The following is a 63,265-nucleotide window of genomic DNA, read 5'->3' as shown; positions in this document are numbered from 1 at the left end:
CCCAGGCGCAGCAGCCTCCTGGGGCTTCCCTCTGTTGCTTCAGCAGCGGCAGGAGGCCCGGAGGCAGAGCCAGCACGTGCCACACCCAGACCAGACACCTCCACACTGACTGGTCAGCGCCTGAGCCGTGCTGCTCAGTCTGGGGGAACCATTGGACCCATTTTTCAAAACTGTCCCTGGAACTCCTTTCTGTCATTGTAGCTGTACCTTTCTCTCCTGGGTTTGCAAAGGACATTCATTCCCAGCAATGCAGAAGACAACCTCCAGCTTGCCCCTCTTGAAGTCGTGGTCCAATCCTTAGTGGCTGGGGGCAGCAGGCACCCCTGTTCCCAAGTGACCCCAGGAGGGCAGGCTGATGTCAGAATTGAACAAAAATGTAAGGTTTGTTCTTGATAAGGCCCAGAGATCCCATTTCTCATGGGAATTGTGGAGTCCCTACAGGCCCCGGCTCACCCAGGCCTGCTTGGCTCCTCCCACTGCGCCTGCTGGGACCACCTGACACCCTCCTGACTGCAGGGGAGCTTGAGCCCTGCTCACCCACCCCCACTCCCACCAATGGTGGGTCCTACCAATCACCAGTTTGCTCGTCTGTCTTCGAACCCTCCTCATCTTAAGGGAAGATTGGCTTCCTGTAGACCCCACAATGCTCCCATAGCTTTATCCAGTGGAGCCTCTGGAAGGCACGGGACCCCTCTGACGGGCCAGGCCGGCAGCCACCTCCTGCCATCCCTCGCAGCACCCTGCTCTGAGGCCCACCTCGGTTCTGCTGCCCTCACTTCCCCTCCCCTGCTGCCGGGACATGAGCACCTGATGCTGCCCTTTCTCTCCTGCCCCGACCGCTGAACTCCTGACTTACTGCACCACCTTCGCAGCTCCCACTCCCTCTGCAAAGTTCCCAAGGACGCCGGCAGCCAGTGCAGACCAAGCCCTTCGTGGTCTACATCAGGGTCTCGGTTAATCCACACAATAACCCCCCGAGGCAGGATGCGTTACCCCCTTTGATGGATGAGGAAACTGATCTTGCAAAGGCTCAGACTGTTTTGCAGGGCTGGATGGCGCCCTACTCTCATACACCCAACTGGTGGGGGGTTTGCCCCCCACCAGTGCAGACCGCATTGTCAAAGTTCTCGAAGGGGCGCTTGGCTGGGGCGGCTGCAAGCCCAAGGGAGGGCATCTCTTGTTGGAGTTCCGCCCACTGCAAGTCCTTCCTTGGCCTGGAGTCACTCCACCATCTCGATCCCCTCCCTTCCCCGGCCCACAGGCTCAGCCTCAGCCCTCTCGTCCTGTGGCCGGCTGTGCTCGCCCCCACAGCTCCAACTGTCACCTCTCTACAGACGCTCATCTCCTCTCCTGCCCACTCGGTTTCCCAGCTGGCCGGTGCACTTCTGCCCCAAGACAGTCTCGAACCTCACATGTCCACGTCCAAACTCTTGACCACTGTCCCCCCCCAATCCACCTCCTTCTCTCTCCAGAGCCCCGTCCCCATGGCTGCTGCAGCCACACGGGGGCCACCTGCCACCATCCGCTTTGCCTTTCTCCTCTCCTTCATCCTGCATAGGCTAAACCTCCCCATGGCCTGCTCCCAGTGCCACCACCCAGGTTCTCCTTCCCAAAGTGGTAACACAGGAGCCCGGAGAGCACATGCCGTAAGAGGCTGTGAGAAGGAATTAGCATTTGCCTCCACCCTTTACTCATTCAACAGTTATCTGCTGAGCATGATGGACCGGGCACTGTCCATAGCAGCTGGGATGCAGCACTAAACAAGAGCAAACCCCATCCTAGCAGGGGAAACAGAAAATAACTCAAGAAACCAAACGTACAGCATGTCAGAGTGCCATGGGAAAAGGTGTGGCTGAGCAAGGACAGGTGGTGCTGAGGTGGGGGTGCTGCTCTATCTGGGGTGACCTGGGTGGGAGTGCCTTCTCCCTTAAGAGGGTGGCATGATTGTGGCAGGCTGGGGTCAACCCCCAAAGTCAAATGGAACATAACTTAGACTTTCAGGAAAACATACCCTCAGTTTTGGTAATAAAAGTGCAGGGACTTTTGTTTCTTAATCCTTTAAATTGGAAACACTCGCTGCTCCCCAGGATGGGGGCTCAGTGTTTGGGGAAACAGGGTGGGAGTTGTTTCCTGAACAGCCTTTTGTTTTCTTAAATTTTGAACTATTTGCATGTATTTCCTTTGTTGAAAGGAAAAATTGAAAGAGGAAAGAATTTTAACACTCTCTTGGAAAGGATTATTCATTTTCATGGAACTAGTTCCCTACTGGGAGCCTGTTTTCGTATCTGCCAACTTCTGCCAGAACGTCACAGATATGGGTTCCTCCAGTGCTCCCAAGAGGGCAAATAGTCTTAGCCTTAAGAACAGCCACTCACCAACCTGCGAGCTCCAACACGTGCTGGCGTGTGAGTGCAGGTGGACACTAGGCTAACCATTAATACAGAGGGAGGTGGGCACACTCTCACGGTAGGGTAGACTTCGGAGATTGAAAATCAGGACGTTTGCCAGGAGTCAACAAACTCCCCTCTGTCTCTCATTCTTCAGTGGCTTTCCATTTTGGCCACTGCTAAACTTGGACTAGACCACATTCCTGATCTTCATTTTCACGTAACAATCACCACTGCATCCTATTTGGAAAGCTGTGGACGAACGGTCACACTGAAACTACCTACTAAAGACTGGTCCAGGTTGGGCACGGTGGCTCACACCTGTAATCCGAGCACTCTGGGAGGCCCAGGCGGGCGGATTGCTCCAGGTCAGGAGTTAGAAACCAGCCTGAGCAAAGCGAGACCTCGTCTCTACTATAAATAGAAAGAAACTGATTGGCCAACTTATATAGAAACAATTAGCCGGGCATGGTGGCACATGCCTGTAGTCCCAGCTACTTGGGAGGCTGAGGCAGTAGGATCACTTGAGCCCAGGAGTTTGAGGTTGCTGTGCGCTAGGCTGACGCCACGGCACTCACTCTAGCCTGGACAACAAAGTGAAACTTGTCTCAAAAAAACAAACAAACAAAAAAACATGACTGGTCCAGGCTGGGTGCGGTGGCTCACGCCTGTAATCCTAACACTCTGGGAGGCCTAGGCGGGTGGATTGCTTGAGGTCAGAAGTTCAAAACCAGCCTGAGCAAGAGTGAGACCCCGTCTCTACCAAAAATAGAAAAGAAATTAATTGGAAAACTAAAAATATATAGAAAAAATTAGCTGGGCATGGTGGCGCATGCCTGTAGTCCCAGCTACTTGCGAGGCTGAGGCAGAAGGATTGCTTGGGCCCAGGAGTGTGAGGTTGCTGTGAGCTAGGCTGATGCCACGGCACTCTAGCCAGGGTAACAGAGTGAGACTCTGTCTAAAAAACAAACAAAAACTGGTCTACAAGATAAGATTTAACCAACAACCTGGTTTTGGCCATGTCCCCTGGTTTCTTTTCTGGTGAAGCTGGGGTCAGAAAGGGATTCACTAAGTTGGCTCCATGGTGGTGGAGGTGGGGGGAGGGCTGGCTGGCTCTATATGTGGCAGAGGCCTGAATAAGCAGGAATGTGAGAGGACTCAAGACATCCTGACTCAACCCTCAACGTGGGAACGATATTCCTCAGGTCCATGACCAGGCCTAGAAGACAGGCTGCTTGGAGCATGGCCCAGCAGGGCATGATTGTGGTCAGCTAAGGGGTAGGAAATCAGTTATTGTCCTTTAAATATTCCATGTATTTTCACAAAGCCACTACTCCAGTCTCCACAACTTCAGGCCACCAGTCAGACTCCCCACATCTCAATAATGTGAGTGCCCTATCAAAGATTCTCGCAGAGGCAACAGTAGGAAGCAGAGCCTCATCTCTCAATCTTCAGAGCCCAACCGAGCTTGGCTCTCACCAGGCACTTAAATGTTGTATAATGGAAGAATTTTAGATTTTAATTAGTGGCAGTGAGCACTGAAGACCCAGTATTCTCTACAACCTCAGCAAATCCTCAGTGGAAACCATTCAGGACCAAGGACTCCCAAAGTAAATTCAAACCCAGCGGATATCATAACTGATATATCACATCATAACTGGTATCTCTCAGCAGCAAAATCTCTCCCCTTCTCTAAAACAAGGCTAATAAGCATTTCCTCTTAACCTATTTTTTTTTTTTTTTTTAAGATACTTATGGCTTTGCTGATAGCAGGCTGGAAAGCTGGCTGAATTTGCAAGCAACCTCAAGTAGTCAATGAACAATTATTGTGGCTTGAGTTTTCCGAATAAAAAACCAGGCTGAAGTTTATGCTACTTTAAGCAGGGTGAGGCATGTTTTTGGAGGCTCACTTTTGAATCTATAGGACCGCTAAGTGATTTGGGGAACTGTTGGCTTCTGGTAGGCAAAACATTTGAAATCAAGACTGTGCCAGGGAAATCTAGCACATGTGGCTGTCCTGCAGCATAAACCACATAACAAATGAAGTAGAGAAAAATGATGTGGCTCTAGCTTTGTGACTCTCAACACAACACTCAAAAGTCTGGGCTTTGGCTTCCTTGTCAGTTAAAATGGAGGGACACAGAGGACCCCTTCGACTCTTATACTCTACAATGTGGTCACTGCTGGATGCCTTAGAAAACCAAGCCTGTTTTTTTTCTTTTTTTTTGAGACAGAGTCTAGCTTAGTTCCTGGGCTAGAGTACAGTGGTGTCATGATACCTTAGTGCAGCCTCAATCTCCTGGGCTCAAGTGATCCTCCTACCTCATCCTCCTGCCTCAGCCTCATGAAGAGCTGTGTACACTACCAAACCCGACTAATTTTGTTGTAGAGACAGGAATCTCACTCTTGCTCAGGCTGAGCATTCCTCCTGCCTCGGCCTCTCAGAATGCTAGGATTACAGGTGTGAGCCACTATGCCTGGCCTCCAAGCCTAATTTTATCGCAGTTTGTGACGTTACTTAATCTCTGAGTTTTCTTTTCTTTTTTTAAAGAGAGACACAGTCTCATTGTGACCCAGGCTGGAATGCAGTAGTGCTATCTTAGCTTAATGCAGCCTCAACTTCCTGGGCCTCAAGCCATCCTCCCACTTTAGCCTCCTGAGTAGCTAGGACTATAGGTGTGTACCACCACACTTGGCTAATTTTTAATTTTTTTGTAGAGATAGGGTATCTATGTTGCCTAGGCTGGTCTCAAACTCCTGTCCTCAAGCGATTCTCCCACCTCGGCCTTCCAAAGCACTGATATTCTAAGTGTGAGTCACGTTTCTTTATCTATGGAAAAGAAGATAATAAAATTAGGAGAAGCCATCTTAAGCAGTGAGGAAAAAAATAAAAGGACTTTGGAGTCAAGTAGGCAGACGGTCTCAAATCTCAGTCCTATGTGACCTGGGAGGTTACTTGACGTGTCTCACTCTTCTCTCTTCATCTACAAAATGGGGATAAGAATGTCTGCTATAAGGACTGTCGAAGGATCTTGCTCATGCCAATTTATGGATGCAAAATAAACAATGGTTTCCTTCCTTTTTTTCTGATTTCACAAAAATGTCAATGTGCTAAATATGTCTGCCAAAAAGATCAAGAAACCTTTAAAAGAATGTTATTAGGGGTTTTGACAGCAGATCTATTCACCTACATTTCCCTCTTCCAACATAAAAGGCTGACCTTCTGGTCACCATCACCCATCTCTGAGGTTATCACAGAGGGACTGAAAGAGCGAGGACAAGAGGCAGCAGGGAGCAATGGGCACACACACAGGAAGCACTGTTCAAAAACAGAAAACGACACGGCCCTGACACACGGCCCTGCTCGGCGCCCTCTCCAGCTTGCTCTGCAACAGCAGCAGGAGGCCTGAGCAAACAGTCTGCGTCCCCAGCCAGCAGGCCTGACAAAGACCCAGGCTGGGACATTTGACGTGACAGTAGAGTCAGCTCCGTAATCTCAAGGCTCCACACCATACCTGAGACCCAGCCTATGAGACAGTGTAGGAGAAGTTTTAGCTCTAAAGTAACCACAGAAGAAAGACTTATCACATGTAAACATTTATGGGTCTCCAAAGCTCCGGGAGAACGTCACCTGAGGGAACACGAGCAGAGTCCAGGGAGGGGAGAAGATGCAGCACTGCTACTAGTCTCGGCGAGCACACTTCCTGTATCTGGGCCCCAGATGGGTGGCCCCGGCTCAGGCTCTCATGCTCCAGAAGCTGGTACAGGTGGCAGTGGGTTTCCTACGGAGACGACTCATCATTCTTAACACAGCAACTGGACCTTCTGCTCCCGTGAGGAGAATGTATTTTAAATGTGGGAAGAGTCATAATTCTGGGATATTCCACGTGTTGTTGGCTTAACCTTCTACAGACACAGGGCTTCTCCTCCGTGAGGAGGGGCCTCTCCGGCGAGTGTGTGTGAGGGGTGCTCCCGAGCAGCTGCAATGTGGTGGGCATGCACCAGGGGTGTGACTGGGACTGTGTCCTGCACACAAATGCCTGTGAGAACAGAACTGAGACTAAGACAGCAAGGGAACGTATTCTGCAGGAGGTGGTAACCAAAAGGCCTGGCTATACAAGAATTCTGGGCATTAACGATCTTTGTAGAGCCAGCAGGTGACTCTGGTTCTCATAAAACCTGCCCTTACTTGCTCACCACATCCCCAAATCTGAAGGGCCAGCCCTTTTCTACCTAGGGTACCTCACCAGCAAGTAAATGCTACAGGACCTCAGAAGCCCGCCGTGCTAAGGATGAAGATGCTAGTCAGAGAATGTGCTCAGTCCTCGTGCTGGGGTTATGGGAAGCAAGTGGGCCTGCTCAGTACAGTCCCCGATCCCTGGGAGCGGCTGTGTGTGAGAGGCAAAGGTACGGGTGGCTTGGGCTCGCCGACTCCCTCTGAGGACGGCAGGCCCCTCACCCCTGCAGCGGCCGTGTGCGTGGAGGGCAGCACGGCTACACGTGGGAGAACTGAGCACACCCAGGCAGTGTGCACATGAACCCCTTCCCCTCCCATGCCAAACAGTCTTCCCCAGACAGAAAGGTTCAGAGTCCTGAGGCTTGACTCTTCTAAGGCTCAAAATGGGTTCTGTTTCCAGACTTGCTTGGCTTTGCTTGTTTTAAGGACTCCAGTTCAGCCCAATCCTCCGCCCTCAGACAAACTGGGACAGGTTGGGGACTTTGATGTTGAGATCACCAATGTTGATGTTCCGAGGAATCTCAGGCAGGTTGATGTTTTTCACCGCAGAAACCGCCCGTGCAGGGGCTGCTGAAAGGCCACCCTGAGGAGAAATGGGAGGTGGGGATGAGACAAATTCTCAGCGACATTTGCTTAATGCTAAAAAACCAAAACCAAACAAACAAAATAACAGGTGAGGGAGGCCTAGAAAAATTGGAAACTGAACACACACAACAGAAGTTTTCATTTTTCCTCCTTATTCCTCAAGGGTAGCCAACAAAGCAATCTTTAGGTTAGATGGGGTCTGGTCCAGGGCTGTGAAGTCCGCAGGCATACCAGATCACACAGCTTCACAGGCGGAGTGCGCCTCACATAGTCTCACAGCCGCAGCATCTAGCAGAGCCTGCCCCATGGTGGGTGCTCAATAAATGCTTGCTGAAATAACAGAAAATGGTTTATCCAAGTGATATTAAGTATCAGGGGCACTTTTCTGGTTACAAAATTTAAAAAACACCCTTTCCTTAGGAGCAGACATCCTCAAACTATAGCCCACGGGCCACATGCCGCCCACCTAAGACATTTATTGGGCCCACTGGGCTGCTGCTGCCTATTCTGCTTAGCAGCTGACTCATCCCAGGCCCACAGTGCGCACTCTCCAACGGTCTGAGGGACAGTGAACTGGCGCCAGTTTAAAAAGTTTGAGGACCCCTGCTTAAGAGACTGAAGACTCTTATTGATGACTGCAAAGTCACAGGAAAATTCTTAAAAGGAAAAGGAATGTCACAGCTCTACGGCAACTGCTTGCCAACTAATGATGTGAGACGGAAAAGAGCTGGCTTTGGAAATGTCATGTGGCAACAAGCTGGGAGGCACGGACATGTGGGAGGTGGGGTGTACCACGACTCAGAAGGTAACGAAACACAAAGAGTAAAGATGCCTACAGCCAACACCCGCCCTCCAGGCTCACTCCAGTGTGGACAGACAGGGAGAAGTTGACAAAGACTCTTTCAAAATCATTTTTGCCTTATTACCACTTTCAGGACGCCTACTCCACTTCCACCCTTACCCAGCAAGTCTCCATTGCTTCTCGTTTCCATACCCCTTGCCTCTGACTCACTTACTATTCCTGGACGCTTCCCAGCCGCAGTTCTAAAAGAACTATAGCCGCCACAATAGCTGTGGTCTGGAAAAGCTTCTTCAGCAGGACTGCCAGTCCTCCCAGAGAGAAGAATTCCTGGTTTCGCAAGATCAAGTTCCGTTACACAAAGCAAAAAAGCTCTTTAAGACACTTAGATAATTAAAGAGCTAATTTGTTCTGCTATTTCTGCATGTAAAAGCAAATGTCTGTAACCTCTGCTCCCTGGTAAAGCTGAGGAAGGGGATGGAAAGACCTCAGGAGATAGGACAGAATTTACTGTGAACATCTGTATCAATGTGGGGGTGGAGTGGGGTGTGTTATTTTCAAACCCAGCCCAAACTCTACTGTAGCTTTTTATAAGCCTAACTGGAAATAAGGAAACTGGCAACTCTGAGGTCTGAAAGACACCAAGAGAAATGGCTGCTGGGAGACCAGACTCGTATAGCACAGAAACTAGGAAACCACGGGAATTGGAGAAGGGGATTCTGGGTCCCTCCAGGGAATGTGTGGCTTTGAAAAGAGAAATTACAAACCACAAACACGGGCCATATCCCCTAAGCCAGAGCTGTTTGCCTTCCTCTACCATCTGGCTTTAACATTCACACTTCTAGGCTAATAGTCTGAGATTTCAAACCTCATTATATGTCTAATTTTAAGAGTGGACCTTCAAATCTATCAGTTTTGATGGGCTCAAGGAAGAAAGAAGATGAGTATAAAACATTTCCTGAGGTTCTCCAACAACACAAACCAATACACGTACGCATTCCTCCCTCTGCCCAGGACTTCTCTACCCAGCCAGGGTGGAGCACAGCTGCTTACTCACCTCGGATTTCTCCAGCCTATTTTGAGCTTCAATCTGAGCCACAATTTCATTCATGTTTGTTTCCAACACCATCCCACCCATCACCACCTCCTGGAGGATGTAGTGCACCTAAAGTGGAAGCAAAAATAAGAAGGGTCAGAACACTGCACAAAGGTAGGTACCGGCTATACCCAAGACAGTGAGGTGGCAGTGGACAGCACAGGCTTTGAAGTCAGACAGATTTTGTTTACATTCTAGCTCTGCTTGCTGGGTGACCTTGGGCAAATTATCCTTTCAGTGCTTCAGCTTCCTTCCAGGACTGCGGCGAAGGTTGGATGAGATAATGTGTGTAAAGCATCTAGCCTGGTCCCGGGACACACTGGGCTCTAAGTAGTGATGGTTGTCATTACTAACATTATCATCATCAACACTGACTGACTGACATTAAGTAGGTGCAACTTTGATGGAATAATCCCTGTCCAAGCAGCTGCAATGCAATGTCTCCCAGGTTCCATAGGCAGATCCTCCAGCCTGCCTCCTTAGGAGGAAGTGACTAGAGCAAGACAGAGCCCATTCCTTTACACCTATCCTCACCCTATTGCTTACAGCTTAGATAAGAAAGTAGGTTCAGCATAAATGCTTGTCTAAGCACGAGGCTTACATTTGGGCTCAGATTCCATCTAGCTAGTAGCACTCTAAACACAGCTGAATCTCAGTGTCCTCAACTGCTGTGATGGAACAAAAGTGACTCAACCACTGTACTCTATGGTGGCAGGAAAGCTGTCACAGAAAGCCCTGGGTAGGTCAAGTCAGAGCTGCCCACTGGAATTTATAAGGGGTGGCACTTCATATTTCAAACCAAATCATAACAACATGACCTTCAAGATGCATTCAGTCAAGTTGGGAAGATAGAAAGTACCACCTTCTATTGATAACTAAGTACCAAGTTAGTGGCACTTAGTCCTAAAGGAGGTCAGAGAAGAAAGAGAACAGTGGCTGGAGAAATCAGAGAGCTACAAAGAGATAGTGGGAAGACGGAAGCAGGGTTCTGACATCGGAGAAGCAGGGACAGATGGAAGGCATCAGAAGAAGCAATTCAGCTGGTGTATGGACAGGTGTGGAGAGCCCCTGGGCCTGCCTGGGATGGCAGCTTTATTATACAAGAGACAGGCTAAAGACAAGGCTGAGAAGGTAACTTGGGTCTGGCACAGGGCTTCTCAGCCTGGGCACTAGTGACATTTTGGGTTGAATAATTTTCTGTTGTGGAGCTGTCCTGTGCATTGTAGCATGTTCAGCAGCATTCCTGGTCTCTACCCACTAGACGCCAGTAGCACCACCCCTCCATCAGTGACAACCAAAAATGTCTCCAGACATTGTCAAATATCTACTGGGGGCAAACTCACCCCAGTTGAGAACCACTGGTCTACAGTCTAAAGTCAAGCACCAATTTACTCTATAGGGCAATGAACAATTGAAAAAAAGTTGTGTTTGCATGTCTGTGCACTTGTGCAATTTTGACATCTGAAGTTCTCTGGCACATCAGTTCTTTATATTTTTCCCTCAGTAAGCAGAGGGAATATATTAACAGATACAACTAGAAATATTTCTTCTAATCTTGGGAAGCGAGTACAATAAATCAGGTATACTCTCTTATATATGCCCACATTGAGCCTTATTAACCACTTTTCTGTCTACACACACATTCTCTCATGAGGTATTCTTAAATTTTATACAATATGAAATATTCATGATCTATATATGCAAATAAGATCTAATGCTAAAAGTTTCATATTTAGATATTTATAAAATGTTAAACAAGACTAGTTTTATTTTTTATTTATTTATTTTTTTGAGACAGAGTCTCACTTAGTTGCCCAGGCTAGAGTGAGTGCTGTGGTGTCAGCCTAGCTCACAGCAACCTCAAACTCCTAGCCTCAAGCGATCCTGCTGCCTCAGCCTCCCGAGCAGCTGGGACTACAGGCATGCACCACCATGCCCAGCTAATTTTTTCTATATATATTAGTTGGCCAATTAATTTCTTTCTATTTATAGTAGAGAGGGGTCTCACTCTTGCTCAGGCTGGTTTTGAACTCCTGACCTCGAGCAATCCACCCGCCTCAGCCTCCCAGAGTGCTAGGATGACAGGCGTGAGCCACCGCGCCTGGCCAACAAGGCTAGTTTTAAAATTATTCCTTGGAGAATACTACTGTTTATACTTCGCTAACAAGAAATTGGCATCTGGGCTGGGCATGGTGGCTCACACCTTTAATCTCAGCATTTCGGGAGGTCTAGGTGGGAGGAGTGCTGGAGGCCCCAGGAGTTTGAGACAGTTGTCTCTTTTTTAAAAAAAGAAAGAAAACAGAAAGAAAAGAAATAGGCCTCAGAAAATAATATGACAGTTCCTCAAAAAATTAAAAACAAAATTACCATATGACCCAGCAATTCCACTTCTGGCTTCTGGGTATATGCTCAAGAGAACTGAAAGCAGGGGTTCGAAGAGATATTTGTACACCCAAGTTCGTTCACAGCAGTATCATTCACAATAGCCAAAGACAGAAGCTACCCAAGTGTACAACAGATGAATGAATAAATAAAATGTCTTATATAAATACAATGGCATACTATCCAACCTTAAAAAGGAAGGGTAAAAAAGGATGAATTAATATGCCTTTTGCAACAATTTGGATGGAACTGGAGACCATTGTCCTAAGTGAAGTATCTCAAGAATGGAAAAACAAATACCACATGCACTCACTATTAAATTGGAACTAACCGATGAGCACACATGTGCACAGAAGGAAGTACAACTCAGTGGAAATCAAGTGGGGGAGGGGGAGAGGGAGGATGGGAGGGGCAAAAACCTACCTAATAGGTACAATGAACACCATTTGGATGATGGGCACACCTGTAGCCATACTCAAGCATTACAAATGTGATCCATGTAACCTAAAACATTTGTACCCCCTTAATATTTTGAAATTTTAAAAAAAGGGATTTTTTTTTGGTCTGAAATGAGATGTACTGTAAAAAGGAAGGGAACTCTGACACATGCTACAATGTAGATGAACCTTAAAAATACTAAGATACATGAAATAAGCCAGTCACAAAAGAATGAGTACTATTATACGATTCCACTTACATGAGGTACGGGGACTAGTCAAATTCATAGAGACAGAAAGTAGAATGGTGGCTGCTGCGGCTGGGGGAGAGGGGACGGTGACTGGTGCTTCATGTGTACAGAGTTTCCACTCTGCAAGGTGACGAGCTCTGGAGATGGATGGTGGTGACGGCTGCACAACAGTGTGAATGTGCTTAACCCCACAGCACCGTAAGCTTAGAAATGGTGAAGATGGTAAACTTTGTTATGTATGTTTTACTACAATTTTTTTTAAAAAGGAAAGACATAGGCCTCTATACTCATACTTTTAGTATTTACACCTTTTGTTTAATCAATCCTTTCCTCATGGGTGGAAAATATACTTGTTGAATATCTACAAGTTGAATCTATATCTTGTTAAATATATGTGCCAAGTACTTTATGTAACTTATTTTAATTTTACAACATCCATCTGAGGTAGGTAATGTAATCATCCTCTTACATATGAAGAAATGGATCAATTTTATATATGAAGAGCTCAATAAAATTACCCCAATGTCATGTATATCAGTAGCACAAATGAGTACCAAATCTAGGTCTGTCTGACTCCAGAGCTCCCATTCTATCCTTTAGACCAGCAGTCCCCAACCTTTTTGGTACCAGGGGCCAGTTTCACAGAAGACAATTTTTCCATCTGGGGTGGGGGTGGGATGGGAGTAGGAGATGGGAGGGGTGGGGCAGAGCTCAGGTGGCGATGCCAGGCCCACGGCCAGTTCCTAATAGGCCATGGACTGTTACTGGGCTGTGGCCCAGGGGCTGGGGACCACAGCTTCTGCAGCTTTGCACCATGCTTCCTCAAAATCCCAAACTGAGTCTTCCACTTTATGTATCCTTTATCCCTAGTCCATATGGGATCGTTTTAAGACTTGCCTTTAATGTGTCAAGATATTGTATGAATTCTTCCATGCTTTATATCCAAGGCCTAGAACAATGCCCAGTGCAAAGCAGGCATGTTGAATGAATGAAAGGCTTTTTGTACATCTGAGTAGCATATTCCTTGGACTTCAGGGACTTAGAAGATGGACAACAGTGTGGTGGTGGAAGCTTTATGGGGAAGGTATAGTAAAAGGGGTAATATATGATGTCATGGAGACTAGTAGTTGGTTAGTAGAAAAAATTCAGTTAAAACTTCTGATTTGAACATTGCATAATGAAGTCAGCATTTTGAAATGCTATTCAAAATGTACCAAATGTGGGGAAAAAAACAGAAACTCCATTTTCAACAAAACTAGAAGATATCTAAAATTCCAACCTCTGGGAGGCTGAGGTGGGAAGATCTCTTGAGCCCAGAAGTTCAAGTCCAGCCTGGACAACATGGCAAAACCCTGTCTCAAAAAACAAAAACAAAAACCCAAACCCCCAAACAGGTGGAAAAGCTGTCAAAAGAAAAGAGCTCAGGCAAGGACTCTTCTACTTCACAGAAGGCAAAGAAGAAAGGACGCTACAGAGAGGGAACAACGTAGGAGCTGGAGACCTCAGAAAAGACCTGCAAAAATACACTTCCTGTAGGTAAAGGATACAGCCTCTGGTACCAAACCAATTCCTTGTTTTTAGAAGGCAGGAACCTCCTTGGACCTGGAGTTGGGGCTAAGTGAGAAACCACACAGAATAAGCTATATTTCCCTCACAGAGTCTGTCTCTGTGGCAGTGGAGATGACAGTCTTTGCACTGTGGAAACGCTCACAGATGCCTGTCTCTATAGGCTGGATAGAGACAAAGGGTACATGAACTCACCCAGAACCCCAAATCAAGGGAACAACTGCAGCCAGCCAAGAGTATGGCCCCAAACAAGACCCTGCAAATAACTGCTTCCTGAAAAACCCACCTATTTTAAGATGAGTATAAAAAAGAAATCTGCACAAGATCTATATAAAGATACAACAAGAAAAAATTAGGAAAGAAAAACACAATAAGGAACAAAAGGAAATGGAAAAAAGTAAAGTAAATGAAAAGAGTTAAAAAGAATAGAGAAGAAAGAGTTACAGAACACAGCAAAGGAGATATAACATATGCATAAAATAAAACTATAACATGAACAGGAAGAATATGTAAATATGTATTCATAAAGATTGCATAAAGATAGAATTCAAGATATTTCTGAACTATAAGAAGATTGGGATCTATATACTGAAAGGGCACACTGAATCCCAGGAAAAATGGACCCAGAACAGTCAGTGCCAAGATACACCTTTTAGGTAAGGTTTCTGGGTTTCTGCAATAACGTAGAAAGATCAAATCATTTAAAACAGAGAGGTCCTTGCCTGCGAGAGTGGCCACTGCGTTGGTGCTCTGGGGCTTGGACCCTGGCTAGCCAGAAAAAAAAAAAAAAAAAAAAAAAAAATAAAACAGAGAAAAAAATCTCAAAATTTTCCACATTAATATTTAATGCTAGCAGAAAAAGAAGCAATACCTACACAATTCTCAGGGAGAGAAAGCATGACTCAATGATTTTTATACCCAATTGATGGTTAAACAAGAGTAACAGGGTGTTCTCCTAAGTCTTCTTTTTTTTTTTGAGAGAAGGTCTCACTCTGCCAGACTAGAATGCAGTGGTGTCATCATAGCTCGCTGTAACCTCAGACTCCTCCTGGGCTCAAGTGATCCTCCTGCCTCAGCTTCCCAAGCAGGGGGGACTACAGGTGCACATCACCACATCTGGCTAATTCTTCTATTTTTTTGTAGAGACAGGGTCGCGCTCTTGCTCAAGCTGGTCTCAAATTCCTGGCCTCAAGTAATCCTCCCACCTCTGCCTCCTAAAGTGCTAGGATTACAGGAGTGAGCTACCATACCTGGCCCCCCTGCGTCTTTATTGAGGAAATCTACAAAAGGAAACACTTGTGCCAACCAAGGGGAAAGAATGGCCATGAACACTAAAGCTACTTAAAGAGCCCTAAACCCAGTCTAACACAGTGTGCACTGAACAAATATGAATTATCAATAATAAATTCAGTTTTCTGTTAATTCAACCCACCATCGAAAATAATGACTAGCAAAATTAATTCAGAAGTATTTGTTAACAGAGTAAAAATAAAAGTGCTACTAACTTCTTCGTTCTTTGCAAATCCAATGGTAACTTACCCTAGAAATAAAGATAATTACGAAGAGTTTCATCCAATGTAAAGATTAAGATAACTCAATAAGCTAATAGGCTATCTTGATATAAGGGGAAGGCAATGGAGAAATACTTTGGGTGATAAATCTGAAATTTTAAAAGGTAAAATGTCGAGGAGAAAGTAATATTTTCCAAGATCAAGATATATAAATTCATGGCCACACTTTAGTGAGTGAAAGTTGGTGTTTTTAGCTCTGTTCTATTTAAAATTTTCTCTTGAAACCCCTCAAAACAGTCAAGAAAAGGAATGATTACTAAAATCAAAATGTCAATTTCTCTAAAGACAATTTAGCCTGCTAACAAGTCTCTATGCTCTCCTCCCTGTACTTTTGGACATCTGTGTCCCTTTATTTCTCTTTTCTAGGAAGCTATCACATCATCTTTCCTCCCCTGAAGGTACTTGCTTCTATAACTGGATCCACGGGTATCCAATTTAGCCCACCTATTACCTTTTGTCAATAAAACTGTTTTGAGACCCCCCATGTCATTCCCTAGAGGCAACATGAATGCCCCAATCAGGACAGGGACCTAGAATTTTGTATTTATGAAGTTTTTCTATAATACTGTTTACTACTAGATGAAATAGGATGAACAAATCTGGTGTACACCAAGGACTGGTGCTTAAATACAACTTTGGGACTCCTGGAAGATGTGACTGTCTTGAAGAGCTCAAATCAGAGGTTCTATCGCCAACAATGGCCACAGCAGCTTCACTGTAAAAATACACAGAAAGGGGAAAATAAGACTGGCAGGCATCAGAGGAGAATTAAAAGACTGTCTAACCTGCTGAGACTTCCTGATGGAAAGAAAGCACTCCTCCAAATTATAAGAGCTTGTAGTGCTGCTGACTCTGATGAGATTTGCTAGTACTAACCCTCAATACCTTCTACCATTCTTTTTTTTTTTTTTTTGAGACAGAGTCTTGCTTTGTTGCCCAGGCTAGAGTGAGTGCTGTGGTGTCAGTCTAGCTCACAGCAACCTCAAACTCCTGGGCTCAAGCAATCCTGCTGCCTCAGCCTCCCGAGTAGCTGGGATTACAGGCATGCGCCACCACGCCCGGCTAGTTTTTTCTATATATATTAGTTGGCCAATTAATTTCTTTCTATTTATAGTAGAGATGGGGTCTTGCTCTTACTCAGGTTGGTTTCAAACTCCTGAGCTCAAACGATCTGCTCGCCTTGGCCTTCCAGAGAGCTAGGATTACAGGCGTGAGCCACCGCGCCTGGCCCCTTCTACCATTCTTTATGCTGATGCTGGTAAACAAGTTCTGTAAAAATCAGAAATATTCTTCCAGGATTTGCTGAATACCCAAAACTCGGGCCAATTAAACTCAAGAAAGGCTAAGGGACCCTCTGGGTTGAGTTACCCTCTTCTTGGTGACACTGGGGAGCCTAGTACAGGTGTCTACTGAGGTACTTAAATCAGAGTACTTGTCTGTCGTCTGTCTCTTCTCCTCAACTACAATCCTCGAGAGCGGGTCCTATGTCATATTCTTCTCTGGGTCTTCAGTACTGCATATTGTGCTTATGAAGTGGTACCTCACGAATGCTGGCTAATTGGATTTAAGAGGCTCCTCTTGTCCAGAAGTCCTGATTTTGAGGAGACACAGGCATTTTGAGCGGGCATGGCCTCCCATTCTGGCACTAGGAAACACGCTCTACTGTCTGGGACACAAACTTCATAAATACAAAATTCTAGGTCCCTGTCTTGATTGGGGCATTCATGTTGCCTCTAGGGAATGACATGGGGGGGTCTCAAAACAGTTTTATTGACAACCTCTACCGACAAAGGCAGGTTAACATGAGCCTGCTAGTTTTATATTAGGACTGATGGAATCTAACAGGAAAAACAAAAGTATCATTTCAAGGATATAGATGTCTCCAGAACTGCTGGGGTAGAGACAAGTCAGTTTCAACAACCCTCCCCACCGTCAGAGGATTTTATGATCTTTAAGGGCTTCATCCTTGGTTATGTTTCTCACTGAAGTCAAAGAAAGTTGAAAGTTCTGAATCTAATCCCACATCAACAGAGACCATCACTCGAAATCAATTGATCTGGAGCCTGAAGATAATAAACAAGGCATAAGCAAGATATTTAAATTACTTTCTCCTCTAATAAAACCACAGAGTCTCCAAACCTTAAATTGGTCATGTTCCAAAAGTTTATTTTTAAGTGTTAAACTTACAATGCATTTTCCCATAAATACAGTAAGATTCTCAGACTAGCAGCTTACAAAAGCCAACTTAAATCCACAATGCTACCCAAAACGTGGTACCAGAGTACCCCTGCAACTATACCTAAGTATGAATAATACTGTTTCTACAATAAAATTCAGTTCTGTATTGGAATGGCAGGATCCCATCTAACGGAACTTCAAAGGTAGAGAGGGTAGGTAAAATCTTCTAAGACACTAGGGGCACATTAATGCACACCACACCCTAACTTAATCACATCCACAGAAACCTCTAGTCTAGATCAATCCCCCTCCAGGTGTTTATTACATTAGAGGACAAAAGCCTGCTGTGCCACAAATGTTGGGGGCCCACACTCACACTGTCTATTCATACCCTTGTATCTTTCTTAACTGTGTTACTACAAAGAAGACAATAAAACACTCATCAAATATAAGAGCACTGTCACAGTGCTTTTATTAGAACATGAGGATGCCGATATCCCAACACTTAAGGTTTAAAAAGGAATTGTTAACCACTTTGGTACCAGCATCAACAATAGTCAACAGCCACAGATGAAAATGCACAGCCCAGCGTTGACTATAGTCAATAGCCACAGATGAATGTGCACAAGTGACCTTAGCCGACAGCTGTGATATGACTTTCCTAATTTTTCATTTATCAAAATAAAATTGTGAACATTTAAAAATAACGTAATGGAAGCATATATGTATATGTTACCTATTCTGATTTACAAGTAAAGCTGCCTGTAAAGTAAAACAAGCTTTCAGTGCTTTAAAGCTTTCCTCCTCACACAAGAGCAAAACGGATCTGTCGTCAATATACAGCACAACTATCGTGCGGACTATGAGTGCCGGCTGTGGGCTAGGTTTCACGGCCATTGAGCGCCGTATCGAAGTGGTTAATCCTTGACAAGATACATAGTTTACTATATAAAAAGCTGAGTGCTGATAAATTTTTCTACCCACTTTTTTTAATTAATATTTTAAATTTTAAACCTTAAAAATAAATTTATTTTCTAAATTTTTGCTGATGATATGATCTTGTAAGCCCACTTCTTGACTTGGTTAGTTTCCTTAATTCCTAGGAAAGGCCTTCAGAGAATATGTAGGGAAGAGATTGTTGGGAAATGGGATATCCATAATTTTCTTTCTGTGCTAGAGGGTATGGTGGCTCTTAATGAGCCATTGGGTAGGGGGATGCCCAGAGTAGACTCAGCAGATAGGATAAGGGAAAATCTTTGGAGAGTCATCTTGGCCCAGAGTCAGTCTGTAGTTCCCATATTATTCACTTTAGAAAGAAAAGGAAAAGGGGAAGAAGGCATAAAAATGGTTTCTGGAGACCTGGTACATATGCCTTTTTCTCTGTTATTCCTACTTTCATCCCAAAGTCTAGTGTTTGAAGACATGCACAGACCGCCTTTACTCATTCCCTGTGCTCACCTTGCATCTCTTTTGCCTAAAAGTGAACATATAGCAAATAAATTCAATGACTGTTGGCTGAACGTCTATGTAGGTATAACTGCAAGTAACAATACAAAAGCACACTACGGAGTACCAGGCACACTTGGCTCCACTGAAAAGGTGACTGTCTAGCCAGGGAGACAAAACAATGCACGGAAGAGTTAAACATTAAATCACCATTAAATCATTTTAACAGAAACCTTTGAAAGTGTATTATACACTCATGACTTCTAAAACGGAATATTCTAAACATAATTTGTTTTTTTGTTTTTGCCACTCATTGTTAATATTGTAACAGAGTAGTCGCCCCTCCTCCCATAGATGATGTGGAAGTAGGGAATTGAGGTGGGGATATGTAACAGAAGGAATGGCCTGAAAACAAAAACAACAGCAAAAAAGACATATTCTGTATCTTTAAAACTTCTCCCACTCTTTTTGGAAACTGAGGCCTGCAACCCTGCCTCAGGGCAGGTGATTGGGAGGGGCAGGGGAATATCTTTTGTTCTTTCCCTATAGAAGACAGTTCAGCTGAACTGCCAGCTCCGTCCCTGGCCCAGTGCCTGGACGCCAGTGTCCGGCTGGCAGGGGCCTGGGTAGGCCTCCTACGTGAGCAGAGCTCACAGGCTTTGTCTTCAGCGGCGATGGGATGGTTAGAATTGATTCATGACAACAGCCTAGAACTGAGGGCCTTCCCTTTAAAAGCTCTATATTTCTGCTTACATTCAGGAAATTTGGGTTTTGAGATGAGAGTTTGCCATTTTTTCCTCCTTTGCCAGCAAAGTAATAAACTTCTCTTTCTTTCTCCTCAAACCACTTGTCCTCGTTCTTCTGATGTGGCCTTGAGGACAAGTGCCAAGCTTTCCGTAACAATATCAATTAATGAATTATACGTGCTGAGATACCTTCAGGAACTCTCAGGCACACAGAGCTGTCTGGTCCTAGGCACCTTGGCTATAGTAAAGAAAGCAGGCCAAGAACGCAACTTGCTTTGTAAAGTTCTCTTTCATCTGCTACTAACATCTCCTGAACCACCTTTATGACTTTTTTGATCTTTAGACTAGACATTTCCATTGTTTTCTCTAGACGTGTTCTCGTCACAAAATTCCACAAGACTCAACCCTTAGCCTTAGATTTCTTTCTTTCTTGATTTTGTTTCTTCTTTCTTTCACTCACAGGACCATACATTCTTTCAATGAGAACTAAATGAATCTAGTGGAATCTCATCTTACATAAGGTATAAATGCTCAAGTCATCAAGTAAGATGGACACTATACATGGCCAAAAATCCCTTAAATCACCTATGTAGTCTAACACAGCTAATTTTTCTGCCAGTGATGAAAGTGATTACTGTTTAGATTTTTTTGTTTTTCTTTTTTGCTGTTGAGTACCAGATGAGGTGGCTGGCTTGTTTAAGGACCACGTAGACTGAAATTTTAAGCATTAGAATCACTCTAAGCACCCTAAGATGCTTATGAGAGGCAGATGACAGACATAAAAGAGCAGAGGTAGGCCAGGCACGGTGGCTCACACCTGTAATCCCAGCACTCTGGGAGGCTGAGGCGGGCGCATTGCTCAAGGTCAGGAGTTCGACACCAGCCTGAGTAAGAGCGAGACCCTGTCTCTACTATAAATAGAAAGAAATTAATTGGCCAACTAATATATATAGAAAAAATTAGCCATGCATGGTGGTGCATGCCTGTAATCCCAGCTACTCAGGAGGCTGAGGCAGCAGGATCGCTTGAGCACAGTAGTCTGAGGTTGCTGTGAGCTATGCTGACGCCACGGCACTCACTCTAGCCCGGGCAACAGAGTGAGACTGTCTCAAAAAAAAAAAAAAAAAAAAAGAGCAGAGGTAAAGAAGAACAGCTTCAAACATTTCATCTCACACTCACTCCAGTAATATACTAATTGAGTAGAATTGAGGGCAGAATCATCTTGGATTTAGAATTTTTCTCTTCTTTTTTTCCTTGGACAAATGGATAGAATTAAATAAGTTAAATTTGTATATATGACCCTTCTATACCTACTGCACATAAGATAATATATTAGGTTTAAGGCATTTACTCATTTTCACCAAAAGAATGTCATCTGTAACATCTATTTTCTTTCTTTTTTTTTTTTTTTTGAGACAGAGTCTGACTTTGTTGCCCAGGCTACAGTGCCATAGTGTCAGCCTAGCTCACAGCAACCTCTAACTCCTGGGTTCAAGTGATCCTTCTGCCTCAGCCTCCCTAGTAGCTGGGACTACAGGCATGCACCACCATACCCTGCTAATTTTTTCTAAATATATATATTTAGTTGTCCAGATAATTTCTATTTTTAGTAGAGACGGGGTCTCGCTCTTGCACAGGCTAGTCTCAAACTCTTGAGCTCAAACGATCCGCCCGCTTCAGCCTCCCAGAGTGCTAGGATTACAGGCGTGAGCCACTGCGCCCGGCCTGATGTAACATCTATTTTCATATATGCTAACGTCACAAAATGTTAAGGGCTGGAAGGAGGAAATGAAGATAAGATGTGAACCCTGTCCTCAAATGGCTTAGAATTAAGTAAGAATTAACTATGCATGTAGAATTAACTGTAATAAAAGGAAGACTGTCATAAATACGATGACTCAAGTACAAGTGCTATGTTATTAATAGCTCAGAGGAGAGTGAGCTTTAAACTAACTGGCAAATGGAGGGAAAGGTCTCCAGGCAGTGGGAATAGCAAATTGCTTAGCAACTTATTAATTATTCTTCATGTTCTGCTAATATATCATCATCACCTTTTTTTTAATTAGAGGATCACTCACTAGCTTCATCCTTTATGCTCTGAGTATGTAGAGTTGACTATAGGAAAGTATACTCGCTTCGTATTATTACTTCCTTTATTTTTAACCCTTTGCACTCGCTTGCTTTTTTCTCGATTCATTAATTCTACTCGGGATTTAATTTTTTAAATACCCCAGACTTTACAAAGTGCGGCAGTAGAATAAAAAACTGGAGTTTCTTTTCATACAAACTTATTTATTTGGATTTTTTAATATTTCAAATTATTGATACATTCAAAGAGTAATTTTAATCTCTATAATTTTTGCTAACCATGTCAAGTCACACTTGACATCGAGTGCAAAGGGTTAAACCAATTCCTACTATGAGTCAGGGTTCTCTGTGAAATAATTTCTTAAAAATGTTCTAGCAGGACTTTTTCTTTCTAGCCTAGTGTTTCATCCTCCCTCCTCTCCTACCTGTTTGCAGTACTGGTCCCAAATGTCAAGCACACTATAGAACACAATCCAAACCTTGTCCCCTTAAATTTCATCCTCTCCCTGGTTGGGTTAGCTGCTAACAAAACAAGACACAAACACATCTTTTTCCACATTTGGGATGCTAAAGCAGGAGGGGACGCTAGAGGCAGTGTTGCACAGTGTAGAGAGTAGGCCCAGAATCAGGGAATCCAGGGTCTGAATTCTGGCTCTGCTGCTTACGAGCTGTGTGACCTTGGAGAAACTGAGGCTTCCTATCTCTAAACTTCAGGTTCTTCATCTGTAAATAGGGAAAACCAAAATTCTCAGCTGTCAGGCCTATTCTTTTTTTTTTTTTTTTTTGAGACAGAGTCTCACTTTGTTGCCCAGGCTATAGTGAGTGCCATGGCGTCAGCCTGGCTCACAGCAACCTCAAACTCCTGGGCTCAAGCAATCCTTCTGTCTCAGCCTCCTGAGTAGCTGTGACTACATGTGCCACCATGCCTGGCTATTTTTTTTTCCTATATATATTAGTTGGCCAATTAATTTCTTTCTATTTATAGTAGAAGCGGGGTCTCGGTCTTGCTCAAGCTGGTTTTGAACTCCTGACCTTGAGCAATCCGCCCGCCTCGGCCTCCCAGAGAGCTAGGATCACAGGCGTGAGCCACCGCGTCCAGCCTGTCAGGCCTATTCCAAAGATAATAAAAAGATGATGCAGGAAATAAACGAGACACCGTATATAAAGTACTTAGCTATTATGTGCCTGTCACTAAGTACTTGATGGATGCTAGTTAATTTGGTAGCTATAATCAAAGTCATCATGTTAACCTCCTTTCCAATGCAGGAATCTGTTCTTTGTGACAGTACAGATTCTTCCCTTCGGTGAAAGACTTTCCTGTTGGTGAAGAGAGCTCACTACTGTTCCTGAGCTGTCCAGTCTACTGTTGAGCAGCAGTGACTGTCACAAAGTTCTTTGCTGCACTGAGGTACAACATGCACCAAATCATTTCTATCCCCTGATCCTACCTGTGTCCTCTGGAGCAACAAAAATAAATCCCTGCCCTCTACCCTTCTAGCACTCTGCCTAATCTGACCAAACAGCAGGCAGGTAGAGAAGTGAAGTACAATCTGACCATCAGAAAAAACTCCAAATGCCACACCTAGATCGACAAACCTGTTTCTGAGGATAAGACCTCCACCCCCATGGTTCCTGTTCCTTCTAAAACACTGTGCATGGAACAGCCTTGGGCTCCAATCCACCTGCTTGCCCTGTACATGCAGGTCAAAGACATACAAAGCTATAACATCCCTAAGGACAAGTTATACAAATAGTCCAGCATTGTTGGAGCATACACTCAAACCAAGAGATGGCAAGGGGTGAGGCTATAGTGGCAGGCTGGGAGAGCTCATGGAGGTCTTTCTGTAGGATATTAAGGGGCTTCAGCTTCATCCTTTTGGCACTGATCCCCAACTTTTTTTTTTTTTAACACTTATGAAAATTCACTTGCATAACACACTCCCTTCAATCACTCAGTGCTTGAAGGGTTCTTGGGAAGGTGGTGGAGGAGAGTGAGGCATGTCCTCCTCCTTAAGAATCACTGCAGGTGGGAGTATGGAGCCTTTGAATCATTCACGCAAGGGAGTTTGACAAAAACAATTTTTTAATATATCATTAGGCTGGTGTGTAAAGGATGATTTAACGGAGTAATATTGGAGGCAGAGAGACCAGTAGGAAAAAAGTAAAGACAATTTTACCATTTATTGAGCTAAGCAACTACTCAATAATTCCAATCTTCAAAATAACTGAATAGTGGATGTTACTGTATTTCATCAAATCCAAGACTCTGATTGTAAAACATACCATTATTTTATGTACCACTAAAAAAGAAAAATGTTGCCAATTAAATTATGACATACCATTGATTATAAGACAAATGTTAAAATGAAATGTTAAAATCATGTATCTTATCAAAAAAGTGAGTCTAAGAATCGATGAAATATGATATCATCCCTGTTTTACAACTGAAGAAAACTGAGGCACAGAGAAGTCTTTAAGAGGGCTGCGTAAGTTCCCAAGTAGAATCTGGAAAGCCCAAAGCCCACGTAGCCACTTCACGCAGAATCCCACTTAAGAAACACAGGGCTCCTCCTGAGTCCGCCCAGAGGCTATCTCCCAAGGGAGCAAAGGCGAAGTGAGTAGTCCATCCTGAAACTAGCAAGTATGCACAGGTCATGACCTTGAAAGTCAAGGTCTAATTAGAAACTGCTTTTTAAAAATAGGCCTATAGCTGTGCTAATCAGACAGTATACCTGAAAAGTACCTTGAAAGTAAAAAACACAGAATTGGGACACATATCTATTACACATAAACAAATCAGTTGTAGACTGAAGGGAAGATGAAACATTTTAATCTTGGAATAGAGGCTTAAATGGGTGAGAGAGGTTGGGGGAAAGACTGGAGACAGCCGCTGCAGTCACCTAGAGCTGACGTGTTAGCTGATGTGTTGAGTGCCTGGATTCAGTAAAGGGAAGAACAGAACAGAAAAGAGAAAAGGAAAGGAAGAAGTAGACTTGAAGAAAATATTGAGAGAAGTGAGGTCATATGGTGACTGCTTGGAAACAGAAGGGGAAATACACATCCCCGAGATTTCATGCCTTGAAGAAAGATGGTATTGCTGAGAACTAGGGAAGTTAAGAAGGGAATATGGGTGAGGGGATGAGAGAGGGGTGGGTAGGAAAGGAGGTGAAGCAGGGAGGAGATGATGTGCGGTTTGGTGCTTGCTACATCTGAAGAGGTGGCAGGTAATCCACATGGAGAGGTGCTGTACACTCCTGGAAACAAGCCTTTAGCTTGGGTCAGCACAAGGGGTAGATTTGTGAGCCATCTGTAACAGAGTGCTCAATGGTGAACGCATAGGGCCAGGCGTGGTAGCTCACACCTGTAATCCTAGCGCTCTGGGAAGCTGAGGTAGGAGGATCGCTTGAGATGAGGAGTTTGAGACCAGCCTGAACAAGAGCAAGACCCCCGTCTCTAATAAAAATGCTGGGCATGGTGGCGCGTGCCTGTAGTCCTAGCTACTCGGGAGGCTGAGACAGGAGGATTGCTTGAGTCCAGGAGTCTGAGGTTGCAGTGAGCTAGGCTGATGCCACTACACTCTAGCCCAGGTGACAGAGAGAGACGCTGTCTAAAAAACAAAGGGTAAATGCATAAAGTGAAGGGCTAGCAGGGTGCCAGGGACAGAGCTGTAGGGAAGGTGCCCATTGCCCTATGCACTCTGCAGACAGAAGCAGCAGTCTTAAAAGCCCATGGGGTCAGGCCTAATCAGCAGGGAATCTTCCACTCCTTCCCTGAGACTTCTATAACCAACGTCAAACATGATACCCATAAGGCAAATTCAGATATGTGGATTCTGAGAATCCCTAAGGATGCACTTATGTAGTGACTGAGCAGAACACAGGAAATGTGTGGCCCCTGGCTCTGACAGGATGATTTCCCTTCAGTGCTATCAGTAGTAAAACCCGGGAAGAACAGGCCTGGACATGCCCGTGCCCTGAACTGCTGGTACAGTACAAACCTGGCTGACTTCAGAAACAGGTTCAACAAATTGTTTTCTACAGAATGTGAACCTTAATTCTTGAAGTCATAAACAGATAAGGTCACAAAGATTTAACAGTGACCAAGGCATAAATGTAGTACTGGTTTTCACCAAGCATGTAAATCTCTCTACTTTCAGACTGAAAAATGTGTCCTAAGGCATCCTCTGGGACCTTATCTTTGTTGTGCACACATGCGCTTGGCCCTCCCCACTTGTGCACCAGGAGTTAATCACAGTCCCTAAGCTAGAATGAAGGGATAATCTGCAGACGATTTATCAATTTATCTGGCCTCAAACGCAGACTTTGCCTCAGAGGAACAGAGAGCAATTTAACTGTTTACTAGGCAATAAAGCTTGTACAAAGAGAGGACTGTTGTACTCTTCAGTGTGCTGAGCCTAAGAGGTCCAAGATGATACCTCAGCAGTATGTGCACATGGTACAACATTTTTGAAAGAGTCCCCACGCTTCCCTACTTCCCTCTCCCCACAGGCAGTGATTCTTTTGACTCAACAGTTTCTTCTGTAACAACAGCCCACGATGTCCTAACCTCTTCCCCATCCTATCTCATCTGTCCCTTCCCACCTCGCTCACTGTAATCCAGCCACACTGGCTCGCCTGGTGCTCCTCAAACATGTCCAACATTCTCCTGCCTCAAGGTCTTTACACTTGCTGTTCCATCTGCCTGGGACGTTCTTCTCCAGAAAGCCACATACCTCTTACTTGGGTTTGGATCATAATCCGAAAGACACAATCCCAAAACACTGTAATCCCAAATGTTAAAATCCCAAAAGATCAAAATCTCTAATGTTTAAAATCCTGAAAATTACAATTCTTAAAGATTAAAATCCTGAATGTTGAAATACTGAAAACTAAATTCTGGAGAAGGAATTAGTGTATTTTTGGTTGTATGCCGGATAGTTGTATCATGTTAGGCAAACTATTACCTTGTTATTGTCTTTATTTGGAAATCAAGTATGGTTTAAGCCAGGGGTCCTCAAACTACGCCCTGCAGGCCACATGCAGCCCGCTGAGGACATTTATCCAGCCCTGCCGGGTGTCCGGGTGTTTATGGCGCTGCTGCCTGTCCTGCTTAGCAGCCGACTCACTGCGCATGTGTGTCCAACGGCCCTCCAATGGTCTGAGGGACAGTGAACTGGCCCCCTGTTTAAAAAGTTTGAGGACCTCTGGTTTAAGCAGATGTGTATGGGTGCCAAGTTAACAACGGATGGACTTGTGTACTTTAGGTGTTAACTTGACTCACTTAAGGAATACCTAGAAACTTGGTAAAACATTATATTGAGTGTACGTGTGGGAGTGTTTCCAGAGGATGTGAGGGGATTAGGTAGGGAAGACCTGCCCTCAGTGTTGGCGAGTATCAACCAAATCAGCTGGGGGCCCAGAGAGAACTACAGAAAGTGAATCGGTCTCTCTCACAGCTGGGACAGACTTCTTCTGCCTTGGACATCAGAAATTTGACTTCACAAAAGTACATTATCTCTTTCAGACTTAGTTTTATTAATAGGTGTATACATTTTTAACAAATCTAAAAAAAAAAGTACATTATCTCAACATAGATTGTGTAAAAACCCTGAAACTTTCTCAATAAATGAAGAGATGCCCTTATGTACATGTGCATTTATGAAAGATAAATTTGAGATCTCGGCTCTTTGGCATATGCAGTGGTGACCCACTGTAGTTTTTGATCAATCTTGTTAAAAGACTTAGATTGTTGTCACATATTTCAGATGATACAGTTATAAAGCTGAATGCACACAATTAGTGATACACTTTTCTCTTTTTTTTTTTTGAGACAGAGTCTCACTTTGTCGCCCAGGCTAGAGTGAGTGCCGTGGCGTCAGCCTAGCTCACAGCAACCTCAGACTCCTGGGCTCAAGCGATCCTACTGCCTCAGCCTCCTGAGTAGCTGGGACTACAGGCATGCACCACCATGCCTGGCTAATTTTTTCTATATATATTAGTTGGCCAATTAATTTCTTTCTATTTACAGTAGAGACAGGGTTTCACTCTTGCTCAGGCTGGTCTCGAACTCCTAACCTCAAGCAATCCACCCGCCTTGGCCTCCCAGAGTGCTAGGATTACAGGCGTGAGCCACCGCGCCCGGGCCACTTTTCTCTTTTTGATCTATTTCTTTATGAATAGGGTTTGTCTGCTCATAACTACTATACCTATGCCAACCGTCATTAGCATACCTGAGTGCTTATGCTTGCAAAAATATATATATTATTGCCTATTTTATTGTGTAAAGTGGCCTATGAAGTGTTTTGTCATTTTTTACGTTTCTCAAATAAATCCCCTTTTTATATGTAAATAAATATCTTTTAAAATTATTTTTTCCAGAATTATATTTTTGGGATTTTGATCTTTCCAGATTGTGATTTTCAGGATTTTAGACTTTGTAAGGATTTGACCTCTTGGGATTCCAACACTCAGGATTATGGCGTTCAGGATTGTATCTTTCAGGGCTATGAATGGCTCCCCTCCTTACTTCCTTCAGGTTTTTGCTCAAAGGCCATCTCATCAGATGCCTCTGACTAGTCTATATAAAATACCAAGCCATATCCACCCAACCCTTGCCCTGCTATATTTTCTCCCCTGCACTTACCATCAGCTAACATATATTTTATTTTGTCTCCCCCTACCAGATGTAAGATTCATGAAGACAGGAATGTTTCATTAACTGTTACCTCAGGATCTGGATGGATATATGAATTCCCACCTAGAACAGTAGATGGATATATGAACTTGACAGTAACTAAGTAACCAGTATGTACCAACTATTATGCTAAAAAGGGAAAATACGGTGAACAAAACAGTCTGATCCTTATTCAAATTAATATCTGGTGGGAGAAATGAAATACTACCTGTAGGCACAGTTCTAAGTACTTTAAATATATTTTATCCTCATAGCCACCATAAAAGCTAGGTGCTATCATACATAAGCTCCCAAGGCATAAGCCCTTCAGTTCATAAGTGGTAGAGCCAGGATCCAAGCTTAGTCATGCAGGCTCTAGAGTCTATGATTTTTTTTTAAGAGACAGGGTCTCACACTCAGTCACTCAGGCTGGAGTGCAGTGGTGCAATCACAGCTCACAGCAACCTCAAGCTACTGGGCTCAAGTGATCCTCCTGCCTCAGCCTTGGAGTCGCTGGGATTACAGGTGTGAGCCACCGCATCCAGCTTAGAGTCTGTGCTTTTAATCAGACAAATATACCTATTTCATGAAGTTCATGGGTGGGAGGGGAGTACCAGGAAAGCCTTTTTTTTTTCCTTTTTCTTTTCTTTTTTTTTTTTTATTTCGGCATATTATGGGGCAGGAAAGGCTTTTTGAGAACTTTTTTGAAGCGTGAGTCACAATTATCAGTCTAGAGATGCAGGGGGCTGGAGATCGTTTTAGACATACTGAGTCTGAAGTGTAGTGAGTTTGGATGGTAACTAAAGAGTTGCCAGCAGATAGACAAATGAAGTCATGAGATTATAAGAGATTTTCAAAGCAGAGGTTGTATAAGAGAAAAGAGAAGGAGCATTTAAGAGGTAAGAAGCCCAAAGGGCCAAAGAGAATGGCCAGAAAGGTAGAAAAAATACCAAAATCCCAGGTGAATGTGAATCACAGAAACTAAGAACAAAGAATGTTTCATTAGTAAGAATGAGGAAATATCAAAATTGCTTGGTGAAACGGCACTGGAAAGTGTCCATTGGACTCAGCAACACAGAGGACAAGGCTCTCCACACTAGGACCGCTGTCCACTACTTCAGACTTCTCTTGGACTAACTTCATACACATACCCTGTACCCTAACCCCATGGTTTTGATCTAGGACAGTATCGTTCCTACCTCAGTGGGCATTTGGAAATTTATCAGGCAGGAGCCCTATTGGCATTCAGTAGAAGGGGCCAGGGCCACTAAATACCAGCAATTCCCTGAAAATTGTACTGTTCAAAATGTAAACAGTGCCTCCACTGGGAGACCCTTTGTCTGGCTGGAGTTTATGCATAGTTCCAAATCTCCTGCAGCCCTTATCCCTAACATTCACACATTCCCCCCACTGGTTGCCGTAGCCTTTTTCCTACTGTTTTGTCTCCTAGAACTCTCTATAAATTTTTATATCTATATCCATCATAATACTTATGCTTTAAAATTCTTGAATTCTGTGGTTTAGTGGAAAGAACATAGGTTTTATCTATTTATTTATTTATTTTTGAGACAGAGTCTCACTTTGTTGCCCAGGCTAGAATGAGTGCTGTGGCGTCAGCCTAGCTCACAGCAACCTCAAACTCCTGGGCTCAAGCGATCCTGCTGCCTCAGCCTCCCAAGTAGCTGGGACTACAGGCATGCGCCACCATGCCCAGCTAATTTTTTCTATATATATATATATATATATATATATATATATATATATATATATATACACATTAGTTGGCCAATTAACTTTTCTATTTATAGTAGAGATGGGGTCTCACTCTTGCTCAGGCTGGTTTTGAACTGAGCAATCCACCCGCCTCGGCCTCCCAGAGTGCTAGGATTACAGGCGTGAGCCACCGCACTAGGCCAGAACATAGGTTTTAAAGTTTCAGGTACTGCAGCCTGAGTTTCGGTTTCCTCAAATGTTATACAGGAATACTACCACCTACTTGATAAAAGATTGCTGAGGATAAAGTACCTAGCACAATGTCTGGTATTTGGCAGCTGCCCAATTAATATCATTTTCCCTTCCCATGACTACTCCTCCCTTCATAATTTCCCTACTCAGGAATTTACACAGCCCTCATTGTTCTCACTTGGCAATAATCTTCTACCTCAAATTGCGACTGTTTTCCCTGAAGCCATCTGGCGTAATGCAAGTCATGCTTGTGGTGCTGAGCCAGCCTTGCTTATGTTGTTACCCACTCGGTACGGCTCGAGGGCAGCACACGGGGCACTGCAGTCAGGAGGCTGCCTGCCATGCTCCTACATCTAGGACCCCACACACTCAGCCAAAAGCTGCAGGTGGCTATCATCCAGCCTGCCCACCTCTGTGGCAGGGCCTAGCCTCACAGACAGCTATGTCTTCGAAGTCTCATTCTTCTTTCTCTACTTCTGATCAAATAACATTAAATAAAAGAGCTTCTGATTAGGGGCTGTATTATTCTATATAGATAATTTATATTCACTTTAGCTTTATGAAATGCAATATGCAGATATATATATATATATCTAAGGCTGTGCTTATGATCACTTCTATAAAAAGTAGTACGAGGCCAGGTGTGGTGGCTCTCGTCTGTAATCCTAGCACTCTGGGAGGGGAAGGCGGGAGCATAGTTTGAGTTCAGGAGTTCGAGGCCAGCCTAAGCAAGAGTAAGACCCCATCTCTACTAAAAATAGAAAGAAATAGCTGGACAACTAAAAATATATAGAAAAAATTAGCCAGGCTGGGTGGCGCATGCCTGTAGTCCCAGCTACTCGGGAGGCTGAGGCAGAAGGATCGCTTGAGCCTATGAGTTTGAGGTTGCTGCGAGCTAGGCTGATGACACAGCACTCTAGCCCCGGCAACAGAGTGAGACTCTGTCTCAAAAAAAAAAAAAAAAAGTTGTATGAGAGCTCCCCAGTATAAACACTATACCCACTGAAAAATTACATTCAACTGACAGCAGCTTTTCCAAAATACACTGCTTATTCCAAGACCAAGGAATGTCTCTGTGTGATCCATCTTTCTAGTTGGACTATGAGCTTCTTGATGGTAAGGAATTTGACTTTTATATGTTTGTATCTCTATATATAAATGGGCAACCTTCTCATAGTGAATGTTTAATAAACGTTTGTTATTTATCTGATAATCAGAGAAAAAAATATATACTTTCAACAGACATCAGAATTTCACCAAGGTCAGAGAGCCAAGGTAAGGACAGATAATTTATGGAAAGCCTCTATAAAAAGGTGACACTTGCTGGAATGCAACAATAGCTTGAGGAAAAAAAAAAAAAAAAAAAAAAAAAAAGGTGACACTTGCCTCCCAGATATGAAAGCAATTTATACTGTTAGAGAATTTTAATTTTATAAGACATCTTAAATTCATTTGGGAAGTATATAAGATATAATATCAAATATTCTGTTAGAGAAACTGAAAAGGTGCTATGTGAGATGCCTTTTCCTAAGATTCAACCATGTTTCCTTTCTTAAAAGAGCAATCCTCTATTTTTCTGACACTAAAATTTCTAGGTACCCTCTTAAATAGTGATACTAAATCAAATGTCAGCTTTTACTCTAAGAAAATAAATGAAAAACTATAGTAGTAATTAGTAATATTCAAAACTAATTCGGGTTCTGCTCCCTCCTAGGCACATGGTAGGATTGTACTTCCCTAGGCCCTCAGGTATGGGCATGTGACTTATTTTGACCACCAAAATATGAGTTTAATGGGATGTGTCACTTTAAGAGCCAATACACAAGCACACAGGTGGAAGCACATGTTGAGGAGGATTTCCATCAGCCTGGACCCCTGAGTAACTACAGTGAGAGAGACAACACAATGGCCATGTCATGTAAGTAAGAAATGCACCTTGCTGTTATAAGCGACTGGGATTTTGGAGTAATGTATTATCTACTTAGCCTACCTTGATTGACAAAAATTAAGTCTGGCAAAGGGTTCTCAGTTAGGGATCAAGAAATTCTGCTTCTTATCTCAGAGTAGACAATCGACTTCTGCAATACAAGGGATAATAGGAAGAATAGTAGAATCGAATCTCAATCCCAGCCTTTTTAGGTCACCTACAAATGAGCAACCAAAGCAATATACAATTTGTTTTATCTGCAATACCTCCAAGTAATACTAGTGGTAATAAGCTTCACTTACTGCTGCTATAACTTTGACAAATTCTAGGTTTCATTGAAAAGGCTGGATATCAAACAGTTCTAAAAGTTAAATTTTGCTGTTTTGTGTACACTATTACCCTAATTTTCTTTTTTTAAAATTTTAATTCTTTTATTTATTTTTTTTTTACTGACAAGTCTTGCTTCAAATGTCCTAATTTTCTTAACCAGTAATAAGGAATGAATAAACATACCAAAGAGGTTCTCCATAATTTCAGGTAGCAGGCAATCAATGAGATTGTGCACTGAAGCAGTGCAAAGTCAAGTAAGGAAAGTGAAAGTGTGTATTGTAGCAGATATTAAGTGTAGTTTATAGCAATCTTAGCTTTTCTTTTCCTTTTTTTTTAACAAAGTATAGCAATCTTAAAAATTTAAGAAATCATTATTGCTGGTCTCCGTCAGTTGTTCTGAAGGAATTAAGAACCTGACCTCTGAAAGATATTATGTAGCCAACACTAAGAACTGAAGATAACAGATGGAAAATACAGTAGAACCCCCCCATCTGTGGAGGACATGTTCCAAAACCCCCAGCGAATGTCTGAAATTGTGGATGGTACCGAACCCTATTATATACTACGGTTCTTCCTCTATATACATACCTAAGATGAATTTAATTTAGAAATTAGGCACAGGAAGAGATTAAAAACTATGAATAAAATAGAACAGTTATAACAAGATGCCAGCATTGGCTGGGCACAGTGGCTCACACCAGTAATCCTAGCACTCTGGGAGGCCAAGGCAGGAGGATTGCTTGAGCTCAGGAGTTTGAGACCAGCCTAAACAAGAGGGAGACCCTGTCTCTCTCTTGGCTAGGCAACTAAAAATAGAAACAAAAAAATTAGCCAGGCGTGGTGGCAAATGCCTGTAGTCTCAGCTACTTGGGAGGCTGAGGCAGGAGAATCACTTGAGCCCAGGAGTTCGAGGTTGCTGTGAGCTAGGCTGAGGCCATGGCACTCTAGCCTGGGCAACAGAGTGAGACTCTGTCTCAAAAAAAAGTAAAACAATATGCCAGCAACACTATTCTTGTACTTAGGGGCCATTAAGAAGTAAAAAAAGGTTACTTAACACAAGCACTGTAATACCAAGGTAGACCCGATAACTGAGACGGCTTCTCAGTGACTAAAGGAAGTGTATAGTGTGGACACACTGGACGAGGGGATGATTCTCATCACAGAGAAGGACACAGTAACATTTCATCACGTTACCCAGAACAGTATACAATTTAAAACCTAAGAATTGCTTATTTGGGCATTTCCCATTTAATATTTTTGGACCATGGTTGACTGTGGGTAACTGAAACTGCAGATAAAGGAAGACAACTGTATCTGGGTCTTTGAAGACATTATTAAACTGTTGTCTCAATCACCCTTTAACTCTGACCTACAGTTGGCCTTTTTGTATGTGAGATAACAAATTTCCTTATTGCTTAAGCCAAAAAAAAAAAAAAAAATCTGCCATAAAATTTTTTTTGAGTTAGAGTCTCACTCTATTGCCCGGGCTAGAGTGCCATGGCATCAGCCTAGCTCACAGCAACCTCAAACTCCTGGGCTCAAGCAATCCTACTGCCTCAGCCTCCCTAGTAGCTGGGACTACAGGCATGTGCCACCATGCCCAGCTAATTTTTTTCTATATATTTTTAGTTGGCCAAATAATTTCTTTCTATTTTTAGTAGAGACAGGGTCTCACTCTTGCTCAGGCTGGTTTTGAACTCCTCACCTTGAGCAATCTGCCCGCCTCGGCCTTCCAGAGTGCTAGGATTACAGGCATGAGCCACCGCGCCCGGCCTGCCATAAAATCTTTACCTATCAAGCATCAACAGAGAAGCGGTAGGGATGTGATAGGACACAAGGCTGGCCTTGGCTCCCCTCTTCTCCCTTAGGCACATCCAGACAGAAAAACAGAGGTAGCCGGGGATGGTCAGCTATCTTAACAAGCACCTTTTACAAAAACAAAACACAAACAAAATGTCTTATTCTTCCAGGCCCAAACAGCTTCTTCTTCATTATTAAAAAGACACAAAAATCTGTGTCCGACCTCACTCTTCCCTCCATTCCTGGAGACCAGCAATGAGAACACCTGCTTCAACGTCACTAGGGTGTGGAGGACGTTAACGAGCTTTGTTATCACAAGCTCTGTTCCCAGAAGGGACATTTGACAAATATAATTCATTATTTCTATTTATGATCCTTTCATCTTAGTGCTCACCAGTTCAATTTTGAACCCTCAGCATTTTCCCATTTGAGCAGCCTATACATAGCAGAGATTGTAAATTCCATAATAAGGAGGTTTTCTCGGGCTCAGACCCAGGCAGATATGTTCCAACTCTCTTGAGAGTCTGGAAGACACCTTTAGACATTTTAAAGATGAGTAGGGTAGGATTCTAACTCCTTGCATCATTGTTTGTCAAAAACTCAGGAGATATGAACCAGTCATTTCCTTAATACCATGTGAACAACAAAAATAAACAGTTTTATAACTACAGGAGAAATTTGCAATGGTAGCAAAATACTTTATGGAGCTTATTCAAAGATAAGATATATGAGAAAGAACAACATTTTTATGGCCTTTTATTTCCTTTTAAAGGGCCCGTGCAATAAAATAGCTAGAACTAGAATTATTTTACTGCTCTAGCAGGCTTCCTCACAGATGTCTAAAAGGCAACCTTAGAAGGATGAGGCAAAAAAAAAAAAAAAAAAAAATCAAGATTACCTCATGAGATGGAAAAAAAGCTTTTGATACCTTTTAACATCCTTTCATGATTAAAAACCTTTGGCCACTAGGAAGAGAAGGGAAGGAACTTCCTTAATTTCATAAATAATATTTACCAAAAAAACCTATAGCAAATATTTTACTTCATGGTGACAGGACGAAAGCTCCCTTTGAAACCAGGAACAAGACCAGATGCCCATTGTCACCACTTCTATTGAATACAACACTGGAGGTTACTGTCAGCAGAGTAAGGCAAGAAAAAGACATAAAAGGTACCAGAGTTAGAAAGAAATGGGGAAAACATCAACAGAATATCAAAATCAACAAGAGTTTAATACAATCTCTGGTTTTAACATTAATATACAGAAATAAAGTGATTTCTATATAGCAGCAATAAACAAATATATATAAAATCTCTATGGGAAAAAAATTATAGATGTTCATTGAGAAATCTCAAAGAAGACCTAAAGAAATGGAGAGATATACCATACTATGGATAAAACTAGATATTGTAAAAATGTAAATTCTCTCCAGATGTTCTATAGATTTGATGAAATGCCAATCAAAATCTCAACAGACTTATGTGTGTATAGTATGAGTAATTTTTAAGCTGACTCTAAATTGTGTACCAAAATAGAAAGGAACAAGAACAACAAAGCTACTATTAAAGAAGAAAGTGGGTGGGATTTTCTCTCCAAAAGTTATAAAAATCCTTAAGAAATTATTTTTATTTTTTTTATTTTTTTTTATTTTGGTATATTATGGGGATACAGATTTTAAGGTTTCAATAAATGCCCATTCCCCCCCCTCCCCCCAAAAGTCTGAGTCTCCATCATGACCATCCCCCAGATGGTGCACATCTCACTCATTATGTATGTATATACCCGCCCCCCTCCCCCCTCCCGCTTAAGAAAGTATTATATGGCTGGGTGCACTGGCTCACACCTGTAATCCTAGCACCTTGGGAGGCTGAGGCAGGAAGATGGCTTGAGACTAGGAATTTGAGAACAGCCTGGACAACATAATCAGACTCTACCTCTACAAAAACATGTTTTTAAATTAGCAGGCGTGGTCACACACACCTATAGTTCTAGATACTCAGAAGGCTGAGACCAGGGGACCGCTGGAGCCCTGGAGCTCAAGGGTGCAGTGAGCTATGACTGTACCACTGCAGTCCAGCCTGGGTGACAGAGCAAGACCCTGTCTCTAAAAAAAAAAAAAAAAAATACTGTCGTAATTAAGAGAGTGTGGTGTGGAAAACTACAAAAAGAGGACAGAGTATAGAAACAGACCCATGGATTCTTAATTTATGACGAAGGTGGTGCTAAAGAACAGTAAAGAAAAGATCTTTTCAATAAATGGTGCTAGAGACCTTGAGTATCTATACTGGGGAAAAAAGTGAAACTGGACCATACCATAAAAGATATACATACTCCAGGTGAGTTACAGACTTGAAGCTTTTAGAAAATAATATAGAATAATATTGGCCAGTCGCGGTTGCTCATGCCTGTAATCCTAGCACTCTGGGAGGCCAAGGTGGGCGGATTGCTCCAGGTCAGGAGTTCGAAACCAGCCTGAGCGAGACCCCGTCTCTACCAAAAATAGAAAGAAATTAATTGACCAACTAAAAATATATATACAAAAAATTAGCTGGGCATGGTGGTGCATGCCTGTAGTGCCAGCTACTTGGGAGGCTGAGGCAGTAGGATTGCTTGAGCCCAGGAGATTGAGGTTGCTGTGAGCTAGGCTGACGCCACGGCACTCACTTTAGCCTGGGCAACAAAGTGAGACTCTATCTCAAAAAAATATATATATAGAATAATATCTTCATAACCTCAGGAAGGCTTCCCCTTCTTCTCTTTCCTAGAGGGCCCATCTGTGACCTAGCAATACCACTACTAAGAGAAACAGATGTTCCCAGAGAGATGTACAGAAATATACAGTGGCATACATTTTCAAGAATATTCATGGCAGTGTGTTTCATAATGGCCCCAAACTCAAAACAATCCGAATCCATTAGTCACGGAACGGATAAATAAATGCTGGTACATGCACACAATAGAGTGTTAAGCAGCAATGAAATTAAACAACCTTAGGCTACATGCACAAAAATGGATGATTCTTACAATAACACCAAGCAAAGAAGGTAAGACACAAAACGATGTACATTGTGATTCTGAAAGTCACCCTGGAAGCATACTCTGGGTTGCTTAGACAATGAACTAGCTTGGACTGGGAGGGGGGCTCCCCCTTCTCCTAGTGAGAGGGGCTGTACCCAAACACAACTTCCTACAGGACCTGTAACTGTCTCTTCCAGGTCTCTTCCAGGGCACAGGGCCCAAGTTTTCAGGTGCTGGGCAGCTGGCGTTTCCAGATAACGTCTATAAACAGCTGGCGTTCGAATACAGATTGCCTGCTGTCCAAGCACTTTGCCTATCTCTTCACTGGTAAGCCTTCTCTCACAGCTGCCTGATAAAAAGAGAGCACTGGGGGAGAGGAGCATTCCTTTCATGTTTTCAAGTTTCTTTAATAACACTAGTACTACCCTCTTTCTCCACCAAGTACAAAAGGGAACTAGACTTGAACTATGGCTATCCTTGACAGAAATTACAAGGTAGCAGCACCCTTAATAACTGACAAGCATAAAACATCTCTAAGTGCTTGCAAAAGGGCGCTGAGCAATCTCTGAAGTTTCCAAGACCCTCTCACATGAAAGGGTGACTCAGCAGCATCGGTGAGTGCCTGAAGCCTTGTGAGGCCGCCAAGGAGTCCCAAGTCAGGTATCTAAAGAAGGAACAGGGTTCCATGATTCTCCTGCACCAGGCTGCCGATGGAGCCACAGAGCCAAGCCAGGTGGTGAGTGAGAAAACTTTGCTTCATTCCAACGTCCAAACTTAAGAATGCTCTCACTGCATGAGCCTGTAATGTGGCATCTGCAAACCTTGGTAGTCAACTGAGACTGAAGATCCTACAATAAGAAAGTCCTCCGGTTGGGAATGCTACCAACAGATCTAAAATCTCCTGCCTCGTCAGGATGAAAACTGATTAACAAAGGGTCACAGCTCAGTAATTAGTAGTAGTTCCTAAAAATCCTACCTCCCTCCAAGTGTCACGGATCATAGTGAATAATCAGTTGAAGGAAAACCAGGACCAAGTAAACTTAGGACACACCAGCCTCCACCAGTAAACAGCACTGGGGACAGCATGTGTCCAGTTGTACAAAATAAATGCGGAAGTTCCTATTTCCTTGCTTGCTAGCTCCCATGTTTGATATTGTATGAAGACACAGGCCATGTCATAGTTACGCTAGCAAAACGAATCTAAGAACACGGACTTGGGACTACTTTAATTCTGCCTCTGATAGTCTGCTTTCCTACAGAGTATTGCCTGGCCTCGAATTATGTTACATATGTCTTCATCACTGTATTATTCTTTAGGAAAGATATTAACATAAATTTTACTAGCTATGTCAAAGTCCCTGTGTTATGATTATTTCAAAGCTTTACTGTCACTGGTCTGTGCCTAGGAAACAGACCTAGGCACAGGTATATATTGTATAATCAACATAAGACTATTATCTCACCTTTGGTCAGGTAGCCAGTGACATCACTGTCCTATACCAAGAAGTCTGTCTGTAAATAGATGAACCATGATATAGGCCCCATATTAATCCTATGCATGTTAAAACTGTTAATAGATCTTAGCGGGGAAAAAGAAAACCCAAAATATTAAATTTAAATTATTAAATAAATAGGTTGTAGGACTACCTCATAGTAAAAAAACAAAAGAAAGAACATGAAGGTGTGGAGGTGGCTAGAGATGCCCTAGGTTCTTAGTTTTCCAGGAACCCTGGTTTGGGAGAGAATGTACCTTATCCATATGGAAGATCAAATCCAATTCACACACATTTTCGAAACACTTATCCAGAGTCTCCACAAAAACCTAAGAAACAAGGAGAAATAGATAAGAGAAACAGGAACATATTCACAGTTCATCAGTTCACATTTGAAGGTAAAGGGGCAGTCATGAGTCTATTTACCTTATAACTGCCCCCCACAAAGCCCTACCTTTTATCCCAGCATTACCTAATCACCCTACTCATCCCAACTGAGAGGGGACAATCTAGGACAGGAAAACCTTGTTTTTAGTATAGCAACACAACCAGCAAACACATATGGCTCTTTCCCCCTTTATAAGATGCAAATTTATATAAAACATTAACAAAATACAACTACTTACAATACTATGTCCTTTCCCCAAGTCACAATGTACACAGGTACAAAAAATTTTTCATTATTAGTGTTAACAGTTATGTCTTGTTAATTTCAGTTAACATTAACTTCAAAACACCTTTCCATGAATCAACTTAATTTACACATTTATAAAAAAGCGTACAAACAATAATAGCACAGCTTAATGAATTTTCAGAATGAACATACCACATAACTACCATCTAGATACCTGTCCTTAACTTTTTCTTTTTAAGAGACAGGGGTCTTGCTATGTTGCCCAGACTGGAAAGCAATGGCACAATTATAGGGAACTGCAGCCTCAAACTCCTGGACTCAAGTGATCCTCCCAGTTCAGCCTCCCCAGTAGCTGGAACTACAGACGTGCGCCACCACATCCAGCTAACTTCTTGATTTCTCCCTCAGAGAGTGACCTCATTTCAATGATCTCATTGTCACAATGTCATCAGTTGTTCAGTGCTGCACAAAACAGGTCTTACTTGAGGCCCACAAATGACAGGAACTGTGCACATTCTTCCCCTGTGGCACAAGATGGGTGTGCAAAGGCAAACTGCCCTGTGGTAGTGGTGGGGGAAACAGACACACTATCCATGAGGAAGTGACGCACATTATTGGAATGGATCTTCTTCTGTTTCTTCTCTAGGTAAGTAAATCATCGTTCCTCCCAGTGCTTGACTGCCATCTTGTGTTTTCCACGGTGACTCTTATACGAAGATGTCATGGGCAGAAAGTGTTTGGATTCCTCCCCTGGGATTGGTAACCAGTGCACAGTATTCTGCTAGATACCAACCAGTTTGGAAAACTATTATATTTGACATTATGTATCAATACTCTGACTCAGCAGTTCTACCCCTAGATACATATCTTACAGAAATACAAACATATGCCAAAAAACATACAATAATTTCATAACAGTGCTAATCAGAAATCTTTACATTTTTAACAGCGAGAGAATATTTCACTGTAAGGATAACATAGTTAAATATGGGTCTATTTTCAATCACTGTGCCGGGTATTTGGTGAGACCTTATACTCCTGTGGCGCAAGTCCTTCAGTTCTGGGAAATTTTTTCAAATTATTTTGTTGAGAATTTCTTCCCTTCCACATTCCTAATCAATCTTTTTGAAGCTGCTTATATTCAAGGAGTGAACCTCTTTCTTATTTTTGCCCCCATTTTCCATCTCTTCTCACTCTGAGAGAGTCATTTAACTTGATCTTCCAATATGCAAGCTGAGGTGGTTTTGTTTTTCTTTGAGACAGGGTCTCACTCTGTTGCCCAGGCTAGAATGCTGTGGCATCAGCCCAGCTCACAGCACCTCAAACTCCTGGGCTCAAGCAATTCTACTGCTTCAGCCTCCTGAATAGGTGGGACTAAAGGCATGTGCCGCCATGCCTGGCTAATTTTTTCTGTATGTTTTTAGTTGTCCAGCTACTTTCTATTTTTTAGTAGAGACAGGGTCTCGCTCTTGCTCACACTGGTCTCAAACTCCTGAGCTCAAGCAATCCTCCCAACTCAGCCTCCCAGAGTGCTACAATTACAGGCGTGAGCCACTGTACCTAGCCTATTTCTTTTCTTTATTTATTAACAGGGTTTCACTCTTCAGATGGGATTTTGTTTGTTTCCATTTTCTCTCAGGTTTTTAGTTTCTAAGAAATCATTTTGTTTTGTGAGTGTTTTTTTCTTATTTCTCTGTGGCTTAAGCATAGGATTTTTTGTTTGTTCTTTTACTGTTTTCCTTTCTTTGTATGGTGTCCATTTCTTTTTCTTTCTTTTTTTGGAGACAAGAGTCTCACTTTGTTGCCCAGGGTAGAGTGCCGTGGCATCAGTCCAGAACACAATGGACTAGCCCATAGAGGTACGAAAAGAGAACAGTCACATATATCTGTTTTTCCTAAAGCCTTAAAATGTTGTTATTAAAAAAAAAAAAAAAGTTGTTATTCAAGATTGTGATCAAGGTCAAGAGAAAGAAAACAGAAGTCAGATAATGAAGGACAAAAGCTGGAGCAGAAGCAAAGAACACACTAACGGGCAGAGAACGAACCAAAGACGTTGCAGACTCAGAAGGGAAAATGTAATAATAAGCCTTCTTCATGACAAGAATACGAATCTACAAACAAATCCTCCAAGAAATGCACATTTGAGGAATATAATGACAGAGAACATTCTTCTGATAAAGGAAGACAGAGATGAAATTCATCTGAAAATGGTGAGGACAGACACAAATGCAAAGAATGAAAGATATCAAGAAGCAGAAGTCGCTAAAGATGTAGATAAAGGTCTTGTGAAAGACATCATCACAGTAGAACCAGGGAGCGGAAGACGTCTAAATCTAAAAGCAGAGAGAAGGAAAAACTCACAATCTTGAAACAGAAAAAGAAAACTACAGATCAGATCTTGCTTCCATTCAAGATCAAGAGACTTGGGACGGGTGTGGTGGCTCACACCTGTAATCCTAACACTCTGGGAGGTTAAAGCAGGAGTATTGCTTGAGGTCAGGAGTTCGAGATCAGCCTGAGCAAGGGCAAGACCCCATTTCTACTAAAAATAGAAGGAGAAAAAAAAAAAAGATCAAGACATAGGCCAGAAGTAGTACAAAGAGTAGAAGTCAAGGTAGAAAGAATAATATTGAAAAACTATGTAGAAGTTTAAGCCAGAGTTCCAGTCTACCTCTCTTGAGAGCAATGGATGCACAGGAAGCTTTAGCTAGCAGATTGGAAAGGGCAAAGAAATTACAACAGCAAGAAAAAAGAAATGTTCACTCCTAAAAAAAGCTTAAAAAAAAAAAAAAAAAAAGAAATGGTTGGGAAAAAAAAAAAAAAGAAATAGCTGCAGTTACTGGAGCTTCTCTTCTCAGATAGCTATGGCAGCTCAAATGGGAGCCCAGCAAGCTAAGGTTTGGCAGAGACCATAGTAGCTGCGCCTAGCTATCTATTATGATATAGCAGCTGGAAATCTGTGTACAAGAGAAAACAAGGCAAGGCAAGAAAGACAGGGCACATCCATATTTCAGTGTGCTGAAATGTGATAAATTGAAAACAAGGACCAAAATGTTCTATATAAGAAATTAGTGGGTCTTAAGAGTGAAATTGGGCTGGCCGCAGTGGCTCACACCTGTAATCCTAGCACTCTGGGAGGTAGAGGTGGGAGGATTGCTTGAGTTCAAGACTTCAAGACCAGCCTGAGTAAGAGCAAGACCCCATTTCTACTAGAAAAAAGGTAGAAAATTAGCTGGGCATCATGGCATGCACCTGTAGTCCCAGCTACCCAGGAAGCTGAGGTAGAAAGATCACTTGAGTCCAGGAGTTTGAGGCTGCAGGCTGCAGTGAGCTATGATGACTCTCCTATACTCCAGCTGGGGTGACAGTGTGAGACTCTGTCTCAAAAAAATAAAAGTGAAGATAAAGCTGGATGTAGCTCAGTTGATAAAGAAAATTATTCAACACTTTGAAAAAACATGAAGAAGTACTGTATTTAGAAATCTAGATTCTAAATATGAAATGGCAAGACCAAAAACCCACACACAAAGAGGAGCAGGATTGGGTTTTACATCTTCAATGTAAGAAATGGATGCAGTTTTAAAAAGATCATACTTTTGAAGTTTGGGACCTTATGGACTTCTTGTTCCAATGTCAGGTCCTTGTTCACCAAACAGCTAGTGTTCTAGCTTGTATGGGTGTTGCACTGAATTTTTTCCTCTCAATTTTTTTATTATGGTAAAATTCACATTAGATTTACCATCTTAATCATTTTTAAGTACACAATTCAGTGGAATTCAATACACTCATAATGTTGTACAACCATCACTACCATCCATGTCCATAACTCTTTTCATCTTGTAAAACTTGTAAAACTCTATATTCATTTGCCTTGACTTTAATTAATTTTTATTTTTCTGAGACAGTGCCTCACTCTATTGGCCTGCATAGAGTGCAGTGGCATCATCATAGCTCATTGCAACCTCAAACTCCTAGGCTCAAGTGATCCTCCTGCCTTAGCCTCCAAGTAGCTAGGACTACAGGTGCATGCCACAATACCCAGCTAACTTTTCTATTTTTAGTAGAGAGGGGGTCTTGCTCTTGCTCAGGCTGGTCTTAAACTCCTGAACTCAAAACGATCCTCCTGCCCCAGCCTCCCAGAGTGCTAGGATTACAGGCATGAGCCACCACACCTGGCCTAACTTTTTAACTTATTGAAAAGTAAGATTTTTTCATAAATATCTGATCAGTGATACAGGGGTTAGTGTTGTAATCACATTAAACTGACTTCCATTAAACTTCAAAGGACCATAGAAAGATAATATTTTTTAGTCCATGAATTCTATTTTGTAAACATATAAAAACTACAGGAAGGATAAAATCTCATATGTGGATTATTTGTTTCTGTTATCTTGTGTACTTTTGTATTTAACTTTATACAGTTACTTTCATCTCTCGAAACATGAAAGAAACATTATGTAGATGTTCTTTAGAAGATCTGGCCATTTGGTACATAATCCAACACAAATAAGCTGGGTGGTGATGATAATAAAAATGGTTTTATCACACAGACAAAAAAGCAATGGCAAAACTATGGAGAACATTTATATACCTTGTAAGCTATAAGCAAAAGATCAGCAGATGTAAAATTAAGAGACCAATGGAGTAGGAGAAAATATATGCAAAAAATATCACAAAAAAAAAGATTAGTGCCCATAAAGTTGGGAAAAAAACCAACACTGACAAACGATTGAAACAAATGAGCCATTTGCCAAGTGCACAAATGCTGTGGTTAGATATTTCCAACTACCAATGGCCAGTAAACACAAAAATATATGCAACCTCATTAATATTCAGGGAAGCTCTAGAGAAAACAATGAATATCCATTTTTTTACCCATCAGATTGGCAAACATGAAAATATTCTTCATATTCAAAAGTCAGTGAGGTTATAGGGAAATAGGCACATTTTTTTTTTTTTTGAGACAGAGTCTTACTCTGTTGCTGGGGCTAGAGTGCCATGGCATCAGCCTAGCTCACAGCAACCTCAAACTCCTGGGCTCAAGCAATCCTTCTGCCTCAGACTCCCCAGTAGCTGGGACTACAGGCATGCGCCACCACGCCTGGCTAATTTTTTCTATATAGTTGGCCAATTAATTTCTTCCTATTTATAGTAGAGATGGGTCTCGCTCTTGCTCAGGCTTGTTTCCAACTCCTGACCTCCAGCAATCCACCCGCCTCGGCCTCCCAGAGTGCTAGGATTACAGGCGTGAGCCACCGCGCCCGGCCTACTTTTGCATTTCTTGACCACTCATTTGTCCTAATAAATTCTGCCTTTACAGATATGCTAATGATATTATACTTGGTTTCCCATCTGATGTATTGATTACTATCTCTAAAACTACTGTCATCTTTGCTAGACTCTTCTCAACAAGGGGAAACCTTATAGCTCCATTTGTTCCAAGTATTCCTTTATGTTTTTCCTTTTTTGAGACAGTCTCACTCTGTTGCCCGGGCTAGAGTGCCATGGCGTCAGCCTAGCTCACAGCAACCTCAAACTCCTGGGCTCAATCAATCCTTCTGCCTCAGCCTCCCGAGTAGCTGAGACTACAGGCATGTACCACCATGACTGGCTAATTTTTTCTATATATTTTTAATTGGTCAATTCATTTCTTTCTATTTTTAATAGAGACAGGGTCTCCCTCTTGCTCAGACTGGTTTCGAACTCCTGACCTTGAGTGATCCTCCCACCTGGGCCTCCCAGAGTGCTAGGATTACAGGCATGAGCCACCGTGGGCCCTATGTTTTTCTTTTAAGATTTTACAGTATTATTGGAATCAATGCCAAGTATTCCATACTAAGTTAATTTCCAAACACTATCCCTTATCACTACTATAAATGAGATTTCTTTAATTATCAATTTTTAGCTGTTTTCACAGAAATAGGAAATTTAATTTTGATGGATTTATCTCATATTCTGCTCATACCATCCATTCATCACTTATTTATTTATTGATTGATTGACTGAGATAGGGTCTTGCTCTATTGCCTGGACTAGAGTGCAGTGGCGTCGTCATAGCTCACTGTAGCCTCCAACTCCTGGGCTCCAGCGATCCTCCTGATTCAGCCTCCAAAGTAGCTGGGACTACAGGCCCACACCACCATGCCTGGCTAATTTTTCTATTTTTTGTAGAGACAGGGTCTCACTCTTGCTCAGACTGCCTCAAGCAATCCTTCTGCTGTGGCTTTCCACAGTGCAATGATTATAGGTGTGAGCTACCAAGCCTGGCCTATTACTGAAAATTTTTAAAAAATATTTTCTAGGTATATAATCAGACCACTTTATTGTGATAACTTATTTCTCTCTCTTCCTTGACTATGTTACTTCTTCATTTCTTTTTGTATCACTTATTACAAATGTTTGTTGAAATCAGAGTAAATGATAAGAGATACCACAATTTTCATGAATGCCTATAGATTTCTCCCAAGATAATAATGGCTCTAGCTCTTGATTTTAAAACTAAAATTGGTTCTGGCCAGGTGTGGTGGCTCACGCCTGTAATCCTAGCTCTCTGGGAAGCCAAGGCAGGTGGATAGAGGCGGGTGGATCGTTTGAGCTCAGGAATTCAAGACCAGCCTGAGCAAGAGCGAGTCCCCATCTCTATTTAAAAAAAAAAAAGAAAAGAAAAATGAAAAACTAAAATTGATTCTTCAAGGAAAAGAGAAAGGAAGATATTTTTCACTGTACAAGATGAGAATCCCAACCCAAAAATTTAAAACACCATGCTCAAAGGAAATGCCCATGGAGAATTTTGAATTTTGAACTTTCAGATTTAAAATAAGTATAATGCAAATATACCAAAATCTGAAAAAGTCCAAAATCCAAAACACTTCTGGTCCCAAGCATTTTGGATAAGAGATATGCCTTTTGAATTCTGAGCCACAGAAATGTATTATTTTTCTTTCTTTCTTTTGATACGTAGTCTCACTCTGTCACCTGACTAGAGTGCAGTGGCATCATCATAGATCACAGCAACCTCAACCTCCTGGGCTCAAGCGATTTTCCTGCCTCAGCCTCCCGAGTAGCTGGGACTACAGGCCTGCACTACCACTGCTGGCTAATTTTTCTATTTTTAGAAAATAGAAAAATTTCGGTTGAACTCCTAAGCTCAAGTGATCCTCCTACCTCAGCCTTCTAGAAAGCTAGGATTACAGGCCGTGAGCCACCACACCTGGCCAAAAATGTATTATTATTATTATTATTTTTTTTTTCTAAGACAGAGTCTCACTCTTTTGCCCTGGCTGGAGTGCCATGGTGTCAGCCTAGCTCACAGCAACCTCAAACTCCTGGGCTCAGGCAATCCTTCTGCCTCAGCTTCCCGAGTAGCTGGGATTACAGGCATGTGCCACCATGCCCGGCTATCTCTATATATTTTTAGTTGGCCAATTAATTTGTTTCTATTTTCAGTAAAGACGGGGTGTCGCTCTTGCTCAGACTGGTTTCGAACTCCTGACCTTGAGCGATCCTTCGCCTTGGCCTCCCAGAGTGCTAGGATTACAGGCGTGAGCCACTGCGCCCAGCCCAAAATGTATTATTTCTACAAAAAATAAAGAGCTTACACTAAATAAATATATATTGTTAATCAAATATAAATGCTTCTTATTCCAATTTAAGAGTATTTATCAGGAATATAATTTGGATTATCACTTCTCTAAGCAACCACTGATAAAATTATGTTAATTTTTCTTACCGCTATAACAGACAGTAAAAATTTTTATTTGTTAAACAGACTTGCATTCTTGGGATAAATACTATTGGAACACAACGAATAATTCTTCTAGTATGCAGTATTCCTGATAAAGAAAGAATTTTAAGACTAAAAAGAATATCTAGTATCTTTGTAGATCAAAAACGTCCAAACACACAGAAGAGCCAAAATGCAACAAAATGCAAAACAAAAACCTTTAAAGCTTAAATGATTTCTTTAAGGGCACACTGCTTATTAACAGGTGAGTCCAAAAAAGAGCTGGGTCTCATGACTTCTTGGTGCAATTGACTACTGGATACTAATATGCAATATTCCAGTAACATTTTCTGTTTTTAGAGTTGAGTTTCTGGATGATAATCAATTTATCCCATAGAATACAATTAAAAAGTATGATTTTTTTGTTCTAAGTTTAAAAAATAACTTAATGTAATATAAAGGATAATCACTTCTCTAATGATAAAATTATATTAGTTTTTCTTACTGCTATAATAGACTGTAAAAATTTTTCTTTGTTAAACTGACTTGCATTCTTGAGATAAGTACTACTTGAACGCAATGCATAATTTTTCTAGTATGCAGTATTCCTGATAGAGAATCTTAGGGCTAAAAAGAATATCTAGTATTTTTGTGGATCAAAAACATCCAAACACACAGAAGAGATAGAGAAAGAAAGATACTAGATATTCTCTATTGTACTTCGACATCTTTTTTTTCTTTTTTTGAGACAGGGCCTTGCTCTGCCACCCAGGCTAGGGTGCAGTGGCCCAATAACAGCTTACTGCAACTGGTGACTCCTGGGATCAAGTAATCCTCCAATCCTCTAGCATAAGCCTCCTGAGTAGCTGGGGTTATAGGTGTGGGCCACTACACCCAGCTAATTTTTGTTTGTTTTGTTTTTTGCAGAGATTGGGGAGGTAGGGGGAATCTCCCTATGTCACCCAGGGTAGTCTCAAATTCCTTGCCTCAAGCGATCCTCTTGCCTTGGCCTCCCAAAGCACTGGGATTACAGGTGGTAAGCCACTGTGCCCAGCCATACTTCAACTTTTTTTTTTTAATTCTATTATGAGCCCATTAGGGAGTCAGTTCTTTTCTCTTTCTTTCTTTCTTTTTTTGAAACATTTCTTATTTCATCCTAATACTAGATTATTTCATTGCTTTTTTGTTGATCTCTTTGGGCATTTATTGTTATAGTCAGCTATTTCAAATACATTGATAATATAACTCTGCATATTGTCTCTTAAAAACCATGGTTTCTATTTCTGACTTTTATCTTTTATCAATTATGCCAATTACTTATTGATTTTTATTGTATTTTCAAAGCTCAAACCTTTTAGTTCCTATTATTTTTACATTTTACTTCTCTGATCTTCCCAAATCCAATGCACACTATTTAATAAATGTCCATTAAATTATAAAGTTTGGTATCCCTTTTTGTCTTGTTAATATGAATCTCTAAAGTCTATTTCCTTTAATACATGCATCCCAATTTTTAAGATACATTATCACTATATTTTCATTTTCAAATATATTCTTATTATATGCACATTTCTACAGCTTGCTGTAGTCTACAATACTATAAGGTACATCTCACATTTGAATTCTACAATCTAATATTTCTATTTTCAGACAGTGGATCCATGACTCAAACCCAGGTTTTCTGATGTTAGATCTTGTGCTTTTTCTATTATGCTATGCTAACTTTCAATGTCCAATCTGACTCAAGTGTTAAGTAAGCATTTAAAAATTATCTCAGATGTTCTCACTTATAAGCGGGAGCTATGCTATAGGTATGCAGGGGCATACAGAGTGGTACAACGGACAATGGAGACTGCTTCTGAGTCTCCTGCCTTCTGCAGGAGAGAGAGAAGGGAATGAGGGACGAAAAATCATCTACTGGGTGCAATGTAAACTAAAAACCCAGACATCACCGCTATACAATTCATCCATGTAACCAAAACCTACTTGTATCCCTAAATCTATGGAAATAAAAAAATATATATATAAAAAAGAAAACCTAAAGAAAAATCTCAGAAATGAATCTTTTATTAGATGTTTTCATCATTTGTTTATTCAGACTTTTATGTATAAGTGAACATGATATTAAATTTTTAATTAATTATCTTAATAATTTTCCAAATGTGAATGGGTATAAACACATAAAATAAATAAATAAATAAAATTTAAAAGTCGCTATGTCCATGTAGAACATCACTTTTTATAAGAGTCTGGTGAATTAAAAATAAAAATATATATTCAAAATTTCCATTTATTTGTTCCTAGGTATATTAAATTAGCTTCTTTAATTTTACCTTAACAAAATAAATATAATTGTAAGCATGTAAAGTTTACATTTTATAGCTAGAGAATTTTCTTTTCCACAACTGTTGTCAATTAAGTTTTCAACGTAAGCTTCTATCTGAGTACTTTCTACCTATGGGGCTTATTCAACTCATTTAAAAAAGCCCACCTAAAAATCTCATGGATAAATGAAGGAATTGTATTAAATGAATGGTTCCCAAGCAAGAGTCTTTACACATCTCAATTTCTTTCTTTTTTTTTTTTTTTGGGGACAGAGTCTCACTTTGTTGCCCAGGCTAGAGTGAGTGCCTTGGCATCAGCCTAGCTCACAGCAACCTCAAACTCCTGGGCTCAAGCAATCCTACTGCCTCAGCCTCCCGAGTAGCTGGGACTACAGGCATGCACCACCATGCCCGGCTAATTTTTTCTATATATATTTTAGTTTGCCAATTAATTTCTTTCTATTTATAGTAGAGACGGGGTCTTGCTCTTGCTCAGGCTGGTTTTGAACTCCTGACCTCAAGCAATCCGCCTGCCTCGGCCTCCCAGAGGGCTAGGATTACAGGCGTGGGCCACCACGCCCAGCCTACACATCTCAGTTTCTATGAAAATAGGAAAACAATCTTGTACAACTTCTAATTTTCAAAGAGCCTAACAAAATTCATGTTTACTTACATCAAGGTTGCATAGACTTACTAAAACATCAAGTTTCTTTGCTTTAGGCCAGAGTTATAAGTGAAAATAAAAAAAGTATAAATTTTTAAATGTCATTTGACTTAATAGTTGAAAAAAAATTCAAGACATGAAAACCAAGGGCAGTGCAAAGGCTGGGTAGAAACCAATAAATCCAAAAGCTCTGAGAGGACAGCTCAGGAGCTTTCCCAGAGCACCATCTGGTGGACATCTGGCAATTTTCACCAATATCAATAAGGAGACTAACGCAAGAATCTATAGGTTGGTTACTCAAAAATCCTGTGCCAGCTCTCTAAAGTTGCTGCCATCATTAGCTGACTACACGTACCTGGATGAGGTCCAAGATCCCAAGTTCACTTTCTGACGAATCCACACAAAATACAAAGTAGAGGGTAGCATAGTGTCGGTAAATCAGTTTGTAGTCAGAGCCACCAATCAAACTGTGGAAGATGGGAAACATTTAAATGCTTATATCTTAGACTTATGTGTCACCCAGGCGAGTCCAGTGGCATGATCATAGCTTATTGCAACTTCAAACCCCTGGGCTCAAGGAATCCTCCTGCCTCAGCTTCCCGAGTAGCCAGAACAACAGACACAAGCCACCATGCTTAGCTAAATTTTAAATTTTTTTTGGTAGAGATGAGGTCTCCCTATGTTGCCCAGGCTGATCTTGAACTCCTGGCCTCAAGCAATCCTCCTGCTTCAGCCTCCCAAAGTGCTAGGATTACAGGTGTGAGCCACCATACCTGGCCATAGATGCCTGTATCTTAATTAAACACATCAAAGAGCAACCTTATGCCAAAAAATGAAAAAGGGCTCAATAGAAAGGGGAAAGCCAAATGCTAGACGCAGGCCATTTCTACCAAGTGAATGGCAACCAAGTTTGGCATAGGTACCTAAAGCCACCTTACCTCAAATTTTCTGCTGCCTATTCTCCCAAGGCCCAACATCTAAATATTGATATTTAGATACTACTCATCAGATATTACTCATATCTGAAGCACAATAATTCAGCGGCTTCCCACAGAGAATCAGGTCTCTCCCTGAGCAGATCATGCTAAGACTAGTTCAACTTGCATCAGGCACCCACTTGACACTGTCAGAGAAGCAATAATGATGAAGGCCGCCCAAAAATGCATATATGGGGAGAAAACTGAAGCTGACAGTTTACCTTCCACCCTCCAAGAAGTTACAAATGTTGTCATCCCGCTTGAGGACTAGATGGAAAGTCTCTCGAACAATCTGCTGTTGAATTTCTTCTGGCTATGGAACAAAAATAAACAAATAAAGTGAATCAGTGGGCAAGTCTGAAAAACTACATCCCATCAAAGGGGATGGACAGGGACAGAAGTGTTTCCAAGCTGGGAATGATGTGAACATTTAGTGCTAATTTCCAAAAAAAGATAAAAATGATGAGAAAAAATAGAGAATGAATCTATGAAAAATGAACAAGACTTTGCTATAGGAATTAAGATAGGGTATATTTACTTAGATATCTAGGTCACTAACCATTACTGTCCTCTAGATAAGCTGATATTTAAACAAGGAAAGGAGAATCAATAAACTCTCATACAAAGTCAAAGAATAACTAGAAGGTCTGATCCTAAAATATTTTGTTTTCCTCCAAAAAATCTATGCCAGGTAAATAATAAATCTTAACAGGTCTAACACTATAAGAAGGTCAGATGTAATCATGTGTATATTTTTAAAAACTGAATCTGACATCTTTTGTATTGGTAATATAGATATTAATACATTCAAGATGCTGTGTTACCAACAAAATATTATTAGGATAGAAAAACTTCTATTTACAGATTAGAATTTGGAACAATCTCAGAGATACAGATAAAATTTCTTCTTTCACTTACTATACACATAAGAAAGATCAAGTCTGATGAATCACTTGAAAACTTACATTTGATTTCTACTTATACATATGAGTTTCATAGTAAGTATGGTAAAAAACGATGATGGGAGATAAAGAAGTCATTAAGACAAAATGTAATTAAAAGCTCTAGACCAGTGCTTCTCAAACCTTAATGTGCAATGAATCAGCTGGTAATGTTGTTAAAATGATTCTGATTTAATAGGACTGGATTAGGTCCTGAGCTTGCAGTTCTAACAAGATCCCAGGTGGTACCAATCCCACTGGTCTCGATAAACAAAGCATAAGAAAACCTTCAGGTTGGACTGCCCTAAGAGACAGAAAATAGATTCAAGTAATTTCAACTCCTTTTTTTCTAAAGCACTGCATTTAGGTTTAAAATAGTTACTTATGTAAAAGGAATAGAGAGAGGGAAAATGTCATTGTGGGGATATTACTTTGAACCAACATGGGTAAGGAATGGCTCTCAGTACTGAATACATGAATGGAAATGTGCTTATCACTGGTCACTATAAACTCAAGTAAATCAATCACTATTTTCCAGGTTTCCATTTAAAGAACACACAAAGCTCACAGATGCCAGGATGCTGTAAAGGATTAACTCTGTAAGGTGAAATACAAAACACACTAAGCATCAGCACTTTTTAAAACTGACAAAAACAGCTTTAGAACTAAAGCTTTTTATCTGACTCTAGGGGGAAGTGACAGCAGTGGTATGAAATGGTGAGGCTACCTACTTTCCAGTTCAATAAAAAGGTAAGCTACCCATTGCTTACATGCCTCAGCAATTTTAATAATCCCTCATATCTTTTTAGTATTCTTCAGTTTTCAAGGTACTTTCATTCATGAACTCATGAGGGTCTTATTAAAATCCTGTGATCTCTAAAGGTATACAATAAGCACATGAAAAGAGGTACAACATCATTAGTCACTATGGAAATAGAAAGCAAAACAAGATACCACTTTATACACACTAATATGCATTTAATCAAAAAGACAGATAACAAATGTTAGTGGGGATGGAAGAAATTGGAACCCTTTTACATTGCTGAAATGTCCATAAATGTAAAATGGTGCAGCCACTTGGAAAATAGTTTGGCAGTTCTTCAAAATATTCACTACAGAATTATCATACGACCCAGCAATTCTACTCCTAGGAATATAACAAGAGAAATGAAAAAATATGTCCACACAAAAACCTGCACAAGAATGTTCACAGCAGCATTACTCAAAAGAGCCAAAAAGCCCAGAGTGGTGGCTTACACCTGATATCTCAGCTACTCAGGAGGCTGAGATGGGAGGATGGCTTAAGCCCAGGAGTTTGAGGCAGCAGTGAGCTATGATTGGGCCACTGCACCTGAGCCTGGATGATGGAGTAACACTGTCTCAAAAAAAAAAAGTAGAAACAGTAACTGATGAAAAGATAATCAAAATGTGGTATATCCATATTACTCAGCAATAAAAAAGAATGATACATGTTACAACATGGACACATCTTGAAAACATTATCATAAGTGAAAGACAGATACAAAAGACCATGTATTTTATGATTCTATTTATATGCAATGCCCAGAATAGGCAAATCTAGAGACAGAAAGTAGCTAAGTGGTGGGGGTGTTAGTAGAGAAATAGGGAGTGTTTGCTAATTGGGGTGAACATTCTTTTAATGTTCTAAAATTGATTGTGGTTATGGTTGCACATCTCTGAGAACATATTAAAAAGCACTGAATTGTACATTTTAAATAGGTGAATTGTGGCTGGGCGCAGTGGCTCAAGCCTGTAATCCTAGCACTCTGGGAGGCCGAGGCGGGCGGATTGCTCGAGGTCAGGAGTTTGAAACCAACTTGAGCAAGAGCCAGACCCCGGCTCTACTATAAATAGAAAGAAATTAATTGGCCAACTAATATATAGAGAAAAAATTAACCAGGCATGGTGGCGCATGCCTGTAGTCCCAGCCACTTGGAGGCTGAGGCAGTAGGATTGCTTGAGCCCAGGAGATTGAGGTTGCTGTGAGCTAGGCTGATGCCAAGGCACTCACTCTAGCCTGGGCAGCAAAGCAAGACTCTATCTCAAAAAAAAAAAAAAAATAGGTGAATTGTATGGTATGTGACCTGTATCTCAATAACCCTATTAAAAAAAACCTGCTGGGGTGGAATTCACACACACCCCCACCCAAATGCAAATACCTACTTAATAAAATGTAAGCAAGCTTTAAAAATCCTATGAAGTGGTAAATTCACTTTTCATTTCCATTTGACAAAAGAGAAAATAGTCTGAAAAAGGTTTATTAACTTGTCGATAAGGAGAGGCAAAGATATAAAATGTAACCAAAATGTTTGTACTCTTTTAATTTCCTAGAAAAAAAAATGTCAATAGATACAAGAGTAGAAAAGGGGAGGCTGAGGCCTGAATGTGTTTTTTGGTCTTTTCTTTTTTGAGACAGTCTCACTCTGTTGCCTGGGCTAGGGTGCCCTGGGGTCAACCTAGCTCACAGCAACCTCAAACTCTTGGGCTCAAGCAATCCTTCTGCCTCAGCCTCCCGTGTAGCTGGGATTACAGGCATGTGCCACCATGCCCGGCTAATTTTTTTCTATATATTTTTAGTTGGCCAATTAATTTCTTTCTATTTTTAGTAGAGACAGGGTCTCGCTCTTGGCTCTTGCTCAGGCTGGTTTCTAACTCCTGACCTTGAGCGATCCTCCCGCCTTGGCCTCACAAGAGAACTAGGATTACAGGCGTGAGCCACCTCGCCTGGCCCTGAATATAAATTTTCTCTCTTTTCCCTCTTCAGTTTCACTTGTCCCCCAAGTGACATTTTCAAAACTAGCCATGAAGAAATAAAAACTTAGGGAGCAGAAGGCAAATAATGATGTTTGTGTTTTACCAGAGGAAGGTTTTTGGAAAATTCAAATCCACAAAATCATTCACTTATTGAGGCCTCACGTGGCAGCATTTATAATTTCTCTCCATTTTCCCACTTTCATTAAACTTTCTTCAACCCTAAAGGGTGAAGGGTATCCAATCCCTGGAATGTCCCATCTAACTATGAAACAAAATAATTCCGAAAAAGAATTTTTCCAGACCCTCTGGATAAAACAAAAACTTCAACCTGAATGTTTCTTCTTCCTCGCAAAACTTTGGTCAACAGCCAAAAACATTAAAGACAGTGGCTTCGATTATTCCATTTCTCAACGAGGCACACTCCCCACCGTCGCTTAAACCTGGTGCCCGAGACCCAAGGGAAAATGTCACAAAATGGCACAGAAATGCTGAGGTCCAGAAAGGGTCCTGGGAGAGCGGGGGCACCGGCCCGCGCCCAGGAAAAGCGGTTAAGTAAGGTGAGGGTCATGCACCGTGCAGGAGCCCGCGGTGGTATGTGGTGCCCGCGCGCGCAGAGGGCCAAGGGGCAGGGAAGCGGGCGCGGGCGCCCTGAAGGGGCATGGCGAAGCCGGGCCGAACTCACGAAATGCTGGTAGAAGCGGACCAGCCGCGGCTTCCCATGATTGTTGAAAACCAGAATCGCCTGAATCATCTTTGCCGGCCACCCTTCGCTCAGCACCAGCTGCTCCCAGAAAGCATCTTCTTCCGCCACAACACAGGCATTTCCGGTGGGTGCGCGGCTAAGAGCGGCACCCCCCGGAAACTCGGTCCCGGCGTCCAGGAGCCCGAGCACCGAAGGGTCCGGCCTCGCCGACTCCCCGGAGAGGGCAGCGGGTTCGCCCGCGGAGGGCAGGCGCGGACGCCAAGGAGGGCCGGCACCTGGGCCAGCGTCGGTGGCCGATCAGAGCCTGGCCAGGATGCGAACCCAACGGCCCAGGGGCCCGGGCCCGGGACAAAGCCGAGCGCTTCGGAAAGGCAGATCCGGAAGCCGACACTTGACCCGCAGGGGAGCTGCCAAGTCGGAGAAGAGGCAGCGGGAGCCCGCCTTCCTCACCTCCCGCACCCACACGTGCAGGCCTGCCTTCGCCCCTGCGTTTGCGGAACCCTCCGCGGTGTGGAGACGCCGGTTAATCTAGCCATTTCTCGGTTAAGGAACATTTAGTTCATTTTTATTTTTCAGTATGACAGACAATGCTGCAGTGAGTTGTACAGCTGTCTCCTCGGGCAGGTGTGCTGTTCCTCCATGGTAGCTGGTGAGCGGTGGAGTTCAGGGATCTTTAGTGCAATCCCATTTAAAAGGTACCGGCGATCCCATATTGGCCACGTTATTGTTTTTGCTTTTTCTTTTAATGACCTAAGTGTGGGTTGAGGTAGAGCACGTCGGTACACCGCAGCTGGAGAGCCGCAAATCTATCCAGAGGACTGTTTGGCACTATGTATCAAAAGCCTTTAAAATACATAACATTAGACCCAGCGTTTCCAGCTCTAGAATTTACAATAAAATGATTACGGGTGTGTGAAAAGATTTAGCCTCAGGAACATACATCTCGGCAGTGTTGTTACAGGAGAAAAATGGGAAACAAAGTAATTATTCCAAAATGAGAAATTGAAATGCATTGTTCTACATGCAGATTAGAAATATTAAACATGCATGTATTTATTAAAAATCATGATGTAGCCGGGCGCGGTGGCTCACGCCTGTAATCCTAGCTCTCTGGGAGGCCGAGGCGGGCGGATTGCTCGAGGTCAGGAGTTCGAAACCAGCCTGAGCAAGAGCGAGACCCCGTCTCTACTATAAATAGAAAGAAATTAATTGGCCAACTAAAAATATATATACAAAAAATTAGCCGGGCATGGTGGCAAATGCCTGTAGTCCCAGCTACTCGGGAGGCTGAGGCAGCAGGATTGCTTGAGCCCAGGAGTTTGAGGTTGCTGTGAGCTAGGCTGACGCCACGGCACTCACTCGAGCCTGGCCAACAAAGCGAGACTCTGTCTCAAAAAAAAAAAAAAAAAAAAAAAAAAAAAAAATCATGATGTGAAAGATTTATTATATAGGGAGATGCTCATGACATCTCTGTTAAGTGAAAAGATTACATAAAGCATGTACAGAAACAACCCACTTTGTACAAGACTGGAAGTAAATACACCAAAATATGCATAATGTACCTGATGGAATGGCAGCGTCAGAGTGTTTGATCGGCACAGGGCAGTGGAACGTGTGTGCACACGGACCTCATTAAAATCCTGGCTCTTTTGACTGCCTGGGGATCTTGGGCGAGTTTCCTCATCTATAGAACAGGCATAATAATGATTTCCTTAACTGGAAAATGATTCTACTTACCACAAAGATAGTTGTTAAAAACACAAAAGGAGTTAATATTTGTGAGTACGTGGAACAGTGAATGCTGCATAATTTAGTGCTATGTAAGTGATTTAAAAGCATCTTTAAGTAGAAGGATTATTGATATTTTTTCTCTCAAATAAACGTTACTTTTGTAGCCAGAGTTTTTAAATAAAAATCTAAAGGCAATTGTATGGAAACTTCACAAAATGTTTCAAATGTTGAGGAGGAATATCAAAGAAAATCCTACAACAATAAGGAAGAGGAACTAGCCCTACCAACTATTAAAACCAGTATGATGGTTCAAATTGTAATTACAGGGAGACTTAGGATTATTATGGATAATTTAGGCATGAAATAATTTTAATATGTGATGTAGGAGACATGATGACAGTGGGAAGGAATTCAGTAAATAACTGGTTAGCAATTTGAAAATTAGCAGGTAAATATAAAAAAACAGATAATAACCAAAATGGAAGAAAATAAAATTGAATATCTAACATCTGAAAAGAGAATATGTATTAGCTTATAAGCACTGAAAATCACAAAAAGTCAACAGATATATCTATATAAAGATTTTAGTTTTGTCTGTAAAAAGAATTCTTTTTTTGAGACAGAGTCTTGCTTTGTTGCCCAGGCTAGAGTGAGTGGTGTGGCGTCAGCCTAGCTCACAGCAACCTCAAACTCCTGGGCTCAAGCGATCCTCCTGCCTCAGCCTCCTGAGTAGCTGGGACTACAGGCATGCACCACCATGCCCGGCTAATTTTTTCTATATATATTAGTTGGCCAATTAATTTCTTTCTATGTATAGTAGAGACGGGGTCTTGCTCTTGCTCAGGCTGGTTTTGAACTCCTGACCTCGAGCAATCCACCCACCTCAGCCTCCCAGAGTGCTAGGATTACAGGCGTGAGCCACGCGCCTGGCCTGAAAAAAGAATTTTTAAAATGGAAAAATTGGTGTTAAAATGTGGCAAATGGTTAAATTAAAATATAAATAACTCTGATAAACCAAAAAGTAAGACCCCTTCCAGTAGATAAATGGGCAAAGTAACTGAGTAACAAGAGGAAATACATCTAGAAAATGAAAAACACTGTTTAATCTCACTATAAATGGGGGTAAAGGCAAATTAAAATATATTAAAGTATTATTTTCACATTCTCAAATAACATGTTTAAAAAATGTTTTCATACCCAATTCTGACAAGGGTAGCATGAAAATGGTTCTCACCTACATTGCTGGTGAAATTATAGTTTAGAACAACCCTTTGGGGAAGCAATTTTGCAGTATAACAAGAACTTTACAAAAGATTCATGGATTCCTAGTCATCTGACTCCTGGGAATCTGTTCTTAAAGAAATAACCCAAAAAGATAGTGTGTGTGTGTGTGTGTGTGTGTGTAGGGGGTGGTTGACAGAACTATATCATTTTCAACATTTTTTGAAACATTAACTGTATTACCTAATGATCAATTTAAGTGTCCAAAAATTGGGCTATGATAGAACTATTCAATGGTAGCCAATCTTAAAAAGTAGTGATTATAATGACTATGAAGCAACATGGAAAGTGATTATGTAACATTAATTGAAAAAGTAATATAAAATTTTATATGTGGGTATAGTATTACAATGACTCTGTGCAGAAATTGCATATTAAAAACCCAAAACACGGCCGGGCGCTGTGGCTCACGCCTGTAATCCTAGCTCTTGGGAGGCCGAGGCGGGCGGATTGCTCAAGGTCAGGAGTTCAAAACTAGCCTGAGCAAGAGCGAGACCCCGTCTCTACTATAAATAGAAAGAAATTAATTGGCAAACTGATATATATATAAAAAATTAGCCGGGCATGGTGGCGCATGCCTGTAGTCCCAGCTACTCGGGAGGCTGAGGCAGGAGGATCACTGGAGCCCAGGAGTTTGAGGTTGCTGTGAGCTAGGCTGACGCCACGGCACTCACTCTAGCCTGGACAACAAAGCGAGACTCTGTCTCAAAAAAAAAAAAAAAAAAAACCCAAAACACTAAAAATTATAAACATGACAGTGAAATTATGAGTCTTTCTTTCCTCTTTAAATATATTTTCGAAGTGCATTGCTATTTATGCAGATTAGTTTAATCCCTCAAAATTTCTTCCTCTATGAATGGAAGTGCAGAGGATTTGCTTGCGTCTATCTGAAGATATAAAATAATTGTCCATTTCCATCATTGGCCCCAGGGATGGGAGGCAAACTCAATGTTGGAGGAAGAATAGAAACTCAGATAGACAGAAGAAAGGGACATCCCAACAAGAGTCCCAGCTGAGCAATGGAGGGGGAAATGGCCAGCCCCTCTGTGGGACCAAGGCAGCCTTTTTAAAACCGGGTTTCTGGCTAGGTGCGGTGGCTCACGCCTGTAATCCTAGCACTCTGGGAGGCCGAGGCGGGCGGATTGCTGAAGGTCAGGAGTTCAAAACCAGCCTGTGCAAGATCGAGACCCTGTCTCTATTATAAATAGAAAGAAATTAATTGGCCAACTAATATATATAGAAAAAATTAGCCGGGCATGGTGGCACATGCCTATAGTCCCAGCTACTCTGGAGGCTGAGGCAGGAGGATCGCTTGAGCCCAGGAGTTTGAGGTTGCTGTGAGCTAGGCTGACGCCACGGCACTCACTCTATCCTGGATGACAGAGCAAGACTCTGTCTCAAAAAAACCAGGTTTCTCAGAACAGCTGTCCCATGAGATGCTCCTCACAAAGAAAGGTTTCTGTGGTCAAAGAAATATGGGAGATATAGAATCATATCATACCCTGTCTTGAAGGGTTAAAATATTAGCATATTAAAAGCTCTGAGAACTTCTACAGAAATGTTTATTGAATCTAACGTTGTACCAACAAATCAGATCACAGAAACACCACCACCACTGCTCTTTGTTTCCGGCATGTGTTAACCTGCAGAAGATCCTTCCGGCTGCTCTGGAATACGGCCCAGAGCTCATGAAGAGGAAGCGAGTAGAGAAAGGAGGGTGGTGACATTGTGAGGAGCTCTATGAGTTGTGTTAAGGAACTTGAACTTTTCACCTGGGGAGTAATGGGGTGCAGTCTGGTTTCAGGAAGCTGGCCCTGGCAGCCACGCTGGGGCATCTGGGGAACCCTGGTCAGCCCTGCCTCATTTCCTCAGCTCCCCATAGATGTGTCAACTACCGCTGGCTAGGCCTGCCTAATGCCCGTCCCGGGCAGTGCAAGAGGGATGATGAAATCGGGAGCTTTGGCCTCACCGTCTTCAGTGGAGTTTGAGACAGTTTTGCTGTCACGGGGTCTTCTATCCAGGGTGCCAGGATGAGCCCCGCGTGCCCATGCAGCCTCTGAGCGGCTTTCCATCCTTTCCCTTCCTAATCCTAGGGAATGAGATTTTGCCTCAGTTTCCCTACCTGCTGAGCCTGGAACCTTGTCCTTATCCCCAGCCCATGCAGTGGCTTTCCCATCCCCAGGGGGCTGGTTTCAGCTCCCTACATTTCCTAGCCATAGGCTGGGCTCCTGCTTACACACTGCACTGCCTCCATTCACTTAGAGCCTGGGCATCATTCTTGACCCTCCCTCTCTCCCCAGATCCTGTTGATTCTGGCCCCTGAATGTCCCTCAAGCCATCATTCTCATTCCATCTCGCCTGCCACTTCTGTACACCAGACCACTCCAGCCTCCCACCCATTTGTAACAGTCTCCTAAATGAGCTCATTGCCTCCAGTTTCTCAGCAGTCAGGTGATCTTTGAAACATACAAATCAGATCTTCTCACTCTCCATGGGACCACTGGCTTCCAGGATGTTAAGGATAAAGCCCCCAATTATTTAACATGCCTCAAGATGCCATGCCCGAGCCTCATCTCAAACATGCATCCCTGCGACTCATTCTCTGAGCTCTCGCCACAATGGCCTGCCCCTTCCCGGAGCCCCTCCAAGACACTAAGCCCTTTTTGTGGCCTTAGGACCTGCCCCATTGACACACTGGGCCTCCTTGTTTATAATGGTGGTTTGTCCATATGAGTTTGCCATACCCTTTGGCCACAGTGCTATGGACAGCAGGATGCCCCCACTGGGTGACTCTACCCCTAATCAGTGTCCCCAGTTCCCCACCTGCTCAGCCACCTCCCTGACCACTCCCAGAGTTGAGGTCCCAGTATGCTCTGCCTATGGGACAGCCACATTCAGACACAGGATACCAGAGAGGTGGCTACTATATCCTTTGGTCCCTGTACCTAAGACCCTTCTGTAGGCCATGGAAGGAGTATAAGCTTTGCCCTTCACAGCTCTGGATTTAAATCCTGGTTCTGCCACTTATTAGCCGTGTGACTTGGGGCAAGTTGAACCTCTTTTCCTCTTCTATAACATGCATGTGGAAGCAGAACAGTCCAGTGGTTAAGAATACGGGCCTTGAAACCACCTGGGTTTAAATTCCTCTCTCCTCTATACACTATCTATGGAGCCTCTAGTGTTAGTCTCATATGAAAAAATGGGGATAATAATCACATGTACCTCCTTGGGACTGTTGTGATAATTAAGTAAGATATCACAAGTGCTTAGCACCTAGATGCACTCAACAGTCAGGGGCTGTAGTTATCATCACAGAAAGCCTCTGGCTCCATATTTGAGACACTAGGGGGGCTCGATAATTGTTGGTTCACCACTATCCTCTTTTTCTTAAGCCAAGCAGGATCCACATGCCACCAAGTCCTTAGGACCTTCAACTCCAGGCCTCTTCACAGGTCTGGGTGTGGGCACACGTCTCAACAAGGCAATGTTCATGACCAAGGAGAAATGGCTTCCTTCTTATGGGGACAGGGCTCAGCTGAAAGACCGTTTACACCCAGCAATAACCCAGGCAGTGCAGAGGAATTCTTTTCTGGAGATTTACTCATTCATAAAAATGAATCTTCAAGGTACAAAACAACAACAAAAAGGTATCCTCCACAATGTGGCCCGGCACAGTGAGTCTGCAAGGTGCGGCCAGCCCGCCTGCCTGTGAGCACTGCTGGCCTCCCCGGGAACAGCACCCAGGAGGGCAGCAGGGAGGTCAGACGACAGCACCTTTGCAGTGGCATGATATTGGGGGAGGAATAAAGAACTGGCCGCTGGGTGGGGGCAAGGCACAGAGGACCTGGAGTTTTGAAGCGGGACAGCAGAGGCCACAGAGTGCTGAGGAGGGGGCGGGTGAGGGAGGCAAGCAGAAACAGCGAGAACAAAGGAAGGAGCCCGCTATCTTCTCCCCTGAGCCACTCTGCATCTAGACGCTGCCCAGGTCTGCACCAAGACCAAGTCCAGTTCCTCTCACACTGCGCTGCGGGACTTGCCTGCCACCGGCCTTCAGAATCGAGGCCGCCTTCCAGGCCAAGGTCGCCATGACAACATCTAGGAAGGCTAGACTCCATCTAGGGAGGGGCCCCCCATGAGCCACACAGCATGGGGCCCCACTGGCAAGGCTGTCGTTGTGGTCTTGCATTTGGTTTTGGCAGGGCTTGTCCAGAGGGTATTCATTCCGAGGCGGCTGCAGGGAAGAACCGGGCTTGGCGGGCTGCTGTCTCCAGGTCCAGAGGGGAAGTCACGGGAGAAATTCTCACCATGTGCCGGCGGGCCCGGAGGCATCCTGGTCCCACTAAGCTCAGTCGTCCTAGAGAAATTCAAGGAGTAAAGTAGAAAGACATGTTCAGAGGACATATCCTAAAGGCCATCAGGCAAACCAGGGCTCTATCTTGTGGTACCCATGGGGCCCGGGCCACCTGCCTTGGCCCCACCTCCTCAGAGCTGGCCCGGCAGCCCCAACCCTTCTTCAGTCCAAGGATCTCTTTATTAAG

General features: G+C 42.5%; 2 protein-coding genes across 2 annotated transcripts in view; both read right to left on the bottom strand.

Annotated features, from left to right (window-relative positions):
- Positions 1–5,968: 5,968 nt before the first annotated feature.
- On the bottom strand, positions 5,969–55,965 carry AP3S2 (adaptor related protein complex 3 subunit sigma 2). Its single transcript, XM_076004751.1, has 6 exons — positions 55,695–55,965; positions 51,518–51,609; positions 50,675–50,786; positions 39,232–39,303; positions 9,066–9,173; positions 5,969–7,207 (listed from the first exon to the last, which is right to left on the bottom strand). Exons 1-6 carry the CDS (start codon positions 55,761–55,763, stop codon positions 7,079–7,081), a joined length of 582 nt encoding a protein of 193 aa, XP_075860866.1. The 5' UTR covers positions 55,764–55,965; the 3' UTR covers positions 5,969–7,078.
- Positions 55,966–62,309: 6,344 nt separating this feature from the next.
- The window catches only part of ARPIN (actin related protein 2/3 complex inhibitor), a 9,430-nt gene continuing 8,474 nt past the window's right edge, over positions 62,310–63,265 (bottom strand). The window contains exon 6 of the mRNA XM_012763322.2: positions 62,310–63,081. Coding sequence (XP_012618776.2) covers positions 63,073–63,081 — 9 coding nt within the window. The 3' untranslated portion in view covers positions 62,310–63,072. The remainder of the gene's footprint in view (positions 63,082–63,265) is intronic.

This window comes from Microcebus murinus, chromosome 7, assembly GCF_040939455.1.
Source record: "Microcebus murinus isolate Inina chromosome 7, M.murinus_Inina_mat1.0, whole genome shotgun sequence".
In the NCBI taxonomy this organism is placed as follows: Eukaryota; Metazoa; Chordata; class Mammalia; order Primates; family Cheirogaleidae; genus Microcebus; species Microcebus murinus.
This window is presented reverse-complemented; position numbering and strand designations above follow the sequence as displayed.

Coding starts and splice junctions, on each gene's coding strand:
- AP3S2 (XM_076004751.1), bottom strand. CDS start 55,763: ATGATTCAGGCGATTCTGGTTTTCAACAATCATGGGAAGCCGCGGCTG. Junction 51,610..55,694: donor TCCGCTTCTACCAGCATTTC/GTGAGTTCGGCC, acceptor TTTGTTCCATAG/CCAGAAGAAATTCAACAGCA. Junction 9,174..39,231: donor TGATCTTCCATATGGATAAG/GTACATTCTCTC, acceptor CTTCCACTTTAG/GTGCACTACATCCTCCAGGA.